General features: G+C 32.4%; 5 protein-coding genes across 6 annotated transcripts; 2 read left to right on the forward strand and 3 right to left on the reverse strand.

The window, feature by feature from the left end:
- Positions 1 to 11,296: 11,296 nt before the first annotated feature.
- LOC120150115 lies at positions 11,297 to 11,977 on the reverse strand. Its single transcript, XM_039162836.1, has one exon. It carries the CDS (start codon positions 11,916 to 11,918, stop codon positions 11,430 to 11,432), a length of 489 nt encoding a protein of 162 aa, XP_039018767.1. The 5' UTR covers positions 11,919 to 11,977; the 3' UTR covers positions 11,297 to 11,429.
- A 1,149-nt stretch (positions 11,978 to 13,126) lies between these two features.
- LOC120150114 (pyrroline-5-carboxylate reductase-like) lies at positions 13,127 to 18,013 on the reverse strand. Its single transcript, XM_039162835.1, has 7 exons — positions 17,655 to 18,013; positions 16,218 to 16,266; positions 15,084 to 15,175; positions 14,272 to 14,344; positions 13,973 to 14,093; positions 13,728 to 13,833; positions 13,127 to 13,496 (listed from the first exon to the last, which is right to left on the reverse strand). The coding sequence occupies exons 1-7, from the start codon at positions 17,853 to 17,855 to the stop codon at positions 13,308 to 13,310; spliced, it is 831 nt and encodes a 276-aa protein (XP_039018766.1). The 5' UTR covers positions 17,856 to 18,013; the 3' UTR covers positions 13,127 to 13,307.
- Positions 18,014 to 32,348: 14,335 nt separating this feature from the next.
- LOC120149900 (protein ENHANCED DISEASE RESISTANCE 2-like) lies at positions 32,349 to 51,271 on the forward strand. 2 transcript variants are annotated; one of them, XM_039162603.1, is made up of 22 exons: positions 32,349 to 32,823; positions 33,899 to 33,973; positions 34,236 to 34,289; positions 34,885 to 34,950; positions 35,073 to 35,131; positions 35,557 to 35,630; positions 43,067 to 43,192; positions 43,637 to 43,671; positions 44,068 to 44,168; positions 44,247 to 44,342; positions 44,677 to 44,741; positions 44,826 to 44,897; positions 45,248 to 45,418; positions 45,852 to 46,054; positions 46,204 to 46,270; positions 46,411 to 46,586; positions 47,519 to 47,620; positions 48,740 to 48,787; positions 49,315 to 49,458; positions 49,550 to 49,645; positions 50,482 to 50,583; positions 50,913 to 51,271. In XM_039162603.1, exons 1-22 carry the CDS (start codon positions 32,524 to 32,526, stop codon positions 51,003 to 51,005), a joined length of 2,325 nt encoding a protein of 774 aa, XP_039018534.1. In that variant the 5' UTR covers positions 32,349 to 32,523; the 3' UTR covers positions 51,006 to 51,271. The 2 variants fall into 2 exon arrangements, with proteins under 2 accessions (XP_039018534.1, XP_039018536.1); XM_039162605.1 differs by lacking the exon at positions 45,248 to 45,418.
- Positions 51,272 to 54,727: 3,456 nt separating this feature from the next.
- Positions 54,728 to 57,035, reverse strand: LOC120149901 (class V chitinase CHIT5b-like). The gene is made up of 2 exons (XM_039162606.1): positions 55,878 to 57,035; positions 54,728 to 54,859 (listed from the first exon to the last, which is right to left on the reverse strand). Exons 1-2 carry the CDS (start codon positions 57,001 to 57,003, stop codon positions 54,831 to 54,833), a joined length of 1,155 nt encoding a protein of 384 aa, XP_039018537.1. The 5' UTR covers positions 57,004 to 57,035; the 3' UTR covers positions 54,728 to 54,830.
- Positions 57,036 to 65,360: 8,325 nt separating this feature from the next.
- Positions 65,361 to 66,758, forward strand: LOC120149905 (alpha/beta hydrolase domain-containing protein 17B-like). Its single transcript, XM_039162611.1, has 5 exons — positions 65,361 to 65,767; positions 65,843 to 65,879; positions 65,953 to 66,189; positions 66,285 to 66,332; positions 66,413 to 66,758. The coding sequence occupies exons 1-5, from the start codon at positions 65,469 to 65,471 to the stop codon at positions 66,692 to 66,694; spliced, it is 903 nt and encodes a 300-aa protein (XP_039018542.1). The 5' UTR covers positions 65,361 to 65,468; the 3' UTR covers positions 66,695 to 66,758.
- The last annotated feature ends 5,331 nt before the right edge of the window (positions 66,759 to 72,089 follow it).

Below are 72,089 nucleotides of genomic sequence, written 5' to 3' on the forward strand. Positions count from 1 at the left end.
GTCCTATACAAAGTAAATGTCATGGATTAATTAAGATATCCAAATAAACATGGATGTTGTGCTACCAGTAAAAGTTATAGAACGCAGCTTAAGTGATCAACCAACGCTAGTGCTATATCATTACCTGAATGATATAAGTACCATTTGAATGTTTGTTCGTATTCTCAAATTGGGATCGATGATAATTCTGGAAGTACTTGGCTCAGCTCAACTCTAGAGCGTATATCGTACTAATAAGTGGGTATTCGTGAGACAAATCAGCCACGAAAACCAGAATGACTTTATTATATGACTAAATTGAGCTGAAAGGAAGTATAACATGTATTTGAAATTCAGGAATGTATGAATTATTCTGGAAAACTCTAAAGTAACAGGGATAGACTTGTTTACTAAACGAACTAAGTAACCTCAATGACTGAGGATTAAATAGGTGATTTGATGAGTTTGGAAACACTGTTGAATTTACATGATGAATTGTCCTTATGGGTTATGAACCATGAATCAAGTACGTTTGTATTTCCTGATATCGTTGAAACGTGGAAATGAAATAAAGACCGTTGGAAGATCTATTCAACTATGATTATGGGGATGATCTATGGATCTGCATTATGGTATTAAAGAGTGAATAAATTGGAAGGATAATGAATTGACTTGTTGACATGCATCAGTTTGGGAGTTGTGTAACTCGAGTTGTTGGATAATACGATCGATAGTCATAGATTGTAAATGACTTGAATCTTCGATTCTATATTTTCATCTAAAATCACTTCGGTCATGTTTGAAAACGCAAGTAACGCAGAATGAAAAGATTTTGAATACCTCATTTGGTTCAATTGGGCTGAAATCCTATAAATTCAAAGTATATTTCTGAATACCCCTTATTATTTGGGTAATGGAATCACTCGCAGTAAATCTGAATTTAGAATTATTATGTATAAAGGTTCCTGAACGTTTTCCTGATGCACATGGAAACTTAGTGGAATTCTAAAGTATCAATCTGAAATGTCTGATTAGATCGGTTAAAAATCAATTCTCTTCAATAAGATCTTATTCCTGGAATCTGATCAAATTGCACAAGTTCATGTTTTCCATACTGATAACTACAAAATGCATCTGAAAAATATTTGGATTCTTTAGTGTGTTCCTTATATTTTGAAAAAAAAATTGTTTTATTGTTTTAACATGTGGTACACTGAAATCTATGGTTACTGTTTTATGGATACACCGACTTTAACGGTGATGGATTATGGATTTGTATCATTGTATAAATTGTATCTTGAAGATACAGATTTGTAAAGTACAACTTTGATCAAGCTGGAAAATTTTTGTGGACCTAATATGACTCTTAGGTAGGCTCTACGGCCCTGAGATCATTCTCGGGTAGGCCGTGGCCCTAAGATGTGTTCTTAGGTTGGCCCCATGGCCCCGAACTTTCTTGGGTAGGCTCTCAGGCCCTAAGATGTTCCCTTAGGTTAAATCTTTGTAAGATGGTTTTAAAATACGAGTTTAAAACGCTCCACTACTGTATGGTTTATGAGATTTTACTAAACTATCATTTGACTAGTGTACCTATTATGATTTTATCGTACTGATGGAACACACTAGACATCCTATTCGATCTCATGAAAACGTGATTGTATGAAAGGTTTCTCATGAACTACTAATGGAACCCAGATTATTCCACAATTGGTATACGTTTGATTCAATAAGGAAATCAAGGCTTCTCATTTATCTACATGTCATATAACATCATTTGGTAGTTTTGTATTACTGAGTTTTTTGAAGCTCACTCTATTACTCACCATTGCAGGTTAAAGGAATTGTTTCAGTACAGCTATCAACATCAGTAAAGAAGTTCTTCCGGCGTTGCTTGCAAAGTATGGTACATGAGATTAGGGGGCAAGTGGATTGTATTTTGTTTTATATTTGAGTTTGAAAAACCTGTTTCATTTCTGAATAATAATAAATCATTTTATGATTTTACATGTTTTAAGAAAAGTTTTAAAATTTTCGCTATTTTTACAGTGGGTTGCTCCGGTGGCCCTAATGTGACACTCTAGATCGGATCGGGCTACCCGCATGTACCTTTGGACCCTGGGAATGCATCTCCTCCCAAATCCTCCTCGTGTTGAGACCATTATTTGTACTAGAAAACAGACATGAGACCTTAGACCTCATTTTTAAAATTCTCTTAAAACACCAACTAGCATTTAGAGGGATGCTCATCTGTAAAAAATCAGAGTCTTTAATCATATATGATCGAGCCCAAGCCACCTAAAGAGAGCCATCGTTGGCCAAAAGTTTCTTAATCAGAAGGCCTATACAAGCCTTATTCTAGCCCCCAATGTCAATAATACCAAGACCACCCTCAGATTTCATAAGGCAAACTTGCCTCCAGCTTACTTGAGCACCGCTAGCAGACATATAAGCTCCTTTCCAGAAGAACCGAGAGCAAAGCTGCTCAATTTTCTTTATTATCGACTGAGGGAAAATTATATGCCTACACCAATTGTAACACCCTCAACCCGTACTAGACCCGGATACGAGTCCGAGGTGTCACGTTGATTTTTCAAACTTTGACTCTTGACAAAATTCAAAGAAAGTTTAAAACCTTAATTAAAGTAAAAGCAGTTTATTTACATAACTTGACCACAATAACTAAAATTAATCAGAGCATATGACCTCAATCCATTAGTACATGCCAATTATATTCAAAATAACCAAAATCATTTAAATCATCTATTTTTTGATCTGAAATTTGTAAGGGAGATGCTGACCTGTCTTGCTCTCTTAGTTTTTCTTCTAGCTTTCCAGAACCTACGTGTGAAACACTCACACGCTAAGTCGATGACTTAGTGAGGCAAATAAAACTTATAATGCACTTAATAACATTTAACAATGCATGCATGTTTTATTCTATCATGCTATACTAAATACTAAATCACCTTATTTCATCATAGCATACAAAATCATATCAGATTACTTAACAAAATAAACCTACATACACATAAAGCATCATTAACAATTTATCTTTTAATAACATACTTTTATACTTAAACCCCTTAATCAAACAATATACACACACACTACATCATATCATTTCTACAACATTTATCATATCACAAACATATATTTGTTATTATCTCATGATTAGCCCATGGACATATGTGAGAACTATAGGTATGTGAGTCTATAGAGGTTGTGCACTAATGCTGTCACCATAACTCGTATAATTGCACCAAAGTGGCGCATAGAATTTGGACCGTAGTGCCATATAAGATTGTTCATAAGGACCACATATAAATTCCTTAAGAACCATATACATATACTAATGATCAAGTAAGTGTCTCAAAAGGCCTCATACATGCTCTAAAGAATACATATACGTCCCGAAGAACCACGTAGAAAATTCCTTAAGAATCATATACATATGCTAAGGACCAAATACGTGTCGCAAAGGACCTCATAGATGTTCTATAGGATACCTATATGTCCCGAAGGACCGCATAGACCATCAACTCTTGGAATGCCAATTATACCCCAAAGCTCTCAAGACACATAACATGAGCACTATCTTTTATATCCTTGCACATATTCATGTAAACATATCACATATTCATATAAGCTCGTAGCTTCATTCACACACACATACATGTAATCACGTAGTTCATGTCAATTCGCATATGATTTCATATTCATATAATCACGTAATTCACTTACACATAGCACATTTTCATGTAATTCACATATATCCCTTAGCTTATATCTCTTGATCATTTAATCACAACTTCTTATCACATATCTCATAGTCATGTTTTCATATATTCATTTCATCACACAGGCTCATAGTTTCTGGTCATATTATTCACATTCTCTGACTTATCTCTTATGATATGGTAATCACTACACTTATTTCATATAACTTATTACCGAATAATTCACATATAAACACCTAGATCACTTTCACATAGCTTATATAAGTTTCCTGAATCCTTTCATATTACCTGCTAACATATATCATATAGGTATATAATAACTTATCTCATTTCGTCTACTTTATGCTTTATTTCTTTGTATTCCCTTAGATTTTATAACTTATGTCATATTTCTAACCATATATATTACACTTAATCATATTTTATTTATATACTACTTTAATCCATTTAATTAATTCAATTTCATATATTCCTTATAACTTTTTCATATAACTTCAAAGATTTTTAGCATATAATTTATCCTATATATATATACATATCATCACTTTATATTCAAGTTCCCTAATTGATATATTATTCACATTCCATTCTATAATTCAATCTTATTTAGTTTCCTCAATTCTCATTAAATCAAATAACTCTATTTTACTAATTCTCATAACCATGTATTCACATAGTCTTATATTTCATTATCTTATTACTTATATTTATTCTCCTATGATTCTTCATAAACCTCTATTTCCATTTCCCTACATCTCTTGACTTATCTTTTGTATTCATATAATTTCATAACTTATTTGATATTCTCTCATTAACACTTAATAGTGTTTGTACATAAACCACATAGCACATACAAAACATATCAATTCATATAATCAAACATACATACACTCATATTCAACTCATGCCTTTAATCATGAATTCATATGTAACTCTTCAGGAAATAGACTCATCGCAAGTCTTCTTCCCATCACCCATCATATACTATTGAATATGCACTCACCTGGCCTCACTAGTCAATTTCAATCTCTTATCTTTCCCTTTGATCGATCTTACTTGACAATGATTTCGGAACTCGTTCAGGCTCTGAATCTACATAATTATATATTTTAAGGCAATTATTAGATACCTACACCTTGTAATTTGATACTAGAAACTTAACCGAACTCATTAAACCAATAATCACTTTTTCTTTTAGGGGGAATCGGTTCCCTACTGTGGGGGGAATAGTTCCCTAAAGACATTTTGGAATTTCTGGTTCGGTTGAGGGGGTATCGATTCCCCCTTGAATGGGTACTGATTCCCCCTTGAATGGGTACCGATTCCCATTGAATGGGTACCGATTCCCCTAGCCCAGAAATCATGTTTCGAGCTCGAAAATCACTTCATTTTCAGCTCCACACTTCCTATTTCACTTCCTTTAATATTCTTAACTCAAATATACATACTTAAACTAATTTATACCCATTAATTTCATCTTAAACCTCAAAATTCTATTCTCCATATAGAAATCAATAATCATACCAAATTTTCCATGTTACTTAAACTTAATTCTAACACTTCTAGCTTCTTATTCTCATATATATGACAAGTCAAATTCATCCTCTAAATTCATATAAACCTTCTTATTCAAAATTTCACTTAAAAACTCCAATTCTTCAATCTCCTCTAACTCATTTATCTTTTGATTTTAAGATAACTTAAGCTTTCCTTAAGCTTAGTTATCATCTAATGATCAAAACTAACTCATAAAATCAACAATTAATTGATTAACCAGAAAACTCACCTTTGCCTTGGAGCCTTCACGTGATGAGAGGAAGAAGAAGAAAGAATAAAGAGTTTTCAGATAACTCTTTTCCCCACCCCCACGTGATTCATATTTATTAAGGGGAAAAATATCTTTCTTGTCAAATGACCATTTTACCCTTTAATTCCTTTTATAATTACTAGTAACTTTAAGGAAATATCTACACATAAATCATTAAACTATTCAATCCTACTTTTATCCCCAAATTCTAAAATTTTACAATTTAATCACCAACCCGATATTGAGGATGTTACACCAATAGTTAGTTATACTGAAAAGAACAGAACGGACAAGCTACAGTCTGCCAGCAAAACTTAAGTGCCTATTAGCCCAAAAATGCAATTTAGTTCTGATATTTTTAATCATACCTTGGCAGTCCTTTATTGCAATCTTTCTTTACACCAAAGAAACTACAAGGTACCTTACTGGGAGGGTCCCTAATTTAAATCCAGTAGCATCATGTAAAAAAGCACACTGCTCAGCATTTATTCCAGCTGTAAACACTTCACACTTACTAGCATTAAGCTTCAGCCCCGAGAACAAGTAGAAGACATCTAACACATACTGCACCCCATTATAGAATCAAAAGTGCCCTTACAAAATATGAGTAGGTCATCAGCAAAACAAAGGTGAGTTAAGCATATCTTCCTATATTTTGGATGAAATTTGAATACCCCCTTCAAAGCAACAATATTCAGCAAATTGGATAGGACATTCATTGCTAGGATAAAGAGATAAGGTGAGAGAGGGTCACCCTGTCTAACACCTCTAGCACCCTTAAAAAACCCAACAAGACTCCCATTTAACACAACTGAATAGCTAGGATTAGTGAAGCAAGCACATATCCATCCAATGAATTTACCAGGCAACCCCATAGCATGGAGGATAACTATAACAAACTCTCAATTCAAAGAATCAAATACTTTCTGTAAATCATTTTTCAGGGCACACCTAGGGGAGTTATTTTTCCTAGCATAGCCTCTAACTATCTCTTGAGCAAGCAAAGTGTTGTCAACCATGCTTCTCCCCTTAACAAAAGCAGTCTGATTATTAGTGATCATGCCAGGAAAGACAGAAGACAGCTGATTAACTAGAATTTTTATAATTATCTTATAGATCACAGAACAGTACGATATGGGCCTAAAATCCTTGACAATGTTCGGGTTAGGCACCTTAGGCACTAGGGTAATAGTTGTTGCATTAAGTGCTGGAAGAATAAAAGAAGTATCAAAGCAATACCTGATGGCAGCCTTGAAGTCCTCTCTAATAATTGGTCATGCCTTCTTAAAGAAATAAGTATTGTATCCATCAGGACCTGGGGACTTGTTATTACCTTGTTCCCAAATAGCATCCTTAATTTCTTTGTCAGAGACTATAATGCATAAGGTTTCAGTAGCCCCCATAGGTAAGGAGTAACCAAGCAATTCTCTGATGATATCAATGTTGCAACCCTTAATATTTTGGTCAATCCTCCCCAATTGATTTTTAAAAAAGTTGACTACCTCATTTGATATATCCTCGAAAGTGTCTAATCTGCCCCCGTGCTGATCAAAGAGCACACTAATGGTATTGCTCTTCCTCTTGCTGATGATCATGGAGTGGAAGAACCGAGTCCCTTGATCCCCTTGTTGAATCCAATCAATTTTGGCATTTTGCTTATAGAAAAGCAATTCAGCTTCCTCAAGGGCTCTCAACTCCTTTTCAACCTCCGCTTCAACATTAACTTTATTACCAACAGTACGGGAGTCAAGGTTAGCCAGTTGGATTTTTATCAGTTCCTCCTGTTTTTGCTTAACCCTGCCCAAGATATCATTGAAATAAGACTTGTTAACCTCTTTAAGGCAGCACTTCAGTCTTTTAAGCTTCAGGAATAAAACCTGGGTTGGGTTGCCACTGACAGGGGATCGCCAAGACTTTTCAACAATTGACAAGAACTGAGGATGCAAGGCCCAAAAATTTAAAAAATTGAAGGGCTTCGGTCTTGCAGTTGGGGCAGGCTTATGGATCCAAACAAGGCCAGGACAGTGGTCAGAATCTCATGGGGCCAAAAACTCAACCACCGAGTCAGTAAATGATCCCAACCAGGCATGGTTAATGAGGACACGGTCCAATTTGCGAGCTAGAAAACTACCCTGTTGCTTGTTAGACCAAGTGAACAAGGGGCCAGTAGAGGGATGATCAGAGATACCCAACTGCTCAACACAATTTTGAAAGTCAGAAATATCAGCCAACAAACTTCCACTAACAGGAATTGAGCTCTTCTCTGAATTGAGGATGACATTAAAGTCACCCCCAGTAACCAAGGATCAGAACCTACAATATTCTCCATAGAAAGAAGTTGATTCCAAAGTTGTCTGCGGTGAACTCCATCATTCGAGCCATATATAGTAGAAATGTAGAAAGCTTTACCACCATAATCTGTTTTAACAAAAACACACTGATCAAAGACCGAACAAACTACACAATTCAAACTTTTATGCCAAAGAACCCATATATGTCCATTAACAACATGGTTATAGTTACAACACGAATTCTAGTCTCCAAAGCTTTGATTCGAAATAGTCACAACTTTATTTTCTTTCACCCTTGTCTCAAAGAGGCACAAAATACTAATCTAACAACCAATCGCCCAACGTAAAACTTTCTTCTCCTTAAGGGGGTTATTAAAGCCCCTTACGTTCCAGAAGCATATCAACATGGCATAGGGGCAGAGGAAGAAGCACCACCACTTACTTCCATTTTTTTGGCCTTTTCAACAAGCTCATTTTTCTTCATTTTTAAATCTTGTATGACTTTCTCAACACCAAGAGAAACAACTCTCTGCTCCCTACCTGAATCCACAGAAGGCAAACTTTCGGGGTCGATAGAATTAAGTACTTCAAACTTATTCTTTGACCCTCCCCCAAGCAGCTTTACCCCTTTCCTTAGCATGTCTGCCCCTACCTCTATTCATTTGAGGGTTGCTACCTTGGCCAGGTACATCAGCAGTAGCTGCCTGAGTGAGTTGTGGGATCTCTGAAACCTTCTCCTTACCAACACCAACTTTATCAAGCCCACTATCAGGCTCATCTTGTCCAGTTGTACAAAGAGAATTAGCAACATTATCAGCTACAATGTCATTATCAATACCATTCACATTCAAGACCATCACAGTACCAGAGATAGAATCAACAGATTTTGCCACTGGGACACCTGTTTAACCTTACCTCCTTTAGGACAAAATTTAGCCGAATAACCAAATCGGCCACAGTCACCACAAGATAGAGGCATCCAGGGAACTTTAACTCTAATCCTGGCTATTGATTCATCACAGAGCATCACATCAACAAAGTCAGGAATTCTAGAGCCAACTGAAACCTCAATACAAACACGAGTGTATTTTAGTCTTTCTCTAGAAGCTGTAATCGAGTCCATAAGTAAGGGTTTACCAATTGCATTAGCAATATAGCTCAGCCCCTTCTTTGAATAGAGCTCTAAAGGAATGTTAAACAATTATATCCAAATTGGCATACGAATCAAATCAAACTGAAGCTCTTTCAAATCCGGCTCCCACTTCCTAAGAAATAATGGTTTATGTTGAACGTGACAAAGACCATTTTCTAAAATCCAATCCCTAGCTGATGAATTAACGAATGAAAAAATGAACAAATTATGACCAGCTAAACTGACCTTAACCAGAGCAACTTTACTCCACATCAATTCAACAGTCTTTTGTAAATAACCAAAGTTAGGGTGATTGCACCAACAAACTGCCCAACCAAAGCATACCTCCACTCCATAATCCCTTATTCGAACACGTATCGCGGAGGTTTCACAACAAATGAGCCTTCAACCTCAGCCGGGGGGAAGAAATCAAGCTCTTGCTCATTCCCGGCAGCAAAGAGCTTCCTCCAGTCAGTAGATGATTCCTCAAACATTGCCAAGAAGAATCCCCAAGAGTATGACCAACAAGAACAAAAGAATCGAAGGATCGAAGAGAAAAATGGCTTTGTTTTCAATCGCTGTTAGCCCAGCTAACATGCACGAGAGAGAAAACTTTAACGTGCGCCTTTTATATTATATTTTTTATTCTAAACTAATCTTACAACTTTTAATATTTTAATTTTAAGTTATATTTTTTTATCTTAAATTAATTTTAAATTTTTTATCATTTAAATTTTATTAAATTATCAGCATATACTAACAGTATCGCATATTAATAAAACCATTAAATCAAATAATAATATAATATGTTTACTTTTTTATTGCAATCAATATTTTATTTATTGATCAATTAATTTGTATCATATACTATAGAGATTTGATACATAAGTGATCTTCTTAATCTTGTTTCATTTGTAAATATTAAAATTCAAACACCTAACTTACAAGATTGAGTAAATTATCATATTAAACTAATTGATGAAAATTAATTATATATTTAAATGAATTTAAAGATAAAATTTAAAAATCAATTTAAAATTTAACGACTTTGAGGGATGGTTTTTGGCTCTTGAAGTTAGAAACTGGTCCCGTGTAATAATTGTGGAATGTTCTTGTATCCAAGTTGGGTGCTTTGGATGAAATGGTTCTTTGGATGAAATGGTTCTTTGGATTAGTGTGTGCTTTTATTTCCTACTACGGAGCTTTGTATCGGCAATTATATAATACATTCTTTTTCCTATAAATTATTTTTCCTCTGTTTAGGTCTACGTTCTTGCTTTGTTTTGTATGTTGAAATAAAATCATACATGACACCTTTCAAAAAAAATATAAAATTAGAATATTTAATAATTTAAATAAAAATTACAATTTGAAAACATATAATATATTTATCTTTAATTTTTAAATCTCAAGACATAATATTTCACATAAGCTGATTATATCTTGAAAATTTTTAGAAAATACTATTTTAGAATTGATAATTGACTAATGATGATATCAATTCAATCGATTGTTTCAAAACTAGCCCGAATCAGCATAACTGGCTGAACAACACCCGAATCGATGATCATTTTAGTAGAGCAAAATCGATTTAAATTTGAAGATTTCACAGCCATAATTTCACATAAAAAAACATCTCATTTACCATTAATTTTGTTCTCGAAATAAAATAAAAACAATTAAACTAGATTTAAGTAAAACATTTATACTACAATTAATTAGTTGTGTTAATTATTTAAATCAAAACTCATACTATTAAACCTTGAAAGCAATTGCGTCTAATCTATACTATAATTATTGTTAAATTTATGAGTTTGTAATCATGGTGTTAACTGATACCAATTCAGTAAGGTAAATCACTAAAAAATTTACAAAAACAATTAGTAATTTCATACAAATCAAAAGGAAAAGACATCCAAAATTGGTAAACTACAACCTAATTCTTCAATGAAAATTTGCTTTGTTTTCAATCATTCCAAGCAAAGAAAGTGCAAATTGCAAAAACCATAACTTTCTCACAGCATTCCAATAGAAAAACTGAAGAACAAACCAAAAAAATTCAAAATGAAGGAAGAAAGTTTCTCTAATAAGCCTATATTACCAATGTTTTATTATTAAACTTCACCGTATCAAAGTGATTATTGGCGGTACACAGAAATGAAAACCCACTAAGTTTCTAAACCTATGAAGAACATAATAGATTCATAGTATCATACCGTAAGCATTGAAGAAAGAGAACAATACGAAACCCAATTCCATCCTTCCAATCGGCAGACGATTACCTCAAAGGAGAGAAAAGGAATGCACAAAATAAAGTACTGGTACTCTGGTACAGTGATTCTTTTACTCATTCCTTGGCTTGCACTCAACATTCTTCCTCTTGAGATAAAAATACAATGGGAGAATATGATGTCCAATAGCAAGATCCGGATTCTGCAATGGAAGTTATGCTAAATCCAGCTTTTTAATGACCGATGCAACAATCACGGCGATGCCTTAGCGGTTCTTCCCAAAAAAACAGGGACCGGAAGCGAGCTAGGCGGCGGCGAAACAAAAGAAGCGGAACCGGCATGCGAACCACCGATCTTGAATTCCTTTAGCTTAACTTGCTTTTGCATAGTTTCCGGATCCGGACCCAACCGATTCGTCGACCCCAATGCCAAATCAAATTCCTCTTCGATCTTTCCGAGATCGGTCTTCTTCTCCGCAGCGGTGATCAAGGTTTCCCCGCGTTTCAATATCTTGACCTGGCCCATCACTAGATTCTTCCCGGGAGATTTGGCCACCATGGATTCGGCTTGTCTTCTGTTATTCGACTGAAACCCTAGGGGGGGACTCCCCTTTCTGTTGTTCGATTTAATCAACCTAGGGTTGGGATTTCGACGGTATCTAAAAGGATAGTCTAAGTTGAGGGTTTCACGGCGGAACCGATGGCGGAGACAGCCTTCGGTGCTGAGAACGGCGGTGGTCATTATATTTCACGAAGGAAATCAAGAAATCAAAATGGCAAAGATGAAAGCATTCCCAGTAAACTGTTTTCTGGGAAATCAGAAATACGCAGGGGAGTATTTATAGGGAATTTCCTTGGAAACATGTAAGTCCCACGTGAGTTCCTTACACCGCCTTTAGGGTAATGACTGGGTCACGTGCACAGGAGACACTCTGCATACGTGGAGCGGATTCAGTTGTTATATTTTATATGTCTAAATATGTCAAAAGAAGAAATACTGTTTAAACTTTTATATTTTAGTCCTTATATTTTGTTTAATTTAAGTTAACAATTCACGGTAATATTTCAAAGAGAAAAGATTAATAATAAAATTTAGGAGAATTTTAAAAATATTAAAATAGAATAAATTTTAAATCATTAAACCGGAATAACAATTTTATCTGATTCTTTAAAAAATATTTTAACATTTCCAAATGATTTGTTTCAAAATTTATATCAAAATGTCTAAAATATTTTTACCTAATATCTTTAATAATTTAACCTAACAATATTTTTAAAAATCATATAAATATTGATGTAATCCGATTTTATCCAAACATTAAATCATGATGTATATATTTCTATTCTTTCAGATAAAGATATCACACTAAAATTAAGATACATCAATGGAGGTGTAAACTTATTCAATCGGTTCTCTTTAGTATTCAAGTATATTGGCGTAGGCAATTAGTGCTACGGAGTGCTATCGTGGATAGGATTTGATCAAAGTACATGAGAATTTTATCTTCTAAGAATGAGGAGAGTTTAAATTTTAAAGATATTTATAGTTGGAATAAGAAGTGTATTTTCTTGATTAGAAGATTTCTTTTTTTTTCGAAGATCAATATGGATAAGCTCCTAACGAGAAACCGTTTCATTTTTAATCATTGATAATGCACACACATACTGCAGATGTAATTGTTCGAATCAAAAAATATAAAGGAAGATCAATATCACCACTTAATAAATTCATAAATTAAATAATAATCTTTTAATTTCATCAAATAAAAATAATATGTTTGATTATAACTGAATTAACCATTTTGAACACCATAAATATCCAAATAAAAAGCCAAGTGGATTTAAATGTGGATCTCCAAGAGTCGGTATCCACATTTGCTCTGGATCTGCTGCAGATAATAATTAGAATATTCAAACCTTCAATATTGAAATCTACATTAAACAAGTTAATAGCTTCAAATATCTGAATCTGCATTATCCATTATCATCCCTAGTTGAGCGAGTTCGAACAATTCAATTTTATCTCGAACCGAGTTCAAGCTTTTAAAACAACACTTATTAACAGGCATATATAAAATGATTGTCCAGCAATCATCTGTTCCAATATTTCAAAAGAATCCATAGGACTCTTTCAAGTCTTGGAAAGTTCTTGGCTACGCTTGGCAGCAGCCACAACTGCATTCATCAATGTTCCACGGAAGCCGTTCTTCTCTAGCTCGTGAATGCCGGCGATCGTAGTGCCACCGGGCGATGTAACATCGTCTTTCAGCTGACCAGGGTGCTTCCCAGACTGAACAGCCATGGAAGCTGCTCCCAAAACCTGCAAAAGAAACGAACCTAGTGGCTGGTTATCATCTACATGCAAATAGGGCCATAGAGGAGTTATTGCTAGCATGGGAGCAGCCTCTACTTTTCACCCATTTTCTTCGTCGTAAAGTGATTTACAACTACCATGTGACAAAGCATTTCCGTCGTCGTATCAATCAAAAACGGGTTTCGGGTAAGCACACATGATGAAAGATACATGATGCATGAAGTAGAAGTTACTTACAGTCTGAGAAGCCAGTCCCAATGCTAGTTCTCGTGGAAGACCGGCAGCCACTCCGCCATCAGCCAAAGCTTCGATCGCTAAATATATATATGCTGGACCACTGCCACTGGATATTTTCAGGAAACATATATCTTGTTAACCTAACTTTGGTGGATAATCGAAGATAAACGATGGGGCGAAGAAAAAGGAAACGATTTGCATTCAGATAGTAGCATGCAGGGACTATTTAAGCATATTAATGATACCTAAGGCCAGTGACAGCATCAAACAATTTCTCATCAGCTTTCCATATCTTGCCAACTGATCCAAATAATTTACCAACTAATTCCCCATCCTGTTCTGTAGCAGATTCTCCCAAGCTCATAACTGTGCATTATGGAAAAAGATTAGATATTTGTATGGCCGTTCATCAGTCTGTAAGACGATATACGATAAAAGATTGCAAAATGAACTTGTGGGACTAGGAAGAATCATATTTTACAAAAACATGCGATCAAAAAGATGATGATTTGCTCATATGCAGTTAATGGGGAAAAGGTTATACCTGATGCTGCCATACCAACAGCAGATGGTGTGTTAGGCATCACCCGGATAAATCGGCCATGGCCAGCCCATTCCTGAACAAAATAAAGTAATTGTTTTATTGAAATAAAGACAAATATATGACACCACAATTGCACATGAAGGAAATGAGTCTCAAGGAGTACAAAGTGTAAAAATTAAGAGAAAATGATGACGGGAAAAGTGTTGCCGATCATAGCGATTAATTCTATTACAAAGTTGTCTAGTATGGTCATTTGGTTAAACCTTCGATAGAAATAAGGACAAGGAGAAAAAGGAATTTCTATAGTTACTTAAGACAGTTCTTTCAATGTCAAGCAAGGAGCAACGACTATTTTGCATCGGTTTTGCTCCTAGAAAAGAAAGACAAAATCGGTTTAAAAGAACTCGCTCGTGCTCCATCTGAAAACATGAATCTCGAACTGAAAATTTGGAACTTGCTTATATACAAATAGTAAGAATGAATGTGCACATCACATAGAAATTACAAAAAGATTAAAACTACCCATGTATTTGAGAAAGATCAAGGGGTGGAAAATTTTCATTTTGTCATCAAGTATTTCTGATTCACTGGATGGGGAATTAGTTGGTAATTTATCTTTTCTTTTGTCCACCAACACCAATAAAACTGAAACACCGATGTCAAAGTTTCATAAACTCATGAAAAAGAAATGAAAGGAAATTCTTTTAAATCACAATATGATATGCTTCTGTGAATAACATGGTAATGCATAATTTATACAAGCACCATGGCTTTTATGCTTTTGTAAAGGTAAAAAGCTTAAAAGGACATACCTCCAGATCCTTCAGTTTTATTCCAGCGGCAATGGAAACCAAAAGCTTTTTCTTTGAAAGTAACGGCCTCAGCTGCAAGACCACATTTTTAACTGCAAGCCACCAAGGAAATGTTTTAGACTAAAAACAGAAGTCCGAAAATGCACCCGAAGATGTTCTGCATTCATACTTTTTTGTTTTCTGATTCTCTTGTATGATATCTCTCTGTATTCAAGTACAATATCATGACTGAATCGGCAAAATGCAAACTTTCAAAACTCTATGTGTGATGTCTTTACAAGAAGTGATCCATGTGTAAATGTGCTTGAGATAAAAGCAAAATTGACAGGGCCATGCTTTACTACATTCGTTAAACTACCATACTATATTGACTCTTTTTCTATAATAAGGTAAATATCAGAGACGTTGAAGCCTCATTCACTTTTCTCTCCTACTAGACACAACTAACATATAATAGGGTTAACTACATGTTTAGTACCCCAACTATCACTTTTATTCCGTTTGGTCACCCAACTATTTTTTTCCAAAATCATACCTAACGTTTAGTTTTGGTCACCCGCCATTAAAAAAATAATGGTGATGCTGATGTGTCACCATGAGGTAATGCCTCATCATCATTAAAAAATGAAAAATTGTCATGTCAGCAATTTTGTTAATTTTTTAACGGTGGGTAACCAAACTGAAACCAAAACGTATGATTTTTAAAAAACAAATAGTTGGGTGACCAAAACGGAACAAAAATGATAGTTGGGGTACTAAACGTACAGTTTACCCTAAATAATAAGGTGAGAAGAAAGAAAATAGGAAAATATTTTCCACTCCTGTCCTGCTGACAAAAACAAATACTCCAAACTGGAAAGAAAAATGGGAAAGAGAGTCGAGCAATACATATTTGGGTTATACATCTTAACTTACAAAAGATATAACGTAAAATCACTTTATTTTTATCCTCTTTGCTTTCCTTTTCAACCATACACATTTATGGAAAACATAATATGTTTTCTATCTTTATCAAGATGTTTGAGAAAATGAGTACCTACTACAAGAATGGAATTGCCAGCTCTAGAACTTAAAAAACAAAAAGGGAAGCGCGCAGAGGAACCAAAGAGGAAACACTCAAGCTAATAGCATTACCTACTTGGGGCTTCACGGAGAAAATGATCACATCACTAGCATCCACAACCTGTTTTCATGTATATTCATGAGTTGGATCAGAAACAAAATAAAAATAAAAACACCTACATTATAAAAACTTAAGAGCATATAAATCTGAAAAGTTGATTAACTCCCCCCCCCCCAAAATTCTACATAAACAAATATCAACAAAACACATTTTTTGTTGTTAGCTATCTGCTTTCTATTGTGCTCTTCATAACACGTCCTTCCGAAAGTCTCATTCCAGAACAATCCAATCGCTCCAGAATGGAGGTCCAGTGGACACATTCCGGACGAACAGCCGACAGGTTCAATCATCCCGCTGCCACACAGTACATGGACTATTTGGATAGGCTTATGATGACCCTAACATCCATAATCATTAGGCGTCAAGCTACACCCACCCGAACCCATGCATAGATCATGTAAGACTACTCTCTCTCCTGAGAAGGGAACCGGTAATCTTGGTCGGCTCTTCTCCCTTTCTCATTGCAGCCTTGCAAATGAGTAGTCACCCTTGAACTCTTCCATCTCCTTCCTCAAAGCCACCACCCAAGATTTGAGAGTATTACTCCTTTCGACCATCATCTCACCCAACTCTTTGACAATACCGTGTATCACTTCATGGACTCCAACTTGCGAAGATGTGACTGCACAATATCATGGGTCTCCTTGGCCTCTTTCTCAGATTCCACAAGCCTAGTGACCCTATTCCCCAAAGATGATATGTCGTCCCTCGAACTTGCCCTCTTTTGTTTCCCACCGGGTCTCTAGTCCCTCTTGTGCAAAAACATCATCTCTTTGTCGTGCAGCATGAACTAGCTCGGTCACCATAACAACTAGCTTGGTCACCATAACAACTAGCTTGAAAGCCAACACTCACCAAGCTCAATTGCCTACTGCAATTTGGCTCGGATACCAATTGCAACTCGCTCTCCCCTTATTCCTCTTTCTCTCCTCCTGGGAGGAGGGAATCCAATCCCTGGGCTTTACTCACAGCTACTGTCATTACCTAGCTGTCACGGCTCTCCGCCCAAAGAAGTGGTGAACCGCCCTCAGACAACACCAAAGGTTCAAACGTCCACTCCCCTAGCTATACACCGACACTTTCCACTTTGTAGAGAGTTAAAATATGTGCATACAAATGGTGAAAAGCAAAACCAGATTAAGCCAAATTAATCCCCAGAAAAACTCCCTAAAGTATAAACTTAAATTTATATAAACATAGTTACCAAACAACCAAAATAGAAAAGAAACTACTAATTTCTTTGGTACCCGAGAGTGAAACAATATCTTATTTTCAATCATTCAACATAGTAAAATCAATAATGAACCCATTTTTTTTTTCTTTTTCCAATAACCAAAATGGGAAATAGTAAATGTAACGAGAGGAATGAAGGGGATAAAGAAGAATACGTCGTTGTTGTGACCATAAACAGGGATGCCGAGTGATTTGAAGCCAATACCACGATCGGGATTTGAGTGGATTGCTGTGGAAATACGCTGGGGAGGCAAAAGACCAGATTGCACCACTCCTCTGGCAATGCTCTCAGCCATTTTGCCGGCTCCGATGAAGCCAAGCTTGAAGCTTTCGGTGTCTATAGGCACTGCCTCCATGTCTAAGGCGGCGTCGCTGCTTGGGTTTTATGTCTTGCTAGTAGTTGGAGAAGCAATCGTACTGGCTTTCCTAAAAAGCAGCGGACAGGGTAAATCTTTGAAATTTGAGAGGGTATCAAGCGTCAAACACTTGGCTAAAATTTTCAGTTTTCATCTTTTGGTTTTTGTATCGATAATATAATGGAAGAGTGACAACTGGGGAATAATAAAATTGATAAAATAATTGACAGGATATATTAAACCAAATCAAATTGATTCGTGTCGACCAGCGGTAAGGATTTTCACCAGGGTTGCTTATCGAGTCCAAAGTCCATGTACAGAACTAAAAATTTATTAGAGAGGAGTTAAAGTATTTTTTTATAAATGTAAATTGTTTTTAATACATATTTTTTAATATTAATTGTTAATTATAAAAATAATTGGTGGGGGTAAGACTTCCCTTGGCTCCCACGATGTTCCGCCCTTGAATAAAAGCATAATTTTGATTCTAGACAGAAATTTAAATTGTAAAAGTTAAAAAATTTAACTTTTACTATTGGTTTAAAACTACAATTCTAAACACACTTATACCTTTAAATTTTACTCATTTGGTATTGATTTTAATTTCAAATTTTTAATTGATTTAAAATTAATGTTAATTTAATTATTATAATCCAAATTCAAAGATCTTAATGATTAAAGATTTTTTATTTATTTCAAATTCGAGTACCATGTATGTATAGAAATAAAGATTTAATATTAAATAGTTGAAAGATTTTAAATAAATATTATTTTATATTCAACTAGACGAATTATAAAATATTAAATTTCTTTTCATTTATTATATAATTTATGTAACCCCTAGACCCGGTCTGTGAGTTAGACTCAAACTTAAGTGGTCACATATCCCATTCAGAGGTTTTTTTTTTTAATATCTTACAATACATTATATTAATAATACAGATATGTCCAAAATTATAGCAAATACATGTCACCAAACATAACTGAAAAACATATAGAAATATATGTTCGTACAAAATAAGTAGTTGATTTCCACTGATACCTTAAAATAGTTGAAAATTTTTAAATAAATATTATTTTATATTCAACTAGACGAATTATAAAATATTGAATTCCTTTTCATTTATTATATAATTTAATTTATTAATATTATTATTAGCATGAACTATGTTATATCATATTTTTTTATTGATTCAAATTTAATATATTGCAAAAGCCAAATAAAAAAAAATCACTGAATCTCAAAAGTTAGCTCTACGCAAACTGTCAAAGGTCACTGAGTGATCAAATAGTCAACTGTCACAGTCGTTATTGTTACAAATTCAAAAGACTGGCTAAAGATATTTAGAAGATAGGTGGCGATTAGTTTGTTGAAATACCTTAAAATTAGAGAGAATTAGAATTAATTTCATTATTTTCTTATGTTTGGTTCAAGTTTTTAAAAGGGGAATTGGAATTCAATTTCATCAAGGGAAGGAAAAGTAAATTACATCCATAACATGATAAAATTGAAATCCTTTCGAGGAAGAAATGTGAAATTTGACTATATAACCCTCATTAATCGTATGGCATTCGGGTCGGATTTTTTTTAAAAAAAATTGGGATTGGTCGGATTTTTTTATAAAAAAAAAATCGGGTCGGGTCGGGTTTTTTAAGTGTGATATGCGGGTCGGGTTTTTTAAGTGTTATATTTGGGTTGGTTTATGGTGAAAAATACCCGACCCAACTCGAAAAATATATATAATTTTACCTTATATATTTAGGAATAATTACAATAATACCCCTTTATATATAATTTTTTTCAATTAAGTCATTGTTTTTATTGAATAAAAATATTTTTTTATTATTTTGGGTCGGGTCGGTTTCTAATTCATATATTCGGGTCGGGTCGGGTGAAACTTTATTTTGGTTGGATCGGGGCGTGTCTCGGGTGGAGGTTCCCTTGTTCTCGGGTCGGGTCGGGTGGACCAAAAACCCGACCCAACCCATGGTCATTCCTAATTGGGATGATTTTAACTTATACTATTTATTAATATGATTTTTATAATTTATTAAAATGAATAATCAATCAATAAAATGAAATTTTAATATTTTTAAAATTTTTACAATATATTGTTACATGTAAGTTATAAAACAAACTAAATTAACCAAAAAAAGGGCAATTCTGTCATTTTACATTACTGAAATCAAATTCATCTGACATTTTTGCAAACCAAACAAAATATGAAATTGGATTCCAATTCAATTTCCTGCCAACCAAACAGGTTTTAGATTCATATTTCAATTCTTATAGATTCCAATTCCTTCACATATTTCATTTCTCTCATAAACATTCCAGCGAACCAAACGCCACCTTAGGGATTTGAATATTTGAGTTTTAGGGATTTAAGTTTAATAGTTTAGAGGATTGAGACTAGGGGTGTAAACGAGTCGAGTTCGAGTATTGTCAAACTCGACTCGAAAACTCTGAAATTGAGCTCGATTCGACTCGAAAACTCGCGAGCTTAAAATTTTAAAACTCGACTCGAAATCCTGAACTGAAGCTCGTGAGCAGCTCAAAAAGGCTCAAAATGAAGAAAAATAATTCTTAAACTTAACTCGATTGAATCCTCAAACTCGAACCTGAACCTTAAATGCATGAAAATCTTAATGTATTCTCTTTAAAAAAATCAATACATAAATATTAATATTTTTAATAATTTTTTTAAAAAAATATAATCTTATATATTATATTTTCGAGCTGCTCACGAGCTTTTCGAGTCGAGTATCAAGTAGCTCGTTTCGGCTCGTTAAGAATTCAAGTCGAGCTCGAGCTCGAGTCCATTCGATCCGAGTATTTATCGAGTCTTGATCGAGTCAATCTCGAGTAGCTCACGATCTGTCTCGTCTCATTTACAGCCCTAATTAAAACGATGATCAGTCATTAAATAGGTGACGACAATTGGGGTGGTTATTCACCGATGACGACGACTAAGGTATCGACGTAGCGTTAACATGACTTTTGTTTTGAGTTTAGAATTAAGGTTTTAAGTATTTTGATTTTTTAAAAATTTGAGAAAAGTTAGAGTTTTTAAAATATATAATTTAAAAAAATTATTTTAAATAAGTTTTTTTAAATTTTATAAACACTGACGGTTAACCTATTCATTTAACTATTAATTATATTAAACACCTAAATTGATTTAACTACTTTTAAACATCTAAATAAAAAAATTTGTATAACTTAACTACTTTTTTATATTAAGCCTTTCATAAAGTATATATTCTTCAAAAATCGTCGTCACCTTTAAACGGTTTATTTCAACACTATAATCTTTATCGTATTTGTTTAAATAATTTGAAACTTTAATATTTTCCAAATTATATTTATTATGTACCATCCTCATTAATATGGTTAGGGTGGGTAGGATTGTAAAATCGGGTAATCGTTCAGGTTTCAGTCGGATTCTGGTAGGTCGGGTAAAATCGGATACAGGTCAAGTCAGGTAAATTTGACACTAGATCCAGATCGGGTTCAGGTCAGGTCAAATCAGTTCGGGTTATTTTCTGGTTGATTTGACACCAGATCCATATCGGGTTCAGGTCATGTCATTTTCAGTTCAGATCGTTGTCAGTTCAGGTCAAAACAGTTCAGGTCCGAAGCAGTTAAAAAGCATGTTAATTCAGGTTCGGATGGACTTCAAGCAGATCTCGTTCAGATCGGGTCACATCATTGGCAGATAAAATTCAGGTCGGATCTCTATCAGATACGGATTGAGGTCATATCAGGGGTTTTTTTTGGATTAATTATTTTCATCTTTCGCGAACGTTTAATTGCAATTTGTAATTGTATATGATTTAAAGTAAATTACTAAGAATAAAAATAATCATGGTTCAATTTTATGAAAAAAAACAAATTTAAGAATTAAATTTAACAAATATGAAATTACAAATAAAAATTAAATAAATTAAACAACACACATTGATGAGGGATCAAATCGAAATAATTTTAAATTGTGAGGTTGAAATTAATACAAAAAATTACTAAATTATACTCATTTAAAAAGTTATGGGCCAATTAAAAAAATAGAATTAAGTAATAAGTATGGATCAATTTCATATGCAACTAAAATTTGGAGGATTAAATTGAACAAATATGAAATTACAAATAAAAATTTAAATAAATTAAATAACACACATTGATGAGGGATCAAATCGAAATAATTTTAAATTGTGATGTTGAAATTAATACAAATACGTACTAAATTATACACATTTAAAAAGTTATGGATCAATTTAAAAATAGAAATAAGTAATAAGTATGGGTCAATTTCATATGCAAATAAAATTTGGAGGACTAAATTGAATAAATATGAAATTACAAATAAAAATTTAAATATATTAAACAACACAAAAGGGATCAAATCAAAATAATTTTAAATTTTGAGGTTGTAATTAATACAAAAAAGTACTAAATTATACCCATTTAAAAAGTTATGGGCCAATTTAAAAATATAAATAAGTAATAAGTATGGGTCAATTTCAGGTGCAAATAAAATTTGGAGGACTAAATTGAACAAATATGAAATTACAAATAAAATTTTAAATATATTAAACAACACAAAAGGGATCAAATCAAAATAATTTTAAAATTTGAGGTTGAAATTAATAAAAAATGTACTAAATTATACTCATTTAAAAAGTTATTGACCAATTAATAAATAGAAATAAGTAATAAGTTGAGAAAAAAATTAAAACAACTAATATATATATATATATATATATATATATATATATAACTATATAATTTATATAAAGTATATGTATTATATATATAAACTATATAGTTTATATATATTATGTATAAAGTATAAACTATATATACCATGTATAAACTATAATACTATATAGTTTATATATGAACTATTGAACTATATAGAAACTACATAGTTTATATATAAATTATATATGAATTATATATAAACTATACAATTTATATTTATATATTATGTATAATTATAAATAATATATATTGTATAAATTATATAGTTTATTAATATAAACTATATAGTATATATATATATTATATGGTTTAGGGTTTAGGTTTAGGGTTTAGGGATTATATTTATATTTATATAAACTACATACTATAATTTATATTTATATACTATATTTTATACTATTTATATAAACTATGGTTTATATTTATATACTATATATATGAACTATAGTTTACATATGAACTATATATATAAATATGTATATAATAAGGTTGATATTTATATATGAACTATAGTTTACATATAAACTATATAGTTTATATACTAACTATAGTTTACATATAAACTATAGTTACTATTTACATATGAACTATAGTTTACATATGAACTATATATATAAACTATATAGTTTACATATGACCTATATATATATACTATAGTTGATATTTATATACTATATAGTTTACATATGACCTATATATGTATACTATAGTTTATATTCATATACTATATTATATATATATAAACTATATATACTATATATTGTAATTTACATGTGAACTATATATAAAAAACCTAAACCCTAAACTATACATTATATAGTTTATTAGTATATGTAAACTATATAACATATTGTAACATCCTCAATACCGGGTTAGTGACTAAATTGTAAAGTCTTAGAATTTGGTGGTTAAAATAAAATAAATGAATAGTATAAAGATTTACATGTAAATTATTGTGTAGGACGGAATTGAAAGGAATAAGGAATGGAAGGACAATAGAGTAATTGCAAGGAAAAATAATTAAAGAAATGATAAGTATATATATATAAGGATACACGTGGGTGGAAGGGGAGAAAACACCCAAGACTTCAAGAGTTCTCTTATTCTTCTTTCTTCTTTGTGCGTGTGAACCAAAGCAAAGGTAAGATTTCTGATTATTGAGTTTATTGTTAAATTTAAGATTGGTTTTTGATTATCAGATGATAACTAAGCTTAAGGAAAGCTTAAGTTATCTTAACATCAAAGGATGATGGAGTTAGGAGAGATTTAAGATTTGAAGTTCTTAAATGAAATCTTGGAATAGAGTTCATAACTAGAATTGAAAGTTAAATTTGACTTGTCATAAATCTAGTTAAGATATACGAAGTGTTAAAAGTGGAATTCAAACATGTTGAATTATTGATGTAATTATTGAATTACATATAAGGGATAGGATTTAGAGGTTTAAGATGAAATAAATGAGTATAAACTGGTTTAAGGATGTGTACTAGAGTTAAGAATGAAAAAGGGGATTAAACATGAAGGATTTAATCCAAAATGAATGAATTTTCGGGTTCAAAACGAGGATTATGGGCATAGTGCATCGATGCATATTCATAGTGCATCGATTCATCAAGGTTAAAACCCATAAATTGTTTGAAGGTGTATCGATGCACAGGTAGTGCATCGATGCACTCTTTTAAAATAAAAAGATCGAATGCAATTAGTGCATCGATGCATAAGGCATGCATCGATGCATTCCATTAATAATAAAACATCGAATGCGTTTTATGCACCGATGCACAAGTAGTGCACCGATGCATACCTTCATTAAAAGAGGAAATTGGCATTTATCTTAATTTAAAGAGTGAACCATTAGAGTATATTAGCTATAATACTGATATAGATCCATGTGTGATTATGTAGATACTAAAAGTAAGCTTATTCCGGAATGATCAAAGGATTAGAATCGAATCAAAGCAAAGCTAAGGTGAGTGCATACTATATGTATAGTATAATGGAATAAGACTTGTGATAAGTCTAATCCCTATATTGATTTTCATAGTACAATAGTTGTGAATACATGATAATTATTGTAATACATGCATAAGGCATATATATGTTCATGTGATTGGATAAATGATGTATATATATGAATAGATTCAAATACACATGTGATATGATATGTGATATGAGAACATGACATAAAGTAAGTGACATGAGCTACATGATCACAAGAGAAATGACATGAGTACATGAACATATGAAATATAAGAATAATGCCCATGGTATACGATATAAGAGCTATAGGTGTAATTGGCATGCCAAGAGTCGAGGGTATAATAGTCCTTCGGGACGTAGTCCTTCGAGATGTAGTGGTCCTACGGGACATATATAACAGTCATTCCGGACGAATACTGAACTAAGGTTCGGTGCCCCATGAGAGAATTGATACGAGCTGTGGTGACAGTATTAGTGCACAACCTCAATGTACTCACATACCTCTATTCTCAATAATATACATGGACAATTGAAATACAAAGTAAAGTGAAAGTGGTACAAGAAGGTAAGTTTCATACATGCATGATATGATTATATATGTTATTGTGTAATAGATACATGCATATTGAAATGTCATGAAGGAAATGGTAAGGATGCATATTCATGAAGATATTGTTGCATATTCATTTATTGCCTCAATAAGTCTATGACTTAGCGTGTAAGTGATTTACACGTAGGTACCAAGAAATAAGAAGATTCAGAATAGAAGTGGCACGAACAACAACATTACTAAGAAATCAGATCAGAAGTAATTGACAAAGTAGGTATTTTGTTGTGTATAGAGTGTTGATATGTAATAAGTGGTTAATTACGAATGCTCTGATCGATTTTGTATTAAGTGGTATCTTTTATGTAAATTAAAGTATTGTGTTTTAATGAAAGTTTTAAATTCCCGGGGTTTTTCTTTAAGAATTAAAGTTTGAAAAGTCAATGTGACATCTCGGACTTGTATTCGGGTCGAATATGAGTTAGGGGTGTTACACATATAGACTATATCGTATATATAAACTATACATTATATATAGTTCATTAGTATATATAAACTATATATTATATAGTTCAGTAGTATATATGAACTATATAGTATATATAAACTATATATTATATAGTTCATTAATATATAACCTATATAGTATATGGTATATACAAACTATATATTATATAGTTCATTAGTATATATAAACTATATATTAATTTATTAATAAAAACATATATATTAATTGAAAAGATTAGAAAATATATAAGGATCAAATTAAATAAATTTTAAATATGAAGCTTAAATTAATAAAAAGTAACATTAAATTTGATAGACTATATTTAATATTATATTAAATTATAAACTATATTTTATATTCTTAAATTAATAAGAATGAAATTGAAAACATTCACCAAAATTAACCATTTTCTCCCGCCTCTTCCCGGCCAAACCTCCCTCCTTATTTTTTGTCTCTATTCTTCCTGCTCAACATCTAAAATCTCCCCCTTTTCTCTCGTTTTCCCTCTTTCATTGTTGTTTCCTGTTTTCTCTCCCTCCTTATTTTTTGTCTCTATTCTTCCCGCCTCTTCTTCCCGTTTTCCCGCAAAACATACGAACTTACTCTTATGCATGAAGAAATCAACAATTTGAATCGCAATCAGAGTGAGTGAACGACACTTTTACATTCTGTTCCAGTAGGGAAAATGATAGTTCTTGATTTATTCGCTGATGTCAAACCGATATGGGCAACTTCCTCTCAGTTTTATGGTACTCCTTATGTCTGGTAATTCTCTCATCATTTTCTCCTGAAATTTCATGGCATTCCATAACCATTAGTTAGATGTTTCTTTTTAAAATCTCTCTCTCTCTCTCTCTGACAATCATTTTCTTTAACATGTAATTTGATGTTTGTATTATGGAATTCACGATCATTTTGAAAATATCTTTATCAGGTGTTTACTGCATAATTTTGGAGGAAATATTGAAATGCATGGAACACTGGATGCAATTTCGTCAAGTCTAGTGGATGCTCGCATCAGTAAAAATTCAACCATGGTACGCGAGTGTCTCCTTTTTGAATATTTTCTAATCATTGCTAGAAATGAACATTTTAAATAATTAAAGCTTTCGGGACTAGAATGAATTAGGAATTATTTTCTGTAATGCAACCTGATGGAAAAGTTAAGAGCCTTTTAACTTCTGTGTCTAAACTTTTTTTGTGATGCCATCCTTTCCCCATTCTTTTTAACTTACCTTTTGCATTCCATGGCCTTATATGACTTTTATGTGTGTGTATATATATATATATATGTAATTGAAATGATCATCCAACTCAGTTGGTAGAGCACGAGGTTTTTAACCTTGAGGTTGTGGGATCGAGTCTCATAGAGGGTATTTCATAATTTGAAGGTCTCATACGGAAGCTGCAACTCAACCTAGTGTTGGGGGCAGCTTATTATCTTACCTCCCCTTACCCCATTACATATGGGAACAAAGGACAGCCATTTTATGTATGTATGTACTTCTATGTTCTGACATATTACTTGTATAGAACAGTTTCAATCATCGAACTTTTTATGATGTGTAGGTAGGTGTTGGCATCTGCATGGAAGGAATAGAGCAGAATCCGATTGTTTATGAGTTAATGTCTGAAATGGCACATCGAAAGGAAAAAGTTCAAGTTCTGGTAATTCACCTGTTTTAACTTCTTTTCAATTGCCTGAAGGATGTATTATTTCAGAACTCAGAACTGATGAAACATACATTTCTTCCTCTTCCTTATTTTTGTTATGAATTTTGAAATGATTTAGGGGAGACACCATTTTGCAGATAAGAAGCTTTTTACAGCCCTAATTGCAGCTATTTATTTTTTTCTATTGATTTTATATGTTCCTGAATATGTAGCTTGCAAATACAAATTTGACAATGTATCTATGTTCGAGAATGCATGAAAGATTGTTTAAACACAAGCACTGTGTGCTATATCATCGGTACTTTCATGTTATCTGAAACTGTACATCATTTGTCTTTCCAATTGAAAGTAAATATTAATAATATGTCGTTAAGATCCTTCAGAAGTTGACATTATTGAACTCTATTACTCTTTTTTTAGTACGCCTAAGCTAGGATCACAGGTGATAATTGCTAGCTGTGTCAGCAAATCCCCTTTATTCTTGGGAGGGGGAGTTACTTAGTAAGGTTCTTGGTATTGTTAATGATAATACCTAATCTAGGACAACTAGATAGGAATTATTTGGTGATTGAAGTACAGGGTAAAGTAAAAGCTACCATAATAGAACTAGATAGTAACTCTCGATCAAAAGTTTAATGTACTGGGCAATTGGTTCGTGGTAGGAATTGGGTTATACGAAGGATTCCCTATTTATGGATGGGAGATGACTCAAGGTTGAGTAATGGTTTGTATATTGGATTTTAATTTCTTGGTGCTGTAGTTAAATAAGAGAACATGTAAGGTGGTTCTAGACATTGTTTCTAGTTTCATTGGACATCATGCCTGAGATTGGGTATGTTAACAACCATCAACAATTTCTAATACATCTTAAGTTTAAACAAGTACTCTTGGTGAGACAGCTCCATCAAGGAACTTACTTGTTCTTGTCCTCTTTGGAAATTGTGGAAATTTTGTGCTTCAATGATTCAATGCTTTGGAACTAATCATGATACCCTGCGAGCTCCTTCGTAGTTAGCTGACATGATTCGATCACTGCAACACAACTTAGCACATACATTTTCATGATAATATCTGTTTTTCAGTTGTGAAATTGAAATCGTAATCTTAAAGTTTTTTTACATTTTCAGGTAAAACCTCTCTTGCACAGAGGAGTGGCAGCTGTTGAAGAATTACTTGACCCTAGACTCAAATGTACGCTGAAAAATTCGACTCAAGTAGCCCTTCTGTTGTTTGGTGAAAGGCTATTTGCTTGACGTAAAGATTGCTCAGCCTGAAAGAATTAACAATAAATAAGAAACTCAACTTGTGGGGTTGTTCTGGCTTAGATGATGATATTTTTGGTAGTATAGTTAAGCTTTTAGCCTTGTAAAACCTTAGATATAAGATTGAGAGCATTTATTCCAACATAAATTTATTCTGTTTTTGTTTAATTATCCAAAAAAAATTATTTTGTTTAATTGATTTTATTGTAATTTTAGTGTTTTTAAGTGTAATAAAATTAATTTCATTTATAAATTTTTTGTTTTAGTATTATAATGTTATTCAAGTTTCAAATCTTTAATAAGTTCATCATTTCAACTAATATATTTTTATTTTAAAATTTCAAGTTAAGTTATACTTAAATTATTAATCAATTTTCACATTAAAAGTAACTTAGATTTATGAATATTTTAACTCAATTTATATAATTTAATAAAATTATGTTCAATAAGATAATATTTAAATTTAATTTAGTGATTATAAATAAAATTTATAATATAAGAATTATAAATAATATAAAGAATTATAATTAATATAAAAATCAAATTTATAATATACAAATTAGAATTAATATAAAAACTAAATTTCAAAAAGTAATCATATTAATTTAATTATCATAAGTTTAATATAAATTTAAAATAATATAATTATATTAATTGTAACATATTACTTATAAGTCATGACAATATCATATTTCTTTAACATGTCAGATTATTAACAAGTTGAGTCAATTACAGGTCAGGTTGAAAACAGGTCAGGTAATACCAATTATTTACCAGGTTAATCTTGGGTTCGGGTTCATATTAGTCGGATGCAGTTCGGGTTCGAGTATCATATTTTCGGTTCAATTCGGGTTCAGGTCGTTCTTAGGTTAGGTGCAGATCGGGTTCAGACCCATAATTTTCAGGTCCAACTCGGATTCAGGTCAACACCAATTACGACTCGATTCGGTTTCAAATCGCTGCAGCGCAGGTCAAAAACAATTTTAACTCTAGTCGGTTTCAGTCAATTTTACATATTAAGTCAACTTTTTACACGGGTGAGTCCATCTAGTGCCCAACTAATACGTTACAAAGTTGACAAATGTACGATAGATGTGGGCCATGTGGCATAATTTAACAAAGACAACTCAGAAAACTCGTTTTATATATATTTTCCGTACCAAACAATTGGATTAATGAGAGGTCAGTAGCTTGAACACGTAAGATCAAATTTAATTGGAATTTTGTAAGTTTTTATAGGTGAAATAATTATCCAATTCCATAATAATGATTGAGATATTATCGTTTTCTATGATTTAATTCCATTTCGGCCCTCATATTATACAAAAATTTCCAATTTGACGTTTCAAGAAATTTTTTAATTACGTTTGATATCTTCATTTTCATTCCTTCAATTACTTTAATATTTTATAATCTATCATTAAAATAAATGTCACATGTGATCAGTGGTTGATCCATAAATATTTTTCAGGATAGACACATATATATCAATAATACAAACTTTTTATAGGGAATAGACACGAATAAAATTTCAAGTAGACACAATCGGTAAAATGAAAAATTAACCGAATAAAATTTAGATTCCATAATAGATAGATGCCCGCCTTAAGAACATATTGTATATGCCATTGCGCGCGGTCGTATTCGAAATATTTTTAAATTGAAAATAGTACTTTAGATATTGTTAATTTAATAATGCTTTTATGGGATATCTAGTATTTACTATGTGGGTGAAAAATTGATTGAAATGATCTTCTAAGTAAATTAAATCAGGAGTTCTTTTACAGCTATTAGTCTACTTTTTTTTAATTATATAATTGCTACCGGTAAAAAGTTGACAAACAAGAAAACTTGGGCAAAATATACTATGTTTAAATGATCGTTTTAGTGACTAAACTTTAAAAAAAATATAAAATGATCATTAATTTCAAATAATTACAAAATAATCATTAAATTTTATCAAAACATTAAAAAGTATAATTAATTTGTCGAACTTTTACGATCATTCCAATTTCCTATATATATATATATAATTTTTGTTTGACAAAATAAGGGTACAATTGAAATTTTATGAGTGTATAGTATTATAACAATTATTTTTAAATATAAAGATCACGTATACTATTATTATTGAGTTGAATATTTTTCATCCTAAAATCGACATGATCTTATATTTAAAAAATCGAATCAACCTGATATTTATCTAAATTAAAAAAAATCAATTCTATAAGATAGGATATAGTTGAAAATTGTCCAATTTAAGTTAAATGCCCATCCTTAATTAGGTGATTCTCACATTTCAATTTATTCTATAAACAATATCAAGATTTAAACTATTAGCATTGGTTAAAAATCTAATGTCTCATCATATTAGACCAAATAATTATTGATAATATTTTATCTTTTTTAAAATACATATAGTAATAATTCAGATATTTATATAAAAATAATGATAGTAGAAATATAAATTTTAAAAATAAATTATTGTTTAAAAATAATTTAATTAATTTATATTAATCATTGAAAATAATAATGAACAGATTAAATATAATATTAACCATGTATATATATTTATATAAAGGAATACTTATTTTAATTTAATTAACTCATTATTGTTTTCATTAATTTGTCTATAATTAGACAAATAAATATAATGGAATATAGAGAAGAAAACGAAGCGCTGAAATGCTGGCAAAGCGTGTGGGGCCTACTTCAGTGCCGATAGTAACGAACACTCCATTCTGATTTCGCCACGTCATGTAAAAACAATCGCCTATTTTATTGGTGACTGATATGAGTCCATGATCTTACCCGAATCACACAATACAAACTGTTCACGTTATCAAATTGGTCATTAAACTTTAATACTCTTTAAATTTAGCACCAATCTTTTGATATTGGGTTATTTTAGTCAATAAACTGTTAAATCATTAACTATGTATTAATATGATAATTTATTTCTCATTTTTTTTAATAAAAAAATCATTTTCTAGTTGTCGTTGTTTGTTAATTATTACTCGTGACTTATCGTCATTCGTGATAAGATTAATACTTAAGTGTTTACATTTTACTCTTGTTACTTATCATCAATTTTTAATTGAAACCTACTCAAGATCAAATAAAGATTCTTCTAAAGGTCGATATTCTAATTCCTTATTCTCCTAATAAGGTTGTTTTATGAGATTAATTTTGAGGTTTGTTGTTTATATTCTAAAAAAATAACTTTTACAATTAATTTTTTTGAATAAATACCATAACATATCAAACCTAAGCAAATCTCTAAATCCCAAAAATAAATGATTTTTTATGTTTAATTTTGTAAGCTTTAATTTAGAAAAAAATCTAAATGTTGAAGGACGATGACACAAGTTCATTTTTGTATAACTTGGTCGGAAAAGATACAAAAAATAACAATTTTATAACGACAAAAAGTGAGTGAAAATCTTTAATTTTGATAAAGATAATAAGATAGAATAAAAATTTATTTTTTAGCTCCAGGTCAACAGTATATTGGTATGTTATACGTAGAAAGTTTCATGTTAAAATTGAAATATTTTAAAGTTAAATGACATAATCGACAGGTAGACTAAAGTTTAGTGATATAATGCTAGAATTTACCTTTTTATTTGAATATATATGCGCCTTTTCTCGAATTTACCCCCAAAATTAAAACACGTTGGGTCCACTGCAAATACAAACTATAAATCAAAAGATTTAGAAAATAAATAAAAAACCAAAAATAAAAATATATGCTTTTTTCTTCATCTCTGCTCTTCTCTCCTCTTTAGCTGAATCATTCCGTCCTCAGATCCGCCCTCGATCGATCCAAAACCAACTTCATTTTTCGAAACTATTTTTTTTCTAAAAGTAGTTTCCGATCAAATCAAAATCAGTTTGGTTTTTGTTTCGCCATTGGAGCTGAGTTTTTTTCAAATATGGAAAAAACGACGGCGTTTAAAACAGAGGAAGGCGACGGAGGACAGGAGAGAGAAGTATTGTTGAACTGCAGCAACGGAAGCAACGGCAGCGGCAACGGAAACGGCGATCACAAACATAGGCATAAACCTTCAGCCAGCTTCGGTGGGGACGAGAAGGGGATTTTTGAATTTTTCGGATGGGTGTATCATATTGGAGTCAACTCGATCGGTCACGAGTATTGTCATCTTCGCTTCCTCTTTATAAAAGGAAAATACGTTATGATGTACAAAAGAGATCCTCATGAGAACCCCGGTATTGTACGTACCGTCACTTTTCCTGCCCTCCCCCCCTTTTCTTTTGGACTTAATGGAGCTTTTTGATTATGTGTACGTCTTTCATGTAGTTTTTAAGTTATAGTGAATTTGATTTATTCATTTACAATGGAAGAAATTATTTAGGTAGTCTTCCTTCTAATTTGGGTGTTCCAGTGAATGGGTTGAGATTGAGACTGTGTTTTGGGGGTTCAAATATTTGATATATTTCCAATACTGTTGAATTAGTAGAATGAGTTCATAGAATACAAGGCTGCCTTCAGATAATTCAGCTTATGCATGGGGAAAAGAAGGTTAAATGCATTTTTGTTTATGAATCGTTCTGGTTCCTTAAGAAGTTAGTATTTGTTTTCTCAGTAAGGAAATCAGGTCATATTCATAATAAATATAAAAGTTAAATGAGAGAGAACTTGCAACTTTTTGTCTGCAACTTATTTATTTGCTTCTAGGAGGGCACCCTTCAGAAGAGAATGCAATTCATAGAAGGTTAGATGCTTTGGACTTTGTAGAGAGCTGATTAAAGTTCATAACACAATACAATAATCAACAAGATGCGGCAAGTCTATCAAAAGAGTAAAGAAATTACTCATGTTATTGTTCTTGTTAATATGTGGCCTTTCATGGTTACATGATTTAACTTATGAATTTAAGTTCGTTATTGAATTTAGTTTGACTTTATTTATAAAAGGTGTCTCTAAATGCCTCTTACTCAACTCTTGGGCCTTGGATAGAGTAGAACTGTCTTCTATTATGAGAAAGGGACAACTCGTGTAGGCCTCCAATTACAAAGTTCAAATTCAAGGCTGTTTTTTCTTCCTTTCCTGTAATTGCATTTAATAGGAGACTATTTTTATTCACTTATTATTATGATGGTGATATTTGAGAGATCTTCAATTACAATATTATATTTGGAATTTGTTTTCAATTCTCTTGCTTGGTTTTCATTGTTATCTATTGCCAATGTTCTTGAAGGAATAATTACTTAATTTTTGTGGATCTGACCATTCTTCCAATTTAATTGTTTAAGAATTCTTGGTTTCTGATATGTTATCTTTTCCAGAAACCTATTAGGAAGGGTGTTATTGGACCTACATTGATGGTGGAGGAGTTAGGACGGCGGAAAGTCAATGATGGGGTAAGTCTGTAGTAATCATTATTTGCTTAGTTCGTTTTTGTCTTTCACTATTATTTTTCTTTCAAAAACTTGCTTTTGGTTTATTATGGTTCTTATTCTTCTTTTCCAGTTTTCTTTTTCTCACTTGCTCTTTCTGGTGGTTGATTGTTTAAGCTTTTTTCGGTTGGATCGCTTCATGATTTTTGAGGGCTATTTTGACGATTTTATGGTTAATCAATCTTCACGCTGTGCTTGACAGTTTTCTTCTGTTAACCATTTGTAGGATCTTTATGTCATACAGTTTTACAATCGATTGGATGAGTCCAAGAAAGGAGAAGTAAGTTTGTTTCACAGAATTTAATTGATAATGATTGCTGGAGTCGGCTTTTATTGTGCATTAGTCATATGGTATTGTGTTGGTATGTATAATCTTTGAGTTTATCCAGTTTTTGTAATTTCTTAGTTTACAAGTTATTATACAAATGTTTTGGACGATAGCATGCTTATATTGGCTCATATTTCAACCTCTTCCTTGAATTATTTTTCAATCATGTCAAAAGATATTAAATCCTGTGGTTGGGTTCAGTAACTGATTGAGCAGGTTTATAAGTATTTCCTCTTGTCTAGGATGTAATATAAAAGGGAAGACACAATTCTTGACAAGATAAATGTGATTGGTCCAGTAATCAAAACCACATATTTATTTTTCCTTTAAGTTTTGGCTGAGTCCTTCAAGTCTTATAGTGAAGCCATGGTGCATTTGTTGGTTCCTCTGGTGATGCTAATGCATATCATAGGACCAGGAAAGTGTCAGTGTTTACTTTTCTACACAGAGAATTAACTCTTTAAGTTACTTTTCTTTCTTATTAATGGTTAGTTTGTCTTGTGTGCCGAAGTGACTCATGACTAACTTGGTGTATTTTGTCTTCAAGATTGCTTGTTCTTCTGCTGGAGAAGCTCGGAAATGGATGGAGGCATTTGACCATGCCAAGCAACAGGTATTTGGAAGTCAGTTAAAATGATCTGATTCACATATGTGGTTGCTTTCTTAGAAGAGATGAATTTGTTTTCCTCATGAATTTTCTTATGTATTCACATAAATTGCTACCTATTTCTACAGGCTGAATATGAGCTTTCAAGAGGAGGTAGTACCAGAAACAAGTTAAGCATGGAGGCTGAGTAAGACATTTTTCCTTGACTATCTTGCTATAGTAGCGTACTTGAGTTTGCTAATAATTAAAGACTGATTTTAGAACTTTTATGGATACTATATTTCTTAAGATTGATGGGGGAAATTCCATTAATAGATTTCAATTGATGGGTTGAGTAGATACAAAGAACACAAGGTACTTATCTGTGAAAGTAATGAAGGGCAGTATAACTAGATTGTTCTGTGATGTTTACTTGAGACTAAAATTTTGGTTTTGGTATTCAGTTCAACATATATGTTTATTTTGACTATGTAGCTAAACTGTAAGATATACTAGCTAGTAGCCACCTGTAACAAAATCAAAATTTCTTCATGCTTCTACAAATTATACTTTTTCTTACTTACATTCTTTTCTGGAAGAATTATCAATTGCTCTGCCTGTTTTCTTCTGAAGTATTGATTTGGAACATCGACCACGAGTAAAGCGGTATGCACACGGACTAAAGAAACTTATAAGAATTGGAAAAGGTGAGTTGGTATTTTTCATGAATATATTTTTAGGCCATTGCACCTTTTAATATTCAAAAAAGACTAATATGTTCACTTTGTGGTATAAAATAACCTCTTAGTGTATCACAGTTAGTCTTCTTCCTCATGTAAAATATTACTGAGAACTGTTTCAAATGCTGTTTATCATGTGCAGCTATTACATATTACCTATAAAATTATAGTTGAATCATGGTAAGCTAATGCTTCACGCATTGGTCTTCAGATAAAAAAATGCTGCATTCCAGGGTCCACCTTCTGCAAAGCCTATATGGTTTTGTATCAGCTGTCTTGCTGAACTTACCAAATCTTAAATGAAGGCGATAAATGAAGCCTATATGGTTTGAAAATTTCTAACAAACCTTTTGCTTTCTTTGACATAGTTTTGATGAGCTTGGAACTTTACTGGGAATTCCTCCTAATAAGGTAGAATTCTTATGTTAGAGAAATCTTAGTTTTCTTCTGATGGAGAGAGATAGTGACGTTGAGAGAGTAAAATTGAGAGGGGAGTTTTCTTCAGAGAATGTTTGGACGGTGTTCGTTGATCATCTCAGTAAAAGAGTGTCTCGACGAGAGTTAAGGGAGTTGTTTTCATCTCACGGTCCGGTAGTCAGAGTGTTCATTCCCAGAGAAACAAGGAATCCGAAATACAAATTCTTCACTTTTGCTTTTGTGCAGTTTGGCAATGAGGAAAGTCTAAGAAGGGCGATAGCCAAACTGAATGGTTCGATGATTGATGGTTGGAGGATTTCAGTGGGTACTGCAAGATACAAGGATGCTAGGGTGAGGTCAGTCGGGAAGAACACTTCTTTGGTGATGCCTTCAAGGTCGAACACAGAAGATCTTTCAAGGTTCAAAGAGAAAGGGGTTATTAACAGGAGTGTAAGGGATACAAGATCTTACAAGGAGGCCTTACTGTCTGATAGATTGAAGAACAATGCATCGGACCATAGGGATCGGTCGATCGATGGTTTCAACAGGAGGAAAGGTATAAAAAATAGTTGGGAAATGCATATTCCGTCTGAGAGCTCTAGTTGGGTGAAGAGATCATTAACGGGGATCATCAAACATTCTTTTGAGTTCGAATTAGTCCAGAAGGCCTTAGTTAATGAAGGTTTTGATGTCCAGATCTCTAGATGGGGTTATGTCTGGAATTCGTGTGTTATTACATTTAAGTCGACTGAAGAATTGATGGATGCATGGCTAGAGAAAAAGGAGGAGTTATTTTTCTGGTTTGATAGGTTGGCACTTTTATTGAACGATGATGGTATTCCAATGGCTTTTTGCCTCGTACATCTGTTTGGGGTTCCATTGTTATGTTGGCAAAATTCCTTTTTGGAACGGGTAGCAGGAAAGTGGAGATTGGTGGAAGAAATTCATGAAGATACAGTTATCAGAGCAGACCTATCGATGGTGAAGATTTTGGTTAGGGTGGCCAGCCCTTATGACGTCCCTGAGGAGATAACTATTGGTTCCTATGGAAGATCGTTCAAAGTTAAGATTAAGCTGGGTTCGGTGCTTGAGTATTCTTCCGTTTCCTTCAACAAGTCGCTGGTGGGAGGTTCTGACAATAGACAACTTGGTGAGGAATTTTCTGGAGACAAGGTTGACAGTAGTCTGTCAGATAGCATGGAAAGTGCTGAACGTTCAGAAGAAAACAGCAGACAAAAGGTAGATATTTGGTTTGACCAAGGAGCTAACACGGGTTTGGTTGGAGTTGGTGAGGAAATTCAACTCCCAACGTTTAACAAAGTTGGGAAAGGCATTAATTGTGTGCTGACAGCGTGTCAGGATCTTGGGACTAACAATTTTGGTGAATACGCGGGTTTGGGATGTAGATTTTCAAATTTTTCGGCTGATGGGTCTATAGCCCAATCATCAGATAATGGGCAACTTGGTTCTCCACCTCTAAAAATTATTCCAGCTGGGCCTGGTGTTAAGCTGGATAAATTTGGGAAAATGGACCAGAAGCAGTTTCTGGTTGAATCTGCAAACTCAAAGGAAGATAAAAATGGAGGTCTGCCACTTTCTGGTTTGAGAAAGTGTTCTAGAGGATTGGAATCAAATTTAGAGGAAAAGCCGATTGACTACATTTTATGTTCTGGAAGTAAGATTTCCAGGGGAAGAACGCTTGATCGATCCAACTCTCCATTGACTACAAAGAGTGAACCGTTGGATAAGAGAAGTATTAGCTTCAAAAGGGTCTACAAGAGATCCAGGGAGAGAAGACATTGGTTAGAGAAAGATGAAATAGTTGTTCCTCGAGAAGAGGAATCTCTAGAGAGGCTAAATGGGAAGATTTTGGATCCTAATTCAGTTCTGCCGGTCAGTGCAGTAGCAGAACCTAATTTGGAAGGCTGTATGGGGTCTACTTTGGAGAGACAGGTTGTTGACAGCAGTTTGGATAGTATGTGGGAAGGGTGGCACTTAGAAGGAGATAGTTATTCCTTCAACTCTATGTCCTTTAATAGAAGAGCCAAAAGATTGTTGACCAGATTGGCATTGGATCAAGTTAGCATTGAAACAGTTTCTTCTTCAGATTTTGTTGTTCTTTTGGAGGAAGCTATAGCTACTTGGGAAATCAGTAATGGATTGGGTGTGTCTTTCAAGGGTGGGAAATCAGCTTTTTTGGAGAAAATCATAAAGTTGGAGGAGGATTTGAGGCTGGTTTGATTTTCGGTGTTTATTGGGTTTTCTAATACTTATTTGAATCATGATGAAATTTCAATTAGCCATTATTACGTGGAACGTTAGGGGTTTGGGAAGGAAGGAAAAACACAGAGCTGTTCAAAATCTAGTTTTAAAGAGACGTCCTTTTCTTCTTCTATTGCAAGAAACAAAAGTGGAGAAGGTTCAGAGACAATTTCTTAGGAGAAGTGGTTTGAATTCTCTTCAAGGTGTTGCAGAATCTCCAGCAGTGGGTTCTTCTGGAGGGCTATTGAGTTGCTGGGATGAGTGCTCTTTTGAAGTTGACAACCTTATTATAAACAGAAGGTTTATTGCAGTTTTTGGAAAGTTTCGAACTTCACAGTTTAGGTGTGGTTTTATTAATGTTTATGGGCCTAGTATTGAAGAAGAGAAAGCAAGCTTCTTTGAAGAGTTAGCTGTTTTTATTTGTGGACTGAATATCCCTTTATGTGTGGGAGGTGATTTTAATGTGCATCTTTCTGAAGAAGAGAAGGTGGGGAGAGCTCCAAACAGAAGTTCAATAAGAATTTTCAGCCAATTTCTGCAACATACAGGATTAATTGATTTACCTTTACATGGGGGCAGATTCACTTGGTGTAACAACCAGGATTTACCCACCTATGTTAGACTGGACAGGTTCCTCGTTGATGTTCATTTCCTAGAAGCATTTCCTGATGTTACACAATACTTGTTGCCAAGGTCAGTGTCAGATCATAATGCTGTTTTTCTGGAGAATGAGGGGGTCAGTTGGGGGAAGAAACCTTTCAAACTCTTTAATTATTTGATGGAAGAGGACGGTTTCCAGAATTTAGTTGAGTCTACTGTTAAAGAATGCAAGTCTGATCAGAGGAAAACAGGAATTTTATCTATCCTGAAATCTACTAAACTGTCGATCAAACAATGGGCGGGGAAGAGAGACCATTTTCCTTCTGTAGAGATTACAGATTTAGAAAAGAGGATTCACTTGGAAGAAGTGAACTTGCAGCAGAGGCAAGGTACATATGTTTGGGACAGAGGATCAGATTTGAACAATATGAGATCAGAATTATGGAGGTTGTATAAGATTGAAGAACAAATATGGTTTCAAAAATCGAGAGCTAGATAGGTGGAAGAAGGGGACCACAATACAAGATTTTTTCATACTTGTGCGTTGATTAGGAGAAAGAGGAATTCCATGAATGCTTTGAATGTCAATGGAGAGATAACTCAAGATCCATCTGTCATCAAAGCTTGTGTCAAAGATCATTTTTTTGGAATTTACAACTCTAGTTCTACTTTGGAAGTAGAAGATATGAAGATGAATTTTTCAAAAATTTCAGTGGAGCAAAGTAATATTCTGGAAAAAGAATTCACGGAGGAAGAAATATGGGAGACTCTACAATCATGTGATAGCAACAAAGCTCCCGGCCCGGATGGTTTTAATATGGGCTTCTTCAAGAAATTTTGGGTTGTTCTTAAGGTTGATATTCTGAAATTCTTTCATAACTTTTATTCAGGGAAAGATTGGGAACATGGAGTAAATCATACTTTCATTACTCTTATCCCCAAGGTGGCCAATATTGGTGGATTAGATGACTATAGACCTATAAGCCTTGTAGGAGGTTTGTACAAGATCCTCTCAAAATGTCTTTCGAGGAGATTAAGGAATAGCATTTCTGATGTAATAAGCCCTATGCAGTTTGCTTTCATTCCAGGTCGTCAAATTCTGGATTGTTCTCTTATAGCCAATGAGGGGATTGATTTTTGGAGGAAAAAGGGACTCAAAGGATGTGTGTTTAAAGTGGATTTTAGAAGGGCATACGACACTGTGGATTGGTCTATTCTTTTTAAGGTTATGGAGAAAATGGGTTTCGGTTCTAAATGGAGAAGTTGGATAAAACAATGTGTTACTACTGCTTCTATTTCAGTTTTGATAAATGGGGTACCTTCTCAGGAATTTCCTATGGCAAGGGGTCTCCGCCAGGGCTGTTCTCTTTCGCCCTTGCTTTTTAACTTAGTTGGGGAACTCCTAAATGTCTTGCTCTTAAAGGCTGTCTCTGATGGATTGTTTTCTGGTCTGCATATTGGGAGGAATGAGACTGCTTTCAACTTATCTCATCTGCAATTTGCAGACGACCTAATTATTTTCTGTGGGGCTTCGAAAATGGAGATTTCAAATGTTAAAAGGGTCTTAAGAGTGTTTGAAGTTATGTCTGGTCTGCAGTTGAATCTTAAGAAAAGCAAGTTATTTGGTGTTAATACGCCTACAGAGGAGGTGGAGGAGTGGGCGTCGTCTATTGGCTGTGCAGTGGGGAAATTTCCTTCTGATTATCTAGGTCTGCCGCTTGGTGCAACACGGAATTCAACCTCTCTTTGGGATCCGGTTGTTTCAAAATTTAACAACAAACTAGCAGGTTGGAAAGCTGCCACCCTTTCCTTGGCAGGGAGATTAGTTTTGATTAAATCGGTTCTCTGTTCTCTTCCTACGTACTACTTGTCTATATTCAAAATTCCATCATCCGTAACTTCTAAACTCAACTCAATCATGTCTAAGTTCTTATGGGGAGGTGGAGCGGAGAAAAATAAGATTCATTGGGTTAGTTGGCTTAACGTGTGCAAGCCAAAGGAGGCTGGTGGTTTAGGAGTGTTAAATATTAGCAATATGAACAGAGCACTATTGGGGAAATGGTCTTGTAGATTTGCTAATGACAAGGATGTTGTTTGGAGGAGAATGATCTGTTCAAAATACAATATTGATCCTTTTTCCTTATTGTTCAATAGCAAAATCCCAGCTCAAGCTTCTTGGATTTGGAGCTCGGTGGTGAATTCTTATTTTAAAGAAGACTCTTTTGGTTGCTATTTCCGCAGCATGTTCAGACTAGAAGTTGGGAATGGTCAATTTATTCAGTTTTGGCAGGACAAATGGGCAATGGACTGCCCTCTTAAGGTTTCTTTTCCGAGGCTGTTCGCAATCTCTACAAACCAGTTTGGAAAACTGATTGAATTTGGCGAGTTCAGTTCTTTGGGATGGATTTGGAATATTCAGTTGAGGAGAAGCTTAGCCGATTGAGAATTTGAACAGTGGGCTAACCTGATGGCTATCATTTCTAATTTTTGTCTGTCTAAAGAGGCAATCGATGGTCTGATTTGGAAAGGAAACGGAACTGGTGTCTATTCTACTAATTCATGTGTGAAGACTTGTTCTTTGGCTCAGAAGGATGATTATGGTTGGAAGAAATTTGTGTGGAAAGGTCTGGTGCCACCAAGAGTCGAGGTATTCATGTGGCAGGTAGTTCTCCAAAAACTGCCAGTGAGGTCTGAACTGGTTAAGAGAGGGGTTACGGGTATAACAGATCTTTCTTGTCCTCTATGTAATTTGGAGGTTGAATCTTCTTCTCATTTATTTTTCTCGTGTTCAGTTGTGTGGTCTCTTTGGAACAAATTTGTGCAGTATTGGAGTCTTTCTGTGGTTTTTCATACAAATGCGCAGAAGTTTCTTCAAGCTTGGGAAGATCTAAATCCTAGGTCTGCTATTTGGAAGTTTATTCCTGCCGTTGTTATTTGGACTGTTTGGAAAGTAAGAAATAATATTGTTTTTGATAGAGGGAAGTTTGACCATCTTAATCTATTTTTCCTAGCAAGAGTACGACTTGCATCTTGGTTCTTAGCTAAGTTTGCAGATTCTGTTATTTCAACGGATTCTCTAATCGGGACCCTTCTCTTGGGGATTCATGCTTTCTTCTCAACAAATCGATTGTTACTACAATTCCTTGGTCCCCCCCTCCTAAGGGCTTTGTAAAATTGAATGTGGATGCAGCTACAAATTCTGATTGGAACAGCAGTGGAGTTGCGGGTATTCTAAGAGATGAGGAAGGTCTTATTCTAGGATCTTTTAAGGAGGCCACGGGTCCAGGTCCACCTATTATGATGGAGCTAAGGGCTATCCAGAAGGGCTTAATTTTCTTTGATTCAGTGAAAGGAGGTATTAATGGGCGTTTGTTGTTAGAATCAGACTGCAAACTGGCAGTGGATTGGGTCAAGAATGGAACTTTCTGCCCTCAGATTTTTGTCATTCTTGTCAGGAACATAACAATTAAGCTAAAAGAAGTTGAGGGTGTTATTAGATGGGTTGCTCGGACAACCAATATTGAGGCTGATGGGTTGGCTAAATCCGCCATTGGCTAATTCCAGTGTGTCTTAGGGGTATTTTATGTTGGGATTTTCAAATTGTTGTAAGGGGCTTATCTTCTTGTTGTAATCTTATGTATTTTCATTAATGAAGTTTAAGGCACTCTTTTCCTCCTTCCTCTGAAGAAGGAACTCATTATAAGTTCCTTATTCAAGAAGGGGGTTTTTAACGAGGCCTACAATTCCTATCCAAAAAAAAAAGATAATGGTTTCTTAAATTTGAACATAAGTTGGTGTTAGAAAATTTCAGCAGTTCAAGTGTGCGTTTTCTGTCATGTAAAGCATAAAAAAAATCCTTGAATAAATGTTTTGTGAAAAAATTATGGTTTGGAGAGACTGAAAAGGCATTACTGTGTCATATTCAAGCAGGTAACCATCTGAGGAAGTGAGAAGTGAAGTTTAGGAATAATTGATATGAAGTCTCTTTTTATTTATTTTAAAATTTAAAGAAAATACCTTTTTATGCTTCTAATATGTACGTCTTAATGCTTTTTCAACATTTTATAATTATTTTATATTGCTGAGTAAAACTTATAGTTTTCTTTTATTTTGGCTGCTCATAGGTCCAGAGATGCTTTTGCGGCAAACCTCAAGCTTGGGTGGTTATGGTACATCAGATGGATACTTTGAAGGGCAGTTTGGAGATGCAATTGAAGCACATGAATGGAAATGTGTTCGTACGATCAATGGTATGCTTATACATTTTTCTTTTGGTTAAACAAACTTCATTAATCCAAAAGAGAAAAAAATACAAGATATTAAATTGTAACAAATGCCGATAGGTTTAGACTTGTTGGATTGGAGCAATGATATGTAAAAGCACTGTAGACAATAACCCATGCAGAACTGGAAAACTGTTATGATGCATTCATCATACTGTCACTGTTAATGGTTTACTGCAATCAACCGCGTCCTTTAAACAATTCTATTTGCTTTATCATGTAATCTGCCTGATTCCCGAGCATGTTGGCAGAAGAATTAAAAATTTCTTCTCATTAAGATCTGGAGAATGAAAGATTTGATTATTTGTAATTTACTTTAAGTATCTCATCATGCTAAGAAAATGGAATGGTCCTAATAGAGAAACAATTTTTGTATAACCATCTAAAAGTTTGCTTTCTGATTGGTTTCAGGTATTAGAATCCTTGAGGATGTGGCTGATTCTAAGGTATATAACATCATACTTATTCCACCCCCCCTTTTAATTTATTTAGGAAAAGCATCTTGATAGATTTTCCTGCATGTTTTTTCGAAAGTTTGGAACTTTAGCCTTACTCCATTCATATTGAAAAAAATTGTACACGAACGTGAATGATAAAGCAACATTAATTATTGACTTCACAGTTAATTCGTAGTGCCAAACATGCAGTTTACAGATACTGCTAATTGAACTTGTAGATCTAAATTTCTCAATGTCTGTGTTTGTTTCTGCAGCTCTATTTTGTGTTAAAACAATAATTGGTTAATCAGCCTTATGTTCCTAAACAATATCAAAGTTTTAAATTTCTCTTTATCCGATGAATGACTCAAATCTCTTCTTTAAATGATCTTTATATATTTACAGAATGGAAAAGGTGCCCTTGTAAAAGCTGTTGCTCTTGTAGATGCAAGTGCAGATACCGTTTTTGAAGTAATCTTAAATCTGGACCGTCGTAAGAGATATGAGTAAGCTGTTCCGTCTATGTTCCTTGATTTCATATTCCTGGTATGTAAGTTTAGCTTCTCTACTAACTATCTTCACAGGTGGGATACGGTGACTGCTGACTTGGAGCTGATAGATTCTTATGATGGACACTACGATGTTGTTTATGGAATATATGATCCAAAATATCTTACTCGGTAAGTTTTTCCAGAAGGGGACTCCTACTTTTTTTGAAGAACCATTCCTCCAATGTTTAGTCCACATGTAAACATATCAAGTGGTTTTCATCAAGCCAATTCAGAGTTTGCACCTATGATTGATTGATGTATCCTCAATTTTTTGTTTCTCTTTAAAACAGATAATGATAAGGTTGAACAATATTTATTTTTCTCTTTAAAACAGATAGTGGTAATTAGAGGTTGAACATTATTAATTTCCTCAGTTAATATTAAGTTAATCAAATTGGCATGAATCTATATTGTATCTTCTGTCATATGCTTGCATTTATATGTCATATTACATGTTTTCTAGATGGAAATCCAAGAGAGATTTTGTCTTCACTAGGCAGTGGTTTCGAGGGCAAGATGGAACATACAGTAAGAAAGAAAATGCTGATAATATTTTTAGTTCACTAACTTGCCTCTTTTTTTCTCATGCATGTTATATGTTTGTTTTGGCAGCAATTTTGCAACTTCCAGCTGTACATAAGAAGCGACCTTCTAGGTCTGGATATCGGCGTACAACAATTAATCGTAAGAATTTGTATTCGTAGTTGGTCTCTATTGCATGAATACATTGTGCATTTAAAACAAGAGAAAGTTCTGTATTTCTGCTTTGCATCTCTCTTCTTTCTTTCTATGCATAAAATTTTATAGGGATTGATTGATCCAAATAAATGTGATTATTTTTGTATGTTTAGAAAATGCTGCTTTTAGTCGTCTGGTTTCCATTTTGTAGCAATTCAATTGTTCATAAGGTAGTGCTAGGGCTGTGGAGTACTGTGAGATGTCTTTTATAGTTTTCATTGGTAAAGACACCCCGTGGTATAAATCTTGCTTATAACTCTGTTCATTATGTGTATCTCTTTATTTGTGGATGGCAGCATCTACATGGGAGATTAGAAGTTTAAATGCACCCATGGGTTCAAACATTGCAAAATGTCTTCTAACACATATGTTGGAGTTCCATACTGAAGGATGGCTTCCATGGAAGAAAAATAGCAGCTCAAAGTTTGAAAATACCATCCCATATGCTTTATTATCCCAAGTGTCAGGTTGAGCTATCTAATCAAGTTCTTATTATCTGGCTTATGGTCTCATACTAGTAAGTAATGGCTTAGGAAATCATGTCTTATATCTCTATTTGAAAGCTGGGTTTTAGAGTTCTTTTTCATTTTAGAGACATGATCAGCTAAGAAAACCTAGCTACACTGTTCTTTCATTTATCTCTTAAGTGGTAAATTTTATTGAGCAGGATTGTTGTTTGACTGAACCACGTTATAGATATATCATGAGTATACATATGATTTTCTGACGATGTAACATGTAAGTAATACATTTCTTTCCTAACATTACACACAGACATGGGCTGCTAACAACAATGAGAGCAGGAATGAAAAGCCGAGTCAAAACCTGCGGGATTTTGTGGCTTATATCATTTATGCCTCTGCTTCTGTGTAGTTATGTTTCCTTGTAAATATGTTTCAGGGTTAAAGGAATATATTGGAGCAAATCCATCACTGAGTTTTGAATCTTCCACCATGGTTGTCCAGTCAAAACTTTCTGATGTTTCAACTTCCAATAGCGACTTTGAGGATTCAGATGTGCGGGATGAATTCTATGATGCAATTGCTGGTGGTTCTTCTTCATCTTCAGAAGATGAAGAGAGTGAGGATGATGCAGACAAGAAGGTAATTCCATTGTGCCTCATTGGAAAACACAAGTGGCTTCTCTCATTCCAAAGAAGAGTTAAAATTTGTTGTACTATTTGATCTTGCTGAAATATTAATTGTTTTCTTAAAATCTTCTCTCATTGATAGCTTGCTCTCAACTTTGTCAGGAAAGGAAAATTAAGCTGAAGAATGTATCTTGGGCCATCTCAAGCTTAGCTTTGAAGCGAGCTTCAGGTTCTTGTCTTAAATTTTGTATCGGAAAAGATCAGTCTGATTTTACTTTTTTACTCTTATTTTAAAGGGACAACTTATTGAGGAAATCATTCGCTACCGAGTTATTACGTATACTAAGTATAAGGTCACTGCATATGCAGCTCCTGATGTAAATAAGGAATTGGATCCAAGTGTACCTCCTGTCCATTTCGATCCAAGCCAATTCAATGGTTCCCTCCCTAAAGGAAAGGATGAGACTGGCTCAAATTGTTGGACTTCTCCTAGTGGTAGGGGATTTATGATAAGAGGAAAGACTTACTTAAGAGATAGTGGCAAGGTGTGTTTGTTTTCTTCTAAATCACATGTATTTGCCATGTTGTTTTGTTTGTTTTGATGAGTGCTTTCATCTATTTATTTATATCATCAAAGCATGAATATATATATATATATATATATATATTGATTTCCAGAGTTCGATGTTTGGTTATTGGAACTAAGAGTCCAACAATCTACCAACAAACTACATGCTTGTTGGCAAAAGATTGAAGCTTGACTTTCTGGTATATTATTATGGCAAAAGCAATGGAAATTGGAATGGCAATCGGTGTATGTTTGATTGTAGTGCTCTACTCATTCATTCGGATCTCATTCTGAGTTGATAAGTTTGCTTCTCTTTGACCGTCATTAATTCTGTTTATGATGGGTCATGGATGTGATTTAATTTCCTTTTAATGTCTGGTTTCTAAGATGACTGACTGGAATTGGCTTTACATGTGTATGTTCTGGTGGTATTTGCTGTCTCACTGCTGTATTCTTCATTTGATTTAAAAGTTGTGACCCTCTGGTTTAATTCAGTCATTTTACGTGCTTTGTTTGAACTCTTATCACATTTTGATTCATTTATTAGTTCTAGCTTTCATATTTTGCGAGTTCTTGTGTCTTGGCTTTCTTTACGATGAAAAATATATATTTTTGTTTTGTTTCTGACAGGGACATCATTTTGGTTTATTTTCTAATTTTAGCTTTTATAATATGTGAGTTCTTGTTCTCTTGACTTGATGAGTTTCTGTGTCATAATGTGCTGTTTTTAATGCAAATCAGAAATTATGGTTTTCTGTATGATGGAAAAAGATTTCTTTTTGTTTCATCTGACAGAGTGACAACCCTCCTTTGGGTTTTAGTGTATCAGTTGTGCTTCACATTCCTTGTTCTTGCTGAGATACTGTTTGTTCTGCAGAGAATCAATTAATATTGTAAATCTTTTTGCAGATCATGGGTTCAGATCCCCTTCTCACGCTAATAGCTGTTGACTGGTTCAAAGTTGATACACCCACGGATAAAATTGCATTGCATCCTAGGTGTCTAGTTCAGGTATTATACTAAGCAAATTTGTGCATTTGTTGTTTTTATTTATTTTTCATTTACTTTGACGATTATTGTGCAGGAAAGCCTTACTACTATAGTTTGCTATTATCCTTCTGGATCTGTTCATCTTACGTTCTCAAAATTTAATGCTAAAATCTATTAAATGGAACAGTAGTATTTCACACTTTTTCATGCTATGGGGAAGCTGCTCCTATGCTAAAGGAATACTTTTCAATATGAGTAGAATTTTATATATTTTGACGTTTTGCTTATAGGGTATTTATTTAGCATTGCTTCTGTAGATAATTAAATAAATGAATCAGGACTCATCTAGCAGGAAATCAAATTTGTTATGCTTCTTACTATTTATTATTTTTACTTTGACATTTCTGAGCTGGAATAAGATGGTTGCCTTCAGATGAGGTTTTTCTTAAGTTTTTCTAAATTTGATTAACCTTTTAGACTGGATGAAACAATTTTGACCGACATCGGAAAGCTTCAAAGTTTTCAGTTTTTACGGTGATCTATAGTAATCGTTTCTTCTATTTATATCTCTGGCTAACAATAATAATAAAAAAAGCCCTTCCCTCCTTAAATGGTTTCACTTAACACCATTCTTTTCAAAATAATATGTTTCTTGTCTTATCTTTTCTTGTACACTCATTCGGCCTTTTGCAGCATCCTTATCCCAACTACACTAATTTTTCTGTATTATGAGACTTGGCTAAACAACTAACTACCAAAATGTCAGGTTGACTTGCAATTATTAAGATTTTTGTTCCAGTTTGGAGATTTTCTAATTTGAGGATCACTGAACTGGCATTTATACTTGGAATATATCCAGCAGCAAATAGTTTGCTACTCCTACAGGTTGTTAGAGACTATAAATTTGTTTTTGGAACTGTCAAACTATCTATTTTTCCATCTTTATATTCCTAGTATACGGGAACATTTTTGTTCTACTGATAGAGAACACCTTTGAGATATTCTCTATCACACAGGACACCAAAAGTTCCTTTCCTGCTGGAACAAGCTAATTTTGCAAATATTTTTGCTCTTGCGCGTGAATTTGTGTAATTGAAAAACAGCTTGAGTTAAGACCTAACTGATATTTTTCATTTTCAGACAGATGCTGGAAAAAAGCTTCCATTTATCCTTGTGATTAACCTAGAGGTATGTATGCAGATGCATCTTAACCTCTTTTATTGGTGCTGGGTGCATGCTCTTGAGCGAAATATATATCATATACTGGAAATTTTTATTAGACTCTTTCATTGGTTATGAAGAAGACTGTTCCATGTTAAAGACTACAGCAGAAAACTAACCATTAAAAGATGAAAGTTTTGCTCGGGACATATAAGTTTGCTGATGCTTAGGCCATAGTTTAAAAAAGAATATTGAGTTCATTTAAAGAAATGCTAATCAATAAATAGGCATACTTGTACTAGCGGATGATATGAAGACTACGGTGGAAATATTTGAACAATTTTTACTACTATTAATGGTTGACTAAGATCACTCTCTGGCCTTTACACATCCCCTTCTAGCATCCACTTTTCTCCAAAGAATACCGACTTTTGAGGATGAAAATGGGAAGCATGGTTGCTTGGGGAGAATTTTAATGTAATACTTTTGTCGTTTGCAACTAGTTCCTTTTTGGTCTTTCAAAGAGGATATATATGTTTTGCTCTTTCTTTCAGGTCCCTGCTAAACCAAACTATAGTTTGGTCCTTTACTATGCTTCTGATAGGCCCGTGAATAAAAATTCTTTATTGGGAAGATTTGTGGATGGAACAGATATGTTCCGCGATGCACGATTTAAACTGATTCCAAGTATTGTTGAGGTATGGAATGCTATATTGTAGAGATTTCTACTGTTAATTATCTATTTTATGGTCATATTATTGAAATTCTTATTTGCCTTCAAATTCACAGGGCTATTGGATGGTCAAGCGTGCAGTTGGAACAAAAGCTTGCCTACTTGGGAAAGCTGTTACCTGCAAGTATTTCAGACAAGACAACTTTCTCGAGGTAATGCAACCTCAGTTTTTCTAACTTGCTTGCCTGAATAGGCTGCTAGTGATTTATGCATCTACATTTTATTTTGGTCAAATTATGGTTTATCTACTATGCTAAACTTTATGGTTTAGTCCCTGTACCTTAATTTGGTATAATTTTGTGCCTCTATTTTTATGATGTTATTTGTGAGTTCTAATAGCTAACACCGTTAACTATTCTGGGTAAAATGCTGATGTTGGGCTTTTCTTAAAAAATCCCTTCCAACACACAAGGAAAAAAAATCTTTAACCGGAACTTACCAACTTAGCATCATGAGTTGAAAGGGTGTTCTTAAAAGAGGGGGGGGGGGGAATCTGTGTAAGCATTTTAATGTGAACATTTCACGGTATTAACTATTTGGATCAATTAATGAAATTATTGAAGTGGAGGGATCAAATTATGTCAACTTAAAGTAGAGAGACTAAATCCCAAATTTGAGCACAATAGAAGGACCAAAATCATAATTTGACCTTTTTGTTTTAGTTGTGAAATTAGGCATGTCATCGAAAAATGTGAACAAGTAATATGCAAAACATAACTGCATGAATCAAGTGGGAAGTTAGAAATCTACATTTAGTTTAAAGCATGCATCATGTCTAAAACCACATGAGATCAAGTGAGAACTTTGGGAATCTCATATTTTCTGACGTACACTGGAATATGAAGTCTGCTGATGTTATAATCTTAGAACTTCCATTACAGAGACATGTACTGCAATTATCTTTTCAATACGTTGAGAATTTAATGCCTACCTGGTATCGAACTAGTTTGAACTTGATGATGCTGTTGCCAAATCTTCTCTTATGCAGATTGATGTGGATATCGGGTCATCATCTGTAGCAAGAAGTGTCATTGGCCTTGTCCTTGGATATGTCACAAGCTTAGTAGTAGATCTTGCAATATTAATAGAGGTCTGTGCCTTTCTTCTGCTCTTAGTTTTAAATCTACCATGCCATAGCGTGGCCTTTCGTTTCTGACATAATTTGGGATGTCTTATGGTTGATTATTGTGCAACCGTCAAGTGCATTTTGTTCATTTGCTGTTTGAATCATCTATGAATCTTTGTGGCATGCTTCAGAACTCTGTTGACATTTTGAAATTCGTAACCGTGCTCTATTTCATGACGATGAAAGTACTATAGAAATTCACGCCAGCTAACCTTTAGCAGCTTTATAAAGTTGAATTGTTCCTGCTTTATACATCTGAACCCTATGCATTGACACTTGCTTTCCTTCTGCAGGCAAAGGAGGAGTCAGAATTGCCTGAATACATTTTGGGCACCGTTCGACTAAATCGTGTTAAGCCTGAATCTGCTGTACCACTTAACGATTGAAGTTAACCACTTTGTTATAATCTGGTCTTTAAGCATCTTGTGGTCGTTGTGATGAGTAGGCTCGGATCATAAACGCTTCCGATATGGTATTAGATTATTGTTGAGTTAGCTTCCAAACTAGTAGCATTTGCAGCCCAAATTTTCTTTATTTTTTCAGTTTGCAGCTCACTTTTACGTACATTAAAATGATCATATTGGTTGAAGAAACAAATGGTTTATTTTGGACATTAAAGTTTCCCACAATTTGGGACATGGTTTGGTTGAAGGTGTAATATGTCCTTGGTACAACTTTTGAAGGATTGCTTTTTTTTTTTAAACCACTGTATCCATTGGGATTTCCGACAACCGTTTGTTGAGAGAGAGCCGTGTGTTTTCTTTGCATTTAATTTTATTGTTCAATTTTTACCACGATTTTTCGGTATTTGGATTGAATATAAGATTACGTAATCAAGGTTTTTAAGATGGTCATGATATTACTAATAATGTCAAATTTTGATATGTAAAAATTCCAATAACAGATGTTTCTTAAATAATCATGAAATTTCTGATAGTTTGACCTTAATAATTTCGGATAAAATTTTGAAATTACAAGTTACAAATAAAAAATACATAAACTATAGATCAAGCAAAAGTATTTGCAAGTCCAATGGAACTTATACATGAAATCAACACATTGTTCAACTTGAGATATAGATTTAAAATTTTGTTTAAACCCCTCATATTTATTAATGACTAAAGGTTCCAGCAAACAATGGGAAATAAGGTATCCCAATCTTGGTCTTCTTCTCGAGTTAAGAATAAATATTTTTTCTTATTAATCCAAGGTGAATATAGGATATCATATGTTCAAAAATTCTCAACCATTTGTCATTGAACGCTTATACTCTTGACGTACATGGTACTCTAACTTGAGACTTCAATAAATAATAATAATTCTTTAACCATTGAGATCATTTTATTTAAATAAGCCATCTTTTAACATGGTTTGAATTAAATTCATGCATTTTTTCCTCCGGTTTGACGATTCCATACCATTGTTTCAACCATGGAGCACATGGCCCGTATTTTCTTTTCCGTTTTTACATAATCGACACAACGGCTCCGATGGCATATGCCAGCGGGCCGACAAACACCCTCCGAATCCGATGACATAACAGCTCCGTTTTTACACTTGTTCCTCTCCATTATGCCGTTCCGTATATTATTGTTTCTTCTATTTTCGTAGTTAAACTTTAAGAATAACTAAACAACGAATTCTATCAAGTTTCCTTTGAGAACTTAGATTTCATTTACTATGTGAATTAATATGAATGAAATACACATGTATTTCAGATTCAATATAATATATAGTTGAAAAAATATATAAATATTCGAATTTATCATATCCGAAATTAAACTAAGAGTTTCAAAACATCACTATATACAACTCCAAAATTTAAAGAAATTATCATCAATGTTACAAATCCAAGTTCTTAATTTTAAATTTCCAAACGTTAATCAAGTTATTTTTAATATCAGATGTTGTTAACCAAAATAACACTAGATGTTTAATTAGATAAACTTGCATTACTCATGAGATTTTTGGTAATTTTATCTCATTCTTAATTAACTATGATTCATTTTAATAAATGAATCAAACTCACTCGGAGACCTCAATTCCTACAACACTTTTCCCTTGTCATTAAGACAAAACCTCAATGTTGCACATTTCATTGTGCTTTTGCTCCCAGTCCGCTTTGACGATCAAAGCAAGGATATCCCTAAACATTTCAAATTTTCAGTTTAGATACTATTTTTTTTTTGTACATTCTATTTATGACCTAATTTTACACTCCTTACAGTTTTATAATTTCACTCTAAATTTTTAAAATTTTAATATAACTTCTTAAAAGTTCACACCACTAACATAAAATCTTGATACAACGTGTCCTAATTAACTATTCATAGTGTCTCTAATAGCACTAAACAATCTTAATGCATCATGCAATGCATCCCACTTCAAAAACTAGCTCAAATCATAAAAAATGTGACCTAGTAATTTTAACATAGAAACCAACAAATCACACAGATGAAGAAGATAACTCTAATACAAGTAACTAAAAGCAGAGTATATAAATCAAACCTCAGCTAAACCAAATCATGACATGAAATATTCCCAGTAATTTCATCAAAATCTCACATAAATAAAACTCAACTAACAGTACTTGGACTCATCAATCCAAATTACCTTCTTGAGCTTAGAACCCTAGCTTGGTGCGGCGCCAGTGCCTTCTCTTGGCATTGTACCTGTACGCCAAAATCAAAATTGAAGAAAACCCATTAATAAATGCCACAAAAACGCAACAGAAAATCACAGATTTGAAAACGTATCTGAGAGAATAAAGAAACTATATTGGCCTGATGGTGTTATCGGTGCGCATACGAATCCAGTAAGGGATGGGCCTGTTCTGCCTCATCTTCTTGGCTAGCTTCTTCTTGATCCTGAAGGTCTTGTGTGAAGGCGGTCATATCACAATAAACCATTGAATCAATCAATATATATCAGAGAGCTGCATTTCAAAGCCCGATATTCTTTGCACATAAACAGTGATAATAACCCACCATTTTTCACACAGGAAAAAAGAAGTGAAGAAACTCGTGCTTCAAATGGTTCAAGGAAAATGGAGGATGGAAATTTACCATGTTTGCAAGGTTGGGGATGCGGCGCTAGAAAGTTGAGAGCGTTCCGGGGACGCAGAGCGCTACCGCCAGGATTTTCAGTGTCGAGCGTTTTGTGATCTGTGGATTTCGGTCCAAATTGTGCTAATGTTTTGTAAAAAAATATTTAAGTAAACTACAGAGTCGGTCACCTTTGTTTTAATTTTATAAATGTATATTGGATTCAAAATATATAATTCGTAGTCATTTCCATTTTATTTTAATTAAGATGTGTCACTGAAACGTTAATTTAAGTTAGTTTGATGAAGTGGCACGTGCTAAATAAATTAGTAATCATGGATTTTTTTGTAAATTCAAAATAGTTTAGGGATAAAATATGAATTTACCCATTGTTTCCATATGTTTTCTTCCCAAACCCATCTTCTCCGCTTCCCCTGCTTCAAACCATCTCTTGTGAGACTGTCGAAAACAAATCGTAAAAATCAGGCTTGCACTAATGAACTGGAGAAGATTTTTTATAAATGTTTAAATATATTCTTTTGAGTTTATTCTTATTGAGTAATTAAAGATTGTGTTTATATATGTGTTGTTGTTGTCTATTTAATTATTTCGTGTTTTTGTTAATATTTATCTTTAACACACATCGTTATGTTTTTGTTTAGATATTATTAATTTTATTTTTTTATTAGTATATTTTAAAGAATAAACGATTCAAATTTTGGAGCAAAAAGAATTGTGATATGTTTCAATTATTAACACCACAACAAAATTGGCTCTCTTTTCTTCCTTTCTCTTCTGCTTCTAATATTGATCTTTAAAAAAGTATTTATTAATCTTGAATATTAATTTTTTTGAATATTAATTTATAAAAAAGTATTTTATCTTTAAAAAATAGTTTTATTATAATTTAAAAATAATATTAATTTTGAAAGATAGTATTTATTTTGCGATTACGCCAATAATACTAAAATACTTTAAAACAATAATTTTATCAGAATATAATAAATTATTTAATTGTTTTATTTCCTTTTAATTTTATTATTATTATTATTATTATTATTATTACTCCATATGTTTGTTTTACAATTGTTTGTATTATTTAGAGGTCAAAGATAGAAATAAAAAGATGATGCACGAAGAGTTTCTCATACAAGAAATCTTCTTCACTCAGTCACCGAGAATCCACGCCCTTGAAGCTGCAATAAAAAACACGGGTGAAATGTTAATTAACCATGTCATCGTCTCATTGAGCAGGGCCAAGCCAGGGGTTAAATGGACGAATTTCACTTTTAGTCCCCAGTAACTTTAATAGTTCTATTCAATCTTTTTACTCTTCTAACTATTTTTTTTATAAATATTTTCGGCACCTCGCAGAATTGATTATTTGATTCAAGTCCTTTTGAAATAAAAGTGTTAATTTTAAACCTATGAAATTTTATAATTCTATCTACCCTTCATAAACTTATATAACTTTTTTAATGTTTAGACAATAATTAAAAATATACTTTTTTATTTTTTTACTCAACTATATAAATTAATCGAATTAAAAATATTAATTTGATTTTTAAATCACCAGCCCTACCATCTTTGTAATAAAAGATGGATAAAATACACAAATAGTCCCTAATTATATAATATTACTTTGTTGAGTCATATAACTATTAAAAATTATAAAATGATTCGTCAATTATAAGATACTACTTTGTTGAGTCCTTCAACTATTACAAATTATAAAATAGTCACCTGACTATTAATATATTTCAAACTCGTCATTTTCTATTAAAAAATAACGGTAGTCTGAGATGGAAGTTAACTTGTTGATTGAGATATGATAAAATCTAATCCTATAATCATTTTAGTAGTATTTTGTGGATCAAATATCGATTTATTATGCCGTTAAGCAAGTGTTTGAAACATTATATTGACGAATTAGTACTTAAAAGCAATGACGGTGCCGTCTAACCTGTGAAGACGTTAATTTTTTAAAGAAAAATGAAATTTTTGCAACTCATGAATTGTTAGAGGATCATTTTATAACTTTTAATGAGTTCAATAAAATAACATTTTATAATTAATGATTATTGTATAATTTTTAATAGTTAAAAAACTCAACAAAATAAGTCAAGATCATTTGGGTACTTTATCCTAAAATGATGAGGATAATTTTTTTTTGATTCCCCTAAAAGATGAGGATAAGATGTCGGTAATACGTACCTTGTCTAGAGATTTTCCAGTCGCTATCGTAACCGAGCGCCCAAAAGAAATAGCCACGAATTCCAAGTCCCTGAGCGAAGCCGATCTTCATCGTCGTCGATATAGCATCATCGTACCCGACCCAGACCGAACCAGCATAAGAATATGTGGAAACAGTTTCCATGTCGTGTTCTACTTTACCACCATTCTTCTCGTTGAACTCCTCAATCTCCACATACGTTAACACCCCATCGTCTCCCGGGCCGACAGAAACAGCAGCCGACCCGATCTCGTGAGAATTCGGATCCTTCAGCACCCATGTCTTCCCGTAAAGTGGCAACCCCATGACCAGCTTGCTCTTAAGCAGACCTGCTTTGATCCATGACCGGAGACCATAGCTTGTGCTTATTTTACTGTTCGGGTCATAAAGTGCTGCGTGAGCTCCGGTTTGTGAACTGTCCCAGCTACCATGATAATCGTAACACATTACGTTGATCCAATCCAGGTTTTGATTGATCGACCAAACCGGGAATTTTCTGTAGGTTTCGTCGAGGAAGAATTCGACAGAGAAGTAAACCGCCGCCGTGAGGAGTAGCGGAGCACGGCGGGTTGTTTTCGCCTCGTGGACGATGGCTCGTCGCCATTCAGAAAACAAAACGGCCAGGTTCTGCATGTCTTTCGGGTTTTCAGGGAACTCCCAATCCAAATCCATTCCGTCAAAACCGAATCTCCGGGCAGTTTCTATGGAGGAAGTTATGAAAGCTTGACGTGACTTTGCGTCCGAAGCCATGCGAGCGAAGAGATGAGAATCGGTGCCTCCGCCGCCAATGGAGTAAAGGGTTTTCGGCGACGGGTTCTTGCGGCGGAGGGTGGTGGTGAAATTCGAGAGCTGTAGAGTTGTTGAGGTTGGGATTTCGAATTTGTAGGTGTTACTTGGCATGAGAAAAGCATAGAGAATATGAGTAAACAAGGTCGTGTCTATGGCTGATGGCGGCAAATTTTTCGACCATGATGGCCAATAAGCTGCTTTTACAGGCGGCGGCGACGCCGTTACAACTCCTGATGATATGGTTAAGGATACAACGAGAAAGTTAAGGAGCTGAAAATATGTGACAAAGCCTACCATTATTGCAGGAGGAAGGGTCATGATTTTTATCTAAACTCTCCTCTGTATATAAATTATAATTCATTTAATTTATATAGTATAAAACCTTCCTGATTTTATAGAGATTTCAGATTATTATATGTGTATATATATCAAACATTATTTCATTAATCGTAAAATAACACTTGTTTAGGGTTTGGGAAAAAAACAATAATTCCTGTTTTGATCATTAAATATTAAGAAATTTTTGTTATTCTTTATTTATATCACTCGTGATTAAATCAGAAATAATATGATAATGCAATCTTGTTCTGTTGTTATATAAGTCAATTCATTTTTTTTTTCATTTTATCATCTTTTAAAATTCTTAAAATTACATTTCGATCGCTCCAGATATCGATGAATTCATCTTATTGTCCCCTATCACTCTATAAGATTAGATTCTCCTAATATTTTTTTAAAACTTGTGAAACTTCAACTCAAACCTGATATAAAACGACTTCGATCTACCTCATCGTTGATCACCGTGAAATCATGTTATATTACTCATCTTCTCATTCTCCACCTTTCTATCATTGGAATTTTAAATAAATATATAAAAAGATGCTTTACATCATAGAATCAAATGGGCTTAAAAAACTAAGTTAAAGTTTTTTTTAGGATATTTTAAAAAATATAAAAGAAAGTTTTTAGACATTTTCATGATATTTAAAGAACTAGGTTTTATTTTTAGATGTGTTATACATTTGCAATGTGCTTTGCAGACTTTTCGCTTAGAATGGTGGGTTGCGTGAGCATCAACCCTAAAAAAAGTTGACCAAACTTTGGTTGGAGAATGAATCAGGGTTTAGCCATTTTCCATTGGAATGAAAATTAAAAAGAAAAGGCAGTCCTTGTGTGTGCGCATGATGGAGTTTTGTGGTTGGCAGGGAAAAACACAAGTGGGACTCCTATTTACTGCACTTTCAACCAACTTGTCCCTTGTTCAAATCTCTTCTTATCTAAAACATAAATACAAAAAATATCTTTTGATTTATGGACGCACTCGTCCACAATTTTCACTTGGATGCTTACTTGTTAGCCTTTGATTTTTCAATAGCATTTCCATCAAGCATAATTTGTACTTCTACAGCTCTCATGCCTGCTCAAGTTTAGACTTATTCATCTATTTTCAATCTTTTCTACACTTAAAAATAAAAATCCTCATAAATATTTGAATTGGGAAACGAAGAAAATAAAGAATCTATGAATAAATATTAGACATTTTCTTTATATTTTATATGAATTATATCCCCTAAGATTTTATAATCTTATATCCTCTAAATTTTTAATATAATTTTTTATATCCGCATCCCCTAACACAAATTCCTACGTCCGTTCTTAAAAAAAGACCATATTCTTAAATGAACGAATTTATATTAACAGTACATAAATACCAAACCTACAATTACCGTTTTCCTCTTGAATCAATATTGATTTTTAAGATAAAATAGTGATATCTTTTTATTTCGGTTGGAGTAATAAATGAATATTTTAAGGCATGAGAGGACATTTATTTTCGATTGAAAATAATTAGATATTATCATTTTATCTCTTAGAATTATTTTGTGTTGTTATTTTGAATTAATAATGAACTTTAGAATGAAATTTTAATATTTCTTCATTTCGATTGGAGTAAGAATTGATTGCTTTAAGGTATAAGAGGTCGATTCTTCTCGATAGGAAATAATTAAATATTATTGTGTTTCGTCCTAAAATTCAAAAAATATTATTTGTATGGGATCATGAATTAAATTAAACCCAAATTCGTAAATTTCATTGCAAAAACAACTAATTAATCAACTAGCTAGGTACTGATTTAGGGCGATGTATAGTGCTAATCCTTTCTCACACGTAACCGACTCCCGAACTGAAATTTTGGTAACGCAAACAACAAATTTATTATTTTAATTAAAATTAATATTTTTATTAAAATGACAACTACTTTTTAAATATCCAATCACACTATAATTAAATATTAGTAGCCACTCATTGATTCACGTTTTTTAACATGTCATCAAATTATTTGAAACGAGACTCTTTCAAAAATCATTTCGACAATGGTTTTTACTGATTTTATCTCACTACTAAAATCATCATTGATACAATATTAAATTATTTACAATTCTTCTATCCAAAGTCAGAAATAATTATATTTAAACAATTTATTAAAAAGATTTACTAATTAAACTCGTAAAATTACTTGGTAGCATTTTGTTTATGGTGACTTGTCGACAAGTCAAATTAGGGTCGAAAATTCGCCTTCTTTTAAAAATTAAAACGCTTTCATTTTAAAAAGAGTTTGTTAGTTTAATTGTTGTTTTTGTTTAAAGTTAAGAGAAAGAATCGACTGGTAATAAATTTGACTTCCTGAAAACACACTTAACGACAGTCTATTAAGGAAAATTGAGATCTCGCTCTAGTCTTATTGAGACAACATAGATTGAGTCGGGATTTTCTAAATCTTAAAACCGAGTTGACACTAACGACTATAGTCGTAGTTAGTCCAAATAATGACTGAAATTCAAAGATTGATTTTGGATTGTCGGTTTACTAGAAAAAAAAACAAGTTACATTGAGTTGGGTACTGTAAATTGTAACCGACATTAATCCGAAGTAAAAACCTTATTCAGTAATCAATTGGAATTGAGGCAAAGCGAAACCTGAGACTATTTTTACCATAGTTGAATTTTCATCTTAATTTTGTTCTTTAATTTTCTTTAGATTAAATTCTTTATTTACTTTCAAATCCTTCAAACAAATCACCCATTTTTACTATTAATTTCGCTTAAACTATAATAAAAAACTTTTTATATCAATAGCTCTAAAGTACCTGTGGATCAATCATTCTTTTCTAAACTATCATTTTATTTCTTTTATTTGAGATTAAGGATTATTATTTAACAATAAATCAACACTTGTAACTGATCCTATATACTTTATGTTAATATGAGTAATACTTTTGGTATTTTAACTTCATATAATTAGCACTCACTATACACACAATGTAGAGGGATTTCCACTCTATAATGTTATCTTCAACATCTTTTTTCCACGTGGAAACATGTGGGTGAACCTAGGGGGTGTGCAAATCCGGGTACCCGGAACTTTCGGGTCAACGATTTCTCGGCCCGTGTCCCGACCCGGATGTTACGAGTACCCGGTAACCGGGTACCCGGATTTTGCGGGTACCCGGTAATCGGGTACCCGATATCCGGTTTTTAATTTTTTATTTTCAAATTATTAATTTAAAAAAATATATACACAAATTTAAATGTTCGAAACTTCGAATTACATACTCTAATATCCGAACATAAAATTTAAAAGTTCAAAATACAAAATATAATAATCCATAATATAAATAATTCATTATATTTTATATAATTATATATAAAAAAATAAAAAAAATAAAAACTAACCGGGTACTCGGAAAAACTAAATTTTGTGACCCGGGCCCGACCCGGGAAATGTCGGGCCAGGTACCCGACCTGGCCGGGTAATTTTTTTTAGAAAATTACCCGATTTTTTTAAATCCGGATCGGTGGGTCGGGTCAACCGGATCGAATAATTTTGTACACCCCTAAGTGAACCCTCTTGATTGCTTCCATGAATTTTCTGCAATAAAACAACTATTTATATCATTATAACACTATTTGTGGATTCCAAGAGAGAGGTGAAAATAAAAATCGAAGTAAACGTTTCAAGTAAAGGGCACGTTGATATAGAAATGGTCGGGTAATACTTTTCCAATTCCTTAGAAAATACATTAAATGATAAATTATAAGGGTGATCACTTAACTATTACCTTCTTTTATTGTGACTACGATATTTTAATTTTATTAATTTGATTATTTAATTATTTAAATATTGACAGTTAAGAAACTAGATATAATTACATATTTTCTTAGAAATTTAAACTACACGACTAGAAAAATAATTCTTAATTTATGATGCGTTTTTTTACTGATTTTATCTCGCTATTAAAATCATCATTGATACAATATTAAATTCTTTACAATTCTCTGTCCAGAATCAGAAATAATTATATTTAAATAATTGATTAAAAAGATTTACTAATTAAACTCGTAAAATTACTTGGTAGTGGTTTGTTTATGATAACTTGTGGAAATCAAGACAAGTGTTGCAATAGGTGTACGTGGCTAAATGTGTTAACCCTCCACTTAATTGGATATTTTGCATGTAATAACTAAAATAACACGTGGCATTGACCAACTTGGTTGCCGGTCAATAATATCAGCCGTGGAAAATTAGCCACAATATTGGTCAAAGTATCATACATATTTATTGTGCAATAATAATTAGTCATAACCAACACTAATCTGTCAAAAAAATATAATAAGCAATAAATTTTATATTCGACTTTTAGTATTAATAATTTGGGTGAATTATATCATATATTACTTAGCTTTAGACAATACATTATTTTATGATATTGAATATTTAATTATTTCAGTTATAATATTAAATTTTGATTTCAACTACAATTATATTACTTGGTTGTTAAATTCAAATGATATGATGATATAAACAAGACAATATTGATTTGACTCGACTATTAATATCCAAAACGAAGTTTTAAGTACTAAACTTTAAAGATGTATTGATTTTGCCAATGCACTTTAAAAGTGTTTAGTTTTAGGCAGTGGACTTATTCAACCGTAATTGGCAATCAATCGTCGCCTTTCATTCATTTATCATCCTTTGCAGCAATATCAGTATCTATATATTCGTATTTCACTTCTCTTTCTTCTCCTAATATTATTTTTTTTACCAAAATCACTCAAAATCGACAAATAAATAAATAAAAAACACCATTGTACTTCTATATCCCAAGGATGATCTTTAGTCCCAAGTAATCTTTAGTCCTTCGAATGCTCCTATATCCCAAGTAATCTTTAGTCCTTCGAATGCTCTCCAAAGTTCAGCCTCTAGCGCCGAGTAGACTCCAATGTACTTGTTGAACCCCAGCTTCCACCGGCTTCTATTGTTCCTAATCAGTCCCCGCATGCTGCCTCTCCATTGCTTCTATTGCATGCGCATCAGTACTAATTTTTACCCATCCTATCGGGGGAGGTACCCAATTTGCTTCTTGGCGATGAATGTAACCAGCGTTGGCTGTAGTTTCAACTTTTAAAATTAAGATGGTTAACTTTGCTTGGAAATTTTAATTAACATTTTGGAGTCAATAAAAACCATATAATACATTTTAAGAACAAAAAATAATAGGATAAAATATAAAAGAGGCCGTTGAATTATATTTAAACGATCCTTTTAGTCATTGAAATTTTAAAATATTATAAAATGGTCATTAAATTTATCGAATTATTACAAAATGATCATTGTAATGTTATAATAATTAATAAGTGTAAAAGTTTGACAAACTTAATGATCATTTTGTAATAGTTTGAAAATATTTAATGATAATTTTATAACGATTCGATAGAATTTAATGACCATTATAACTTATCGATAAATTCAATAATTATTTTATAAAATTAAAAATTTAATGATTAAAATAATCATTTAAACATAGTAAATCATCTATTATTTAGGTTCCAAAAAATAACCTCTAGCCAAATTACCAAGTATACAATTAATCGTTACAGAATTGCAACATAACTCTTCACAGTCTCTGAAATCAAATCCATTCCAAATTTAAAATAAATAATATTTTATGAAATTAGCAAGTATATAAGAAATCTATAACGTATTGCGAGCATTAATGTCTTGGAGAGTAATATAAATGGCACCTATACTTTAACTAGATGTCTAGTGTGGTACTTTTACTTTTATAAGGTATATTTTGATACTTAAAAGATCAATCCATGTATTATTATAATACACGACGTTTAAGAGTGGTAAAAGTCGAGCTATTTGTGCAGGCGTGTACTTACTCAAGATTATGATTAAACACACAATCAACGTCATAAATGACTTAATTTGCAAGTTATAAAATATCATTTGTTATGTCACTGTTTCATCGTTCAACATAGGTAAATAAGTCATGTTTACTTATATCATTTTTGTCTGAACTGTCTTTAATTTTTTTTGAATTTTTTTAAAAATTTTAGGAGTTATTATCGACTTTTACGTCATGTAGGTTAAAATTTAAAATACCACTTTAAATAAATTTTAAAAAACTACTTTAAAAGGCAAAGTATGTCTAGAAATTAATTTTTAAAAGGGTTCAAGAATTTATCATGTGTGATAAAGTATGAGTTTCCCTATAACGTCTGAAATTGTTGGGTCTTCTAAATGTATTCATGAAATACTATAGCATTTATTATATATGAGAAAATAATTATTCTAACATTTTATATAAGAAAATTATTTTTTCTAAAACCTGACTAAATTTGCCGAACTTATATTAAAGAAACAAATATATATACATATATATAATTAAATAATAATAATAATAATTTAAATAAAAAGTTGAAAAAAGGGGTCAAAGTTGCAGGCAGGCAGAAAGACAGATGTTACAAAAACATGGGCTGAAACCAGAAGCCATGTCAGTGAACAAAGCAAACAAGGGAATGTCTGATTCTGACAATTTCTTCTGATTTCTTCTCTTATCACCCTTCCATAACCAAAGTCTTTGACCAAATCTCAACCGTCTATTTCTACAATTTTTTATTTAAAAAACTAATTTATTGATTATTATTATTTTATTTATTATTAATATAAAAGTAAAATTATTATTTTAATATAAGGTGATTATAAATTAATATATAATTTCTAAAAATTCCCAATCATTTGACAATGAAAAAAAATCCTTCTAATCTCTTATGCTAGATATTAATTTTAGAAAATAATTAAAAAATTAGGTAAAACAACTTTAATCCAGCATTATTGGTTTAATGAAATCCTTTCTCTGTATAAAAGTTATATTACATATGCACTAGATTTTAGGAACGACCCATTGTTTTGGATAAAGATAACATTCAACCTAGAGAATTAAAAGACAAAAGTACCCTTCATTTTGAGCTTGGATTTGTTTTTTAGTTAATAATTTTATTTAACAAAATTTACTTTATTAATTATATTTTCTTAAAAAATGTACATTATTGAATACATTATATTAATGTTTTTAATTATATACTAATTAGGGTTTTTAATATATTTTTAAAATTATCACTATAATTTATCACAATATTAATTAAATCATATTCAAATAATATATGATATGAAAAGTTACATAAAATTTGAATTGAAGACATAAAATTTATTTGGATTCAAGCAAAATAAAAAAAATGCATATGATATATTTGGGTAAAGAAAGAAATTGTGTATCCTATTTTTATTTGAGAACTAGGGTATTTTATTTTATTTTTAAAAAGTGTTTCTGAGTTATATAATTTGAAATTTAATTATTTAATATTATTGTTAAAAATAAATTTAAATAAATAAAATATTTATTTTATGTATTATTTTTTGAAATGTAAAATATGATTAGAAAAGACAATAGATAATTTTGTTCAAAATTACCTTTAATTTTTTATATAATTTAATTTATAAATTTCATATTTTTTTAACAATATTAAAAAACAAAAAAACATATTGTTAGAATAATATCTATTTAATATTTATTTATGTAAATGACACCTAAACTGATTGTGCTTTTAAAAATATGTCATTATTGATGTGACAAAGATTTTGAGTAAAAATTTTAATGCTCCTACCATTTAGGATAAAAAAATAAATAATTAATAAAATTAATAAAAAAATATAATTTTGTTAAAAAAACTCATACGGTACGTGTCCATTTGACAAGTACAAATTAATTAAATAATAAATGCGTCATACATATATAAGTTTTATCTTCGATTATTTAATAATTATATACTTTCAAAATTTTATATTTAAAACCCTTAAAAACATATCTTAATAAATATAAGATTCAAAATCCTCATGACTAAAACTGATTGATTTTAAAATATCAAACATAAATTTTAAACTTAATACAGTATTAAAAAACAATTATAAATATTAACATCATTCATGAATATTTTAAGAAAATTACGGAAAAATCAATCCTAAAAACAAATAATTAGTTTGCGCGAGAAAGGGTAATTTGGACATTTTCGAAACACAAAATAAGGTGGTGTCAATCACAGGGGAGAGGAAAAATATAAGCCAGGTAGATGGTGACGAAGACAGCCATTGGTTCTCGGTTCATTGAAAACAATAAATAAAAAAGGTGGCAATATTTTCTAGGCCTCTGTTCTTTACCAGGAACACAATTGCAGCGCTCACCCGTTTAGATCGGATCCATTCTCCCTTTCATTTTTAATCCCTTTTTTCACCTTTGAATTTTCGGGATTTTCCATCGTCGTCCCCACTAAAAAATCCCAACTTTATGTTCATTGCATGCGTTGTCCAGTTTCATATCTGAAAAAAAAAACCAAAAAAAAAGAAACTGGTTTTTTCTTCGGTTGGTCTGGTCGTAAATGGGGAATGTAACGTCGAATGTGGCTGCAAGATTTGCATTCTTCCCACCAGACCCACCGACGTACCAGGTTATCAAGGAAGAAGATGGTCGTCTGGTTCTGCAAGGCATAACCGCCGACAAGAACATGGATGTTCATGTGCTCGATACCAAAGGTGGTAATAAAATCATCGCCACATTTTGGAAACATCCCGTCGCTCGTTTAACCATCTTGTACTCCCATGGCAATGCCGCCGATTTAGGCCAGATGCATGAACTCTTCATCGAGCTCCGATCACATCTTCGCGTCAATATCATGAGGTATTCGACCTATTAACTGATTAATTCGAATCGGATAAAAGTCTGTTATCGTATAATAACATTTTGCTTTTACAGTTATGATTATTCAGGATATGGAGCATCTACAGGAAAGGTAAATGAATCATTTAAGATTGTTTAATTTCATTATTTAACACGAAATGTTTGCTAATACTTAATCGATATAGCCGACCGAATTCAACACGTATTACGACATAGAGGCAGTGTATAATTGTTTAAAGAAAGAATATGGAGTTAAGCAGGAAGATTTGATTGTGTATGGCCAATCTGTGGGGAGTGGTCCGACTCTACATTTGGCTTCTCGGTTAAAGAAACTAGGCGGAGTCGTTCTTCACAGCGCGATCCTTTCCGGCCTTCGGGTCTTGTATCCTGTTAAGATGACATTCTGGTTCGATATCTTCAAGGTAAGTTTCAGTATCGGATCGTCGTCGTAAAGTTCTAAACTCGCCCCCTGTCGATTTCGTGTTTGATTGAATGATGTTTCGAATCTTAATTGCAGAACATCGACAAAATCCGGCATGTCAACTGTCCGGTTCTAGTTATTCATGTACGTAATGTTCATCTCAACTATGTCCCCTGTCTCAACCATATCTTTTTATGTATATTTTGTTGATAAACGCTTTGCAGGGAACGGATGATGAGATTGTTGAATGGACTCATGGGAAGAGATTGTGGGAACTTGCCAAGGAGAAATTCGATCCCTTATGGGTGGAGGGCGGCGGCCATTGCAACCTCGAAACGTTTCCGGAGTACATTAGGCATGTGCGCAAATTCGTACAGGCGATGGAGAAGATTTCGATCACGAAACCGGCTAAACAGATTACGTCTGCCTCGAACATCGCGGAATCTGAAGGCTGTAAATGCTTGAGATTGAAGACGAAGCGAGCTGCCTCGAAGAGGGAATCGTGAATTTGAACTTATATAGTTTCGTTTTCTTCAAGTATGTTGATTTTACTTTGCTTGCCTCACCCAGAATGAGTTAAAGCCGGTGCTTGATCTGTTTCTCTGAGATTTATAAACCGATATGTTCGATTCGGATTTGGGTTTGAACGAGCGACATCCGTAGGGTTTATTGTGGTTCAATCATAAAATATATTCTTCATGATCTAGAATTTCATGTATAATGTTACAAAGTTGGTTCTATGTAAAAACTCAAAACATTTAGGGACAAAACATCCCATTGATTGTGCTTGGTGGCATATGTAAAAGAAACAAATCTTGGAGAAGGACATGTACATGTATTAAGCTTACCAACCTCCATTGAAAAGGACCCAAAGTTGCATAAATTGTTGAATTCACCCCAAGTCTTCAAAGGACCCAACCCATTATAATGCCTAAAGAATTCAAAACTTCATCTCGATCTCGATATAATCTGATCTGATATAACGAAAGCATAAATCGATTTGTAACCAACCCTAAAATCTTTGATAAAAAATGATTTGTCATGTTCCGACCCTGAAAATTTTAATAAAAGACCTTAAATATGCTATATTAAAATATCTATAAATAAGAAAAGGACATAGTTTATCAGGGTGGGACGAGGTGGGTTTCACCTAAACCGGCCTCAGAAATTTTACAAAAACCCAGACCTTTGATTTCGGATAAATTATCTCGACATCGGGTTTGAAGCCGTAAGGATTGTCATCCTTATTTTCAGTCGAGTGTAAAAGAGTTAAAAATATGATATTTGTCTTGAGGTTAGAAAAAATAGTATCAATCATTTACAGATCTGACATATGTAGACTCTAAATATATCAAGATCTATATAACAATCAAACATCGAAAAATCTCACTAAATAAACATCTTTTTCTTAAACTAAAAATGTTGTTTGTGAAGAAATAGAAAGAAGAAGTTTTATTTTTTATCTGGATAAACTTCAGACGTTATACTATTTATATAATTAAAATTTCAATTAAAGTATTGAGCTTTCATTTTGTTTTAATTATATCACTCGATTGTTAACTCTGTAATAGAAAGATGACTATTGATGTAGATACTACGTTAATGATATAAGTGGTATATTGGTGTCGATGATATATACTGTAATTTACCCCTTCTTGTTATTAAACTAAATATACATTTATGCTAATTAATGTTCCAACAATTTTTAGCATTTTTATTGGATTTTCAATAGTTTTTAATTATTATTTTAAATGGAATCAGTCACATTTCTTGTTTTTTTAGAGTTTAGGGTAAGTTGTTTTCCACAACATGCTAAAATATACTACACGTGAAGCGTCATATCTTCTTTCTTTTCTTTTTTCTGTTTATGTAATTATCCTATAAACCCTAAACCATATAAACTAAGAACGTATTCAAGAAGCAAATTGTGAGAAATTTCTTAAAAAAATATAAATGTTCAAATAAAGATTTAATCTTTCATAGATTATTCGTATAAAGATTTAATCTTTTAAAATAATTAAATCTTTATTTAATTATTAAGGATAAAGTACACAAACGATCTTCGACTATAAGATATTGCTTTGTTAGATCTCTTAACTATTAAAAGTTATAAAATGTTCATCCAACTATCTATATGTTCCAAAATTATAATTTTTTGTTAAAAAATTAACTTCCGTTTAAGCTGGAAGTTAACATACTGTGATATACGATAAAATTATATTTTAATAATGTCTACTGATATAGCCGCCATTGCTTTTGAGCAATGGCTAACCAGCATAATGTTTCAAGTATTGACTCAACAATATAATATAAATGAAGATTCAAACAAAAAAACAACTAAAATAGATTAACATTCAACTCAAATGTCTGCCAAAATTTTAATGAAAAAGGGTGTGTTTGGAACATATAAACAGTCGGATGACAATTTTGTAGCTTTTAATAATTCGAGAACTCAACAAAGCAACGTCTAATAGTTGAAGACCATTTTATAACTATTAATAATGAGATGATTCAACAAAGCAACACCTTATAATCAGGGGACCATTTGTATACTCTACCTTTATTTTAAAAGGTAAAACACCTTAAAAGATTAGATCTTTATTTAAATATTTTACTTTAAAAATATTCATTTATATTAAATTATTGAGTAATTGTGTGTGAACGTGTTGCTTTGCTCATTATGGCAGCCACATTAGTCGACACAATTTGCACATAAACAACGGCTTCCTTCTATTTAAAAAAAAAAACATGTGAGCCATAGTTCTAAAATACTAATTACCTAATATCATTATAATGATACTTTATTGTTTTATATCTTATATATAATTTTTAAACAAAACAATTATATATATCTAAGATCTTAAGGTTTAAAGTATTATTATATAATCTTTTTATAATTATCCTCGATTATAGTGAAACTTTTTTCTTCTATCCATGGTATTTTTTAGATAAATTTATTTTTACTATTTTATGATTATTTATTAGTGGTTATATGTAATATGAATTATAAAGATTGTAAGTTGAATTTAATATTGATAAAAAGAAGTTTATTTGATGGAAACTGTGATTGTTTGCTTGAAGTGCAGCAACAGCACTTACGGGGATTAATATGAGCTTAATTTATTGTTTTATTATTAAAGCATAGTAAATTGGAAAATTAAAGAATGTCTCAATTTGCTTTATTGTAGTCATTAATCTCACAAGCCTTGTTTAAAATTGTGGGACAAGAGTTGTTAGAAACAAACGAGGTGGTAGTGTCTGATCACTATATGCAGTGGGTCAGTTTTGTCGAGGTGTGATTATGACATAAGACCAACTCAACAAATCCCATCACAAAAATCATCATCCAATTCCATTCTTCTTCATAGAACCCAACTTCTCAAGTTAAAATAATATATTATCAGATTCAAAATTATGTATCACACACTATGAAGCATCATATCATCAAAATAAAAATAAGTTAATGATATCAAATTCAAAGATTGAAATACCTGCAGACAAAATATGTAACATCCCAAAAAGCGGGCTAGTGACCAAAATGTAAATTTTGAAAGTTTAATGGTCAAAGTAAAAATTGGGAAAATTTTAAAGACATAAGTAGTATTTTGGTACTTTTCCCAAAATAATTTATTCCATAAATGGATTTAATTAGTGACCAAATTATAAATTTGTAAAGTTTAATAATCAAAGTATAAACTTTGAAAAGTTTAGGACAAAATGGTAATTTTAAAAATTTACAAATTGGTCACGAAAATAAGAAAATAAATATATTATTTTTTACATTTTTAAAATGTTAAAAATAATATTTAATGGTTTAATTCCATGTTTAATTTGGACCTTTGGATTAAAGTGGCAGATTATAATTTTTGAAATTTCAAGGGAAAAATGGTAAAGTGAGAAAATATTTTGTTCATCTTTTACTATTGGAAGATGATAAGGCTGAGATGTCTTTGTTTGAAAGATGATAAGGTTGAGGTGTATAGTTTTAAAGGTAATTATAAAGTTTTATTAAGGATAAATTGATATTTTCCAATTTAATGAATTTAATATTCATTAAAGGATAATTTAAAGGTAGATAAGCATGAAAAATATCTGAAGTTTCATGCCAAAGTTGTTTATCATCTCTCCATTGCCGTGAGTTTTCAAAGGTAAGGGAAAAATATTTGTTTTTATTTTTGAGCAATTTTCTTTGGTTTTCGAGTAATGCCGTGAAATAGAAAATTGTTCTACGCGAAAAATGCTATCATTTGGTACCAATATTTCTTTCTAATCTTGCTGGATTTAAAAGATCCCAAATCTAAGGGTTTATGTTCATGATGAGATTCATGAAATTGATGATAAATCTTGATGAATTAGAGGTTGTATATTCATTTTCAAGCTTGATTTATGGTTAAAACATATTCAATCTTTCTAGAAATTATTCTTTAAATTCGGTCAAAAGAGGAAATTGTAGAACTTTGTGTTCAATGAGAGTTGATTAGGGATTTTATTGTAGAGATGTTATAAGCTTGATTGAAAGTTGATTTCATGCTTGAATCGAATCAAAATCGAATAAAATCATGAAAACATGGTTTTAAGTGTTAAAGTATTCGACCATGGGTTATTGGAGTGAGAAAAATTATGGAAAAATTTTATAAGGTCTGAAAATGATGTAGGAAGTATTCTAAAAGTCTTACAAAAATTTGAGGACCATTTTGTAATTTTTGAAAAGTTGGGGGACCAATTTGGTAATTTTAGAAAAGTTGGGAATGGTTATATAATTGTTTAATAGTTGAAGTATTATACTGTAAATTGTTGTTTTGGAATTGAAATAAGCGTTTAGATGTGAAATATGACCATTTTAGAAGTTTGAAAAGATTGGTGATTTAAGTGCAACATTTCATAGTTGGGGTGCTTAAATATAATTGTATCTTTGTAAAAGTAAGTGGTTGGTAATAATTTCAGTACTGAATTTTTGGTATTTAAAATTTAAGTGATAAAATGGTGAATGACCATTTTGTGTAAATTGGAAAAGTTGGTGCCAATGTTAAAAGGAATTATTAAGTGTTAAGTATTTTGATAGAAAATGAGTTTCAAGTATCTTATGGATTTTGTTTTGTGGATGTGTTATGTTAGTACAATACTAACATATGTATCGTTATGAAATTGTGATTTGTACAGATCGTGATTGATTTGTGACTAAGACAAGTCAAGTATAAAAGGGTTGTTGTGGATTATAGTGAGAAATCTTTTGGATATATAAAGTGTCAAGTGAGTTGAAGTTTAATTTGTACTTGTGTTATAGAACGAACATTGGCTTGCGATGAGCCAGTGACGGAGTTACTATGATAAGAAGTAACTCCTAAAATGTTATTTGATTTGTGATGCATACATAACATTATACATGGATGTTTTATACATTGGATAGGATTTGTGTTAAGTCTATTTCCCATATTTGAATGCATGATTTCATAAGTACAAACATATGATTGATATGATTGTTATCTATGCATGAGTACATGAAAATGAGAATATGTGTCACATGTTATTCTATGTGATCACGATTGGTGTGAATACATTTATATGTGAGCAAGATATGGCATATGTGTTTATATGAACACATGAGAAATGATATAAGCTATATGATACGATCTACATGATTACATGCACATGTGATATATGTGATATGATATGAACCTATGTGATATGGGTTATATGACAAAGATCTATGAGATCATACAAGAATGTTATACAAGCTACATGATAATAGTTATGAGATTACATGTTTATATGATACAAGTGATGTGAACTGTTATAAATGATAATGCCCATGTTATGTGATATGAGAGCTAGTGGTATAGTTGGCATGCCAAGAGTCGAGGGTTACATATGTCCTTCGGGACACAAATGACGTCATTCGGG

This window comes from Hibiscus syriacus, unplaced genomic scaffold, assembly GCF_006381635.1.
Source record: "Hibiscus syriacus cultivar Baekdansim isolate YM2019G1 unplaced genomic scaffold, ASM638163v2 tig00111013_pilon, whole genome shotgun sequence".
Lineage (NCBI taxonomy): Eukaryota > Viridiplantae > Streptophyta > Magnoliopsida > Malvales > Malvaceae > Hibiscus > Hibiscus syriacus.

Coding starts and splice junctions, on each gene's coding strand:
- LOC120149900 (XM_039162603.1), top strand. CDS start 32,524: ATGGAAAAAACGACGGCGTTTAAAACAGAGGAAGGCGACGGAGGACAG. Junction 45,419..45,851: donor TTTATTATCCCAAGTGTCAG/GTTGAGCTATCT, acceptor AATATGTTTCAG/GGTTAAAGGAATATATTGGA. Junction 50,584..50,912: donor ATCTTGCAATATTAATAGAG/GTCTGTGCCTTT, acceptor TTCCTTCTGCAG/GCAAAGGAGGAGTCAGAATT.
- LOC120149905 (XM_039162611.1), top strand. CDS start 65,469: ATGGGGAATGTAACGTCGAATGTGGCTGCAAGATTTGCATTCTTCCCA. Junction 65,880..65,952: donor ATGGAGCATCTACAGGAAAG/GTAAATGAATCA, acceptor TAATCGATATAG/CCGACCGAATTCAACACGTA. Junction 66,333..66,412: donor GTCCGGTTCTAGTTATTCAT/GTACGTAATGTT, acceptor AACGCTTTGCAG/GGAACGGATGATGAGATTGT.
- LOC120149901 (XM_039162606.1), bottom strand. CDS start 57,003: ATGACCCTTCCTCCTGCAATAATGGTAGGCTTTGTCACATATTTTCAG. Junction 54,860..55,877: donor CTGGAAAATCTCTAGACAAG/GTACGTATTACC, acceptor TTTTTATTGCAG/CTTCAAGGGCGTGGATTCTC.
- LOC120150114 (XM_039162835.1), bottom strand. CDS start 17,855: ATGGAGGCAGTGCCTATAGACACCGAAAGCTTCAAGCTTGGCTTCATC. Junction 15,176..16,217: donor CTCCGTGAAGCCCCAAGTAG/GTAATGCTATTA, acceptor GGTGGCTTGCAG/TTAAAAATGTGGTCTTGCAG. Junction 14,345..15,083: donor TAAAACTGAAGGATCTGGAG/GTATGTCCTTTT, acceptor TATTTTGTTCAG/GAATGGGCTGGCCATGGCCG.
- LOC120150115 (XM_039162836.1), bottom strand. CDS start 11,918: ATGACCACCGCCGTTCTCAGCACCGAAGGCTGTCTCCGCCATCGGTTC.